Consider the following 72,089-nt stretch of genomic DNA (forward strand, 5'->3'; position numbering starts at 1 on the left):
CTGAACACATGCCCTTTCTCTCTCTCTCTCTCTTCATAGCGGTTGTGTCATGGACAGCCATTCCCATCCGTGTGTTGTTGTTGTTATTTGTTTGTTTGTTTACCCAACAACAAAACAAAATGAAGGCACCCCCACACACAAAGATTCCCCGTATAGCCTTAACAGACTATAGGGGCAAGTGCTGTTAGCGAGCACCTATGCAGGCCGAAACGGTACACGAGGGGATGGGTGGCCAGCACCACGCCCGACCGCCTTTGTCTCCCTAGTGGCGATGTTTACACACCGCACCAGGTACTCATTTGAGGCTGAGTCGACCTAGGGGAGGCCCAGGACCGGTTCAGATAATCGCCACTGTGGTTTTGGCCGTGAGCGGGAATCGAACTCGGGTCGCCGCTCCCCACACACACACACGAGCACGCTGAATTGGCCCACTCCAGCAAAATACAAACGAAATAAACACAACACTCATCCTTGTACAAAATGCACCTCCTGTGACGCAGACATCACTTAACATTACGGATGCACCCAGTGGGGCGGGGAGGGGGGTGAAACCAGAGGGTCAATACCAAAAAAATGTTCCCACACACAAACCCCCGTTAAAAAAGAGGTATTCATGGCTTATATAGCGTTTTTCATCAAGGATCTAAAAAGCGTTGTACAGGACACAGCAGCAGCAGACACTCAGCATTCGAAATAATTATTTTATAAATACATTTTAAGAATCAATTTAGGCATCCTCATGGTCACAACAGCAGCGCAAACACACACACAAACAAACACACAAAGACACACACACAAACACACACAAGCACACACACAAGCACACACACAAACACACACACGCAAACACAAACACGCACGCAAACACAACACAAACACACACAAACACACACACGCAAACACACTCACACACAAACAAACACGCACGCCAACACAACACAAACACACGCACAAACGCACACGCAAACGCACACGCAAACATCCACACGCGCAAAACGCGCGCTTTGCAAACATTCTAAAAAAATTGCACAAGGCTTTTTTTTTGGGGGGGGGGGGGTTATATTTCATTTTAAAACGTCTTTCATTTTTAAATGCGATTATTATTCCTTACGAATACCCACACCCTCCCATTCCTCGCCTCGCCCGATTCCCCGGGGGATGGGGCGCTGCTTCAAGTCGGCGCCCCCGCTGTCAAGCGCACTTGTTGGGGAACCAATCACACCGCCGAGGGGGCCCCGGGGACAGATGTTCTGCCCAGTTTCCAGGCAACACTGATGCATGGCGAGGCTGTTGGAGTGGTGCTCTCTAGCTCGCTTTCTCTCTCTCTCTCGCTCTCTTTTTTTTTACGATCAGTGGAAACAAGAAGATGCTCGGTGTATTCGGCACTTTGCTTCGTTCATCATTTCGTAAATTTTTTTTTTAAACTTAGCTTTATGTAAAACCCCCACCTCTCGCTCACTCTCTCGATGACTTTCTCGCTCACTCTCTCGCTCACTCTCTCGCTCTCTCTCGCTCGCTCTCTACTCGGAGCGTTTGCCGGAGCGAAATCTGCAACGACGCCCAGGTTACCGGCTACACCACAGCAACAACAACAGCAACAACAACAACAACAAAACCCCGGAGACACCCTTGGCGCGTGGGCCGGTCGTTGATTTTTTTGGGAGCATTTTCATCGAGATGAAAACTAATCGCGACCGGAACGCAGATTTGTTACCTGAATAGGCGTCAGACCGAGTAACGTTTCCAAAAAAAAAACCCAACACGAATCCTGTACGCTCACGTACGCATCGAGAGGAGGGAGAGGGCGACGTGAAAAAAACAAATATACACGCTGCTTATAGGTCGACGTGTGGATGTGTGCAGTGACTGAGAGGGGGGAAGGAGGCAAGGAGGAGGGGGTGGAATCAAAGGTTATGATTGGAGATCGTGGCCGAGGAAGCATTAAAAGAGGCGAGAGGGGCCTCTGATTGACACGAGCTTAGCGGCCGTGCGTGTGCGGCTCGAGGCACGGAGGAAGAGGAGGCGGCAAGGGTGGTGGTGGTGGTAGGGGTGGTGGGGAGAGTGAATCCACACCGCACACGCAATGAGTGCGCGCGCAGAGGTCAGGGCAGCAAACACAACGAGACTAACGCGGGCGTGTTATGCTGCTGCTGTAAGCTCACGGACCCGCACCTCCGATGGACTCGCGTCTCTTGTCCCGTCGAGATCTATCTCATACTCTTAGTTCTTTCGGTAAAGTCACGTAGGTAAAAAATGAAATTAAAATTAATAAAATAAAACAATAAAATCACGACGTTTCGGAGGCAACACAGATCTATCTCGCCCCATGGCATTCCACGAGCTTGGCAATCCACCTTACTTGATACAGCGAGCGTGCTGTGACGGTTCCACCTGAAGACGGAGGCTTGTGTTGCCTCCGAAACGTCGTGATTTTTATTTTATTTTTATTTTATTTTTTACCTACGTGACTTTACCGAAAAAAACCCAAGAATATGAATCCTTGCAGTCACGAAAGCTTCAAATCTAGAATTCACTTTCTGCCCCAAAAAAGCATTCCCGTTCCCCATCTACATTGAGAACTCATTTCTTCGCAACTGATTTTTGTTCTGTTTCATTTGCCGTCTTTCCCCACCGCACCTCCGACGAGCGCCGTTGGATGCGTACGGTGCGCAAGAAGTTCGACACACACGCCAGCGACAGCGGCAGTGGGGATCTCTGCGCGGTGGCATGGACGAGGTCGCGAGTTCAAATCTCGGCCAACCTCCTAGCACCGTCGTTCTCGTCAACGCCACGTCAAAGTATTGCCACGGACACAACAACGCTTCCTTGCCCTCTGAACAGACCCCCCCAAACATTGTCTCTCTCTCTCTCCAGATTGTCGCGTCTTTGTGCCTGGCCATGTCACATTCATTACCAATTCATCTGACTAGGCCGGTCTCTGAGGCCATTGTAAACTGAACCATTTTTAAATCCTTTATATTAATATTCTTAGGTTTTTTCGGTAAAGTCACGTAGGTAAAAAAATTAAATTAATAAAAGTAAAATAAAACAAAATAAAAAATAAAAATAAAAAATCACGACGTTTCGGAAAAGCAACACAAGCCTCCGTCTTCAGGTGGAACCGTCACAGCCACGACAGCTGTATCAAGTAAATGAGAGATTACAAGAGCTACCACTCCGTATATATAATGGTTGAGGGGGGAAGGGCCAGGAACGGCACACTTTTTATTAATATGGTAAGGTGAGGCTTAAGACTAAGAATAGACTGCATAACAAAGGACTGAGCCTTTGTTTTGGAGAGGTGCGGTTTGTAACTAACACCTAGCATACGTAACAAAAGTGTGAAAAAAGAAAACTAAAGCAAGTAAAAACTAAAACTGACTTTACCGAAAAAACCTAAGAATGTGAATCCTTGCAGTCACGAAAGCTTCAAACCTTTATATTAAGTTCACTTGCTTGCTTGCTTACGACCGTGCAAATCTTTTGGTCGTTTTTTAACCCACTTCCCGTGATCCAATCGAGCTGACATTTTGCACACAGACTCGTTGTGCGTGACAATGTATTTTCGTGAAAATTTTTTTTCCAAAATTGTACACTTTTAGGAAAAAATAAATTATATTTAATTACCAATTGCTTAATGGTGGCAGCCATTCATCTGACCCATAGGTGGCAGCCATCTCAAGCCAGAGGACGAGAGGACTCTAGCCGCCACGCATATAAAGGATTTATAGTGAAAAACTTTGTTTTTACGGGTTAATTATTTTTGGTCAATTTTAAACATTTACTATTTTAGTTTTACCAGGTCAGGCCCGACTGAGCTACGTAGCTCTCTTATGTTTGTCAGAAGCGACCTGGCCACGACAAACGAGGGCTCAACGAAGTGGGCTTATCGCGTGGAAATCTACAGCGGCAGCCAAAAACTCTAAAACGCGTGATGTTGATTCTAAATGTGGAGGGGAAAACACCCAGAGGACCCAAGCAGGAAGAGGCACGCAAGCTCCAAATACACAGCAGGCGTCAAGGGTGGAGATCGTACCCGCGACCACCTTGTACACCGGGCGAGGTAGTCAACATCCCGCCTCAATTAATTGGGGGCTCATCGCGTTAAGTGGGGGGGGGGTTGTGGGTCACGGGGGGGGGGGGTGCTTGACACAGCCAACGCACGCAGTTGTGTCATGACAGGCCCCTGGGCATTAATGCATTTTTTGTTATTTCCAAACCTTGCACGGAGCAGTGCAAATGCCTCCTTTGCCTTTATGAAGTATGCCTCGCAGCCAAAACAACAACAACAAAAGAGGATCAACAAAACGCAGCGGAAATCGCGAAAACGTTACATACGCAGCCTTTATAAATATAGAAATTTTAAAAACCCACGAGTCGCATCTCGGGACGCGGAATGAATGCTACAAGGAACAACGCCGCCTCCTCCCCCAGACGGCGTGAGGCCCCCCCACCCCCCACCCCCACCGCGAGGCCAACGGAGACACTCAAATAAGCCTCTTTAAAGTGCAAATTGCGTTGCGCGCCTCGAGATTCGCGTATTTCCCCACTTAATGTTGAAAACAATCCGCGTAGAATAGAGAAGCAGCTTTGGGCCACCCACCTACTCACCGACCCACCCACCCCCCGTGACGGGCAAGCGCGAGGAGTAGAAGGCAATAGCAGAGAAATGCGTTAGAGGCAGTTAACAAACTCGCATTTTGGCGGCCTGCTACCGCCGAGATTCTGGCCCCTAGGGAGGGATTCTCGTTTCTTAGCGCCTCTCCCGTCGCCCCCACTGATGTCCTCTTCTCCCCCCCCCCCAAATGTGTGTAGATTTTATGTAGGGTGTGTAGGTATATATGACTATATCGTACGGATTCCGTAGATACTATTGCTATTGTATGTAGGGCGTGTAGGTATATATGACTCTATAGCAGATACTACTGATTCTGTAGATACTATTGACTATTGTATGTAGGGTGTGTAGGTGTATATGCCTACAAAATATATTTTTGGTGGGGGGCAGTAAATTTTTTTTGGGGGGGGTCGACGATTGGTGTAAACCTGTTGAATCAGCTTTTTACCCCCACATCTGATGGGGGGGGGGGGGTCCACTTTCTGCAACTTTTAGATTTAGGCCTTTCGCAGGGCTTTTATTATTTAGTCTACGGACAAACGGAACGCCCGGCTTTTATTACAGACGCGTCAATGACAAACAAAAAAAACACAAAATGCGAAGCTTGCCAAACAGAACTCTCTCGCGTTTTTATTTGGAACTCATAAATATACCGAACAGGATAACGCCACTTTGGCTTTAGGGGAAGAAAAAAAAGGGGGGGGGGAGGGAGATGGAGAGGACGGGGGGGGGGAGGAAGTCACATCAACGCGAAACAACCCACGCAGGCTCGCAGAACTAAAGCTGCGGACAGGAGAACACGCGGGGTGGGCTCACGGCACGGTCTTTACTGCGGAGGTCACCGTGGCGAACACTCACAGAGTCTCTCCCAAGAAGAAGAGGTGGCGGCGTACGGCGACCGTTTCGCCGTACGGCGACCGTTTCGCCGTACGCTCGACTTTCGGCCGCTGCCGAGTATAAGCTGTGGAATCGAAACGGACCGACGAGGAATTACCTTACACTCGGGATGCTTGCGTGCTTGCGTGCTTGCGTGCGTGCGCGTGTTTGTGTACAATATTAAAAGGGCGGGCTGGGATCAGCAAGGAGTGTGTGCAGGGCAGACGCGGCATGGCTCCAGCCTCTTCCCACGTTTTTTGCGGCCCACTGCCATGCGCGCAGTGCAATGCCCGATAGTGGATTGGTGAATTTTGTCTCGACAAAGGGGGAGGGGGGGGGGGCGAGAGATAGGCGACACGGTGCGGTATTAAAGAGCACATTGTCAGAAGAGCTGCCAGGTATGACAGCAACAGCTTCGACTACTGGACCTGGCCGATGGTTTGCCCCCACCAAGTGGCATTAACAAAATAATTATTACCAATTCTTTATTTACCTAGGACAGCCTAACCGAGCTCCAGTGGCTTTGTCTGGAGTTGTCCTGCTTGGGATATTTGGGAAGGGGGGGGGAGGAGCTGGGAGACAAAAAAACCTCTGGATACGAGGTGAACACTCAGGGGAAGTGTCTTGCACAAGGCATCCGATCTTCATCAATTGGAAAACAGATGCAGGAAGCGAACATGGTGCCAAATACCCGCAAAACCTGTGAAAGATCACAAAACAGATGCGGAATTTCGTGCGTAAGAGTTTCTCCGGCTCAAGCGTTAACGACATTTGAAAAGTCTAATCGACGTCAAACAGTTACAAGTGGGATAATAAACAAATGCCTTGCCCCCCCCCCAGTTATCGTCCGAAAGAGGCCTTCTCGCGAGTCGTGCACGGCGGACTGTAAAGGTTTTTGCAAAACCCGCTCGCAAACTTGCGTTCCCGAAGGTCGGTTTCGTTTTGCGTGGGCACGACGGACGCCCGTTCTTGAACCGGTGGACCCTAAAGTGCTATCTGTTCCATCGTGGCAAAGGAGGGCTCACGCCATGACCTAACCAGCCTCAAATTGGACCAGTCTTACCCGGTTTCAGTCGAGCAATAACGCTGATAATTGACACATACATTTTCTATTCCTCAATGTTTCACATCAGGTCAAATTAGCTCTCGATAATTTACCTACCTACATTTTACAGAAAGTGCAAAGAAGGATGTTACAGCTGTCTCTTCTGCCATTTAAACACTCGCTTCCGAAGCACGAACGAAAAATCTACGCGGCTCATCTATCGGTCTGCTATTACGCTCATGCCAAATCGCTCATCTTCTAAGTGCTTCAAAAGCAGCACCGCACTGAAGATCACAGCAACAAGAGGGTCAGCTGACACCCGTGCAGTTCCTTTCAAATTCACACGAATCTCGATTCAACCTAAGCCAATCAGGAACCAGGGCTTGAAATGCGTCGATTAAGGAACGGGGGCCTGAAATGCCTTCATACACACCCGGGTAAAGAAAAGGCTCGACATTGGCATAGTGGTTCTCGCACCCACAGTTCTACGTGCAGCACTGGCATGGCCGTGACTTTCAAGGGCGACGAAAACCAAAAAGCACGACCTCACAGTCCCGGCGGCGGTGCCAGCCGGCGTTTCTGAAGGCCGCCACGGAGCCTTCAAGCGGCCCAGTGACTGCAGCCGGTCACACCATCGTGCCAGTGTGGGCGGCTGCAGCCACCACGCCGGAAAGATTCCGTGCACCTCTCCGTACAATTCGACGATTTGCCACCAACTCAAGATTCGAGGCCACGATTCAGAATTTTTCTAAAACTGTTTTACCTTGTGGTGACTGGAGTGGCCTCTTAGTGGCAGCAAGGGTCATGTCAACACATTACGGCCGAGGTATACAACATTAAAAGGATCGATTCTCTCAACAATTTGTTGCACATATCACGAGGGTAGCGATTCATTTTCATCAGCGTATCAATTCATAGCAGCTTCAAAGTGGCTTCGTTATGCTCGGGGCTCCATCGTTACAGCGGTCAGTGAGTTACACACCACAGTCTCATTTTGTACAGCTTAAGCTCCCCCAGCGATAGCTCCAACAGCTTCCAGCCGACGGGGCTGGGCCCGCGGTTAGGCGCGGGGGAAAAACACGGAGGGAGTAATATTCGCGCGATGCGAGCGCGCGAGCTGCGCTCAGCCGGATAAACATTCCCGATGACCTGGCGCCTTTGAATTAAATGCGCGGGTGGGTGGGTTGGGGAGGGAAGAGCGCTCCATGCTTCGCGATGGGAAGGGTGGGGGTGGCGGCAGTGAGTGCCGAAGGGCCACCCGCTGCTGCTAGCTGCTTGCCGGCTGCGGCAGTAGCGGGGGCGGCAGCTTGTCGTCGTCCTCGTTGTCAGCGTCCAGAGGTGCGAGACACGCGGCCTGCTGCTGTTGCTGCTGCTGAAGCTGCTGGGCGCTGGGCGGCCGCACCTCCAGTGGAAATTTGTCGACTACGTCCTGCACCTGCTGCATCACCTCCTCCTGCCAGGAGATGAGGTGGCGCTCCATCTCGCGTGCCCCTGCCGACGGACAAGGTTCACACGCGCGGTAAAGAGTGGACAACTTCCATCACGGTTACAAGAACCGCCTTTCAGTTCCGTCAAACAATGCCCAAGTCCTCGACTACCTATTACGCAGGCTGCTGTTATTCCGGCAACGTTCATGGCAACGGCCCGGGGAAGTTGCATTTGCCGTTCGCGCAGTCCCTCAAGCTTCGTATGAAGGTAACGCAACAGTCTATTACCAAGGCCAAGCATTACTATAGCACCTGGATAAGTTATTAGGCAAGTGAGAATGTTTCATGGTCAGCCCTGGCCCCTGCCTACACGAAATGCCCACCCACGCACCAACAACCGCTATTCGCCACTAAGTGGCGGTGACGTCACCACGGCGCTTGTGCGAGGCTATGAGCACTTCAAGGCCACGTGAAGTGTCGAACGCCCGCTGGCAGGAGGTCATGGTACAGACCCAGGTGCAATGTGTTGACAGACTGAGATGATTTACCCCTAAATTACATAGAAAAAAATCTACCCCATGCACCACGCACACACACACAGAGCAAGTGATGTGTGTGTGTGTGGCGTAAAGTAGCCTACACATATATGCTGCCACCTATTGGTGACTGGGTATGTGTGTTAGGGCAGCGTAGTTTTTTTTTATTCTGACACGGCACACCTGGGGGACTGGAGTAAACGTTTCTATTTCTCGTCTTGCACGGTTTTCTGCGTATGGGACTTACAAAGTGCACCTTCTGCAGGAGGGCAATGGGTGGTGCGCTGCACGTAGATGTTAGAACCGAAAGTGGGTTCGTGAACTCATCGCCGTGCACCTGTGAGTGTTGTCCACTCCTATATGTGTGTGGTTATTTTTCTCTGATCTCCTTTAAGAAAAATACGAGCCCTGAACAAGTAAGTGGTGAATCAGCCAAATGCAGGACACCCCTCCCCCCCCCTCCTAAATTGTGAACTTTTGTGAAACAAAAATGTATCATTGCTCAGGTGTGTCTGTAAGGAATGACACGAACCCAGGTCTTGCCGTGGAGAGTCACCAACCACAACGGGCTAATGCATCACAGAGAGTGCCAAATTGACGTTACCTCTGAGCAATGCGATCCCACCGATGCCGGCGTGGCTACGTTTGCAGGAATGTAACAATTCACCTCTCCTCCCCCACGCTGAGATGAACTCTCAAGTCGGGAGGTCATGATTTGTTTCAACAACAAAAATGTACACGTTCTAACGCACTGTCGCATTTGGCTTGTTACGTCTCATGAGTGCGGTCTTGCTTTTCAAATGCATAAATGCAACATTGCATAAAATGTTAAACATCTCAAACAATAATGTAGCAGTCCATCTTATGGGCGGGGTAACTTTCGCAAATCTGCGATTGCTATTTCACCTGCACAGCGCGAGTCACCTACAACCTCCAATTCTGCGTTTTGCTGGGCGATGCCACCGCTCATGCCGATTGGGCAATGTGAATATTACGGTTCACAGCTCACACAACTCGGTTGCTTATACACGTAAGGTTATTCGATTTGCTCACGATTCGATACACCTGTCGTTAGATTAACAGTCGATTCCAAGTGATGAATCCGTTACATGCCTCCTGATAAAAAGGGCTGTGAAACTGGGCAAGATGCGCGCATCCGCTTGTCGACGAGCACCCTTCGCCCGCACTGTGCCCGCAGTGTTACAGCAGCGGGCATTGTACCGCCCCCCTCTTGCCACCACCGCCACCACCGCCACCGCCGCTACCTGCGATGACGTTCCCCTGGCGCTCGTGTAGCTCGTGCAGCGCGCTCAGGTTGTGGTTCATGAGCCGCAGAGCCGGGCTCAGCTCGGGCTCCGTGCTGCTCATGTGCATGCCCCCAGGCCGGTGCGGCGACGCCTGCCCCGACATGTAGCGGTCAAACTCCTCCGGCGTCAGACTCAGGGAGTGCGCGTCCAGCTTCTCGATGAACGCCACCGCGCAGCACTGAGGGGGGTCGCGCCAGGGCAGCGCGGGCGAGGCGCGGGAATACGGAGGAGGCATGCGGGGTCGGACACGTTCAGAGACAAGCAGAAACTGTCGTGCAGGCGGTGAGATGCAGTCAACCGCCACGCAAGGCGATGCAGACAAAATCAGGCAGACCCAGGCAAGATCCAACATGGGTAAAAGACACTGTGTGTATGTTGAACTTCTTTCACACCGTACGTAGCCAACCGTGCTAATCGGAGGTGGGGGGCGGGGAAGGACGACAAACTAAACACAAAAAAAGCAGTTGGAAAAAAATTCGTTCTTAATCTAGATAGGAATGGGAATGCTGTTGGCAGAAGGTGGATTGTCAAGCTCACGGAATGGGATGGGGCGAGAAAAATCTCGACGTGACAAGAGACACGAGTCAAACGTCGTTTGCCGCGTCACTCTCTCGTCCCCGAACCGGTTTCGTGCACCAAGCACATTTGTTCAGTAGATGGCAGCAAAGCACGTGGGGACTTTATGAGTCCTTTGCAGCGGTCACAAGACCGACTGCTGACAACTGCACCCAGGACATTGGCTCGTCATCAAAGATCGCGAAGAGGATCCGACTTATCATCAACATCGTCATTGTAAATTCACATCCATCCCGATTGTATAATCGTCACGATTCGGGGGGAAATTTTTATCGAAAAAAAATGTTTGTTTACGGTTAATCAAAATAAAAAAAGAATCTCCTACGAGAATCAACAATAACGCATTCTCACAACGCGCAATTCCACATGCGTATCGCGAGCGTCCCATATCGGTGCACCAAAACACCCTAATCATCATCGTCGTCATCGTCACCACCACCACCATCAACTCCTCCGTGGTGGATAAAACGAGCAAACCGCTGCATGTGCCGCGCGTATACCAGGTTGGTGAAGTAGTATCCCGCCTCCCCGGTCATGAGGCGGTTGGGGTGGCAGAAGCGCGTGATGTAGTCGATGTTGGATTGCAGGCGCGGGGGGTTTGCGCGCAGCACGATGTAGATGAGCGTGGGCAGGAAGTCGTCGGCCGTGGCGGGCTCGTCACGCGACACGCGGATCGCGTTGAAGATGTGCTTGCTGCAGCGCGTCACGCATGCCAGCTTGTCCTGCGGCACGCGCTTCGAGTCCATCTCGATGATGTCTGCGGGGTCACACCGTGGGGCGGGGTGGGGAAGGTGGGTAGTGGGGGTGGGGCGGGGTGGCAGGGGTGGGTGGCACGGAGGTTCAGGACACACGCACCATCGCGTACCATTGTGTACTATCGTGCCCACATGCGCACATTCACATATCAATGTGTCGCTAAACCCGCCACCACCCGACACAACCAATTAGTAAGGTTTGTCACGTAAACAGAACATGCCAATTCGTTACTAGTACAGCACACCGGTGTGTTGAAGAGCAACTCCACATTTTACAATCAGAGTTTTGCTGTGCCGCTTAACGACACATTCATATTTACACGATCTAACCCATTTTATGGACGATATTGGTCGCGAAAGTCAACGTGTGAAAATAAGCATGCCGTTCAATTACACAGGAAAGACTCGGCGAGTCACATCGGACACGTTTTTCTGACACGTCTCTCCGATGTCGCGCAACTTATTCGCAAGCTCACACCAAAACGCCTGTATGTGGGTGTCTCTGCATCCACCCATAGGCGATTCAGTCGCGTGCAATCAGGTCGCGCAACCGGCCGCTCAGCCGCGGACTTCGTCTTCAAACCACCGCCGTTATAGACGTACCCTCGCTACGTTTTTTGCCGGTTGTGCTATAATGCCAGCACGGGTGCCCAACGCTGCGGCGTCGCAAGAACACACCCGAAGGTGCGGCTCGACCCACGACAAGCCACAGGTGCAGCGGCTCGCTGGGGGGGTGGGGGGGCACGACGCGCGTTCCCCGCATGTATGTACCGGTGATGGCCTTCTCCACCATGTCGATCACCTGGGGGCTGTCCCCATTGATGGGTACGCCCAGCAGCACGGGGGTCACCCAGTGCAGCGCCCTGCATGCCCACGCAGACGGCAAAAGCGATTAAAAAAAAAATGCAATTTTTTGTTTTTCATCTCGCGTGATGATTTCGACTTGTAACGTGCCGCGGAGCATTCACCCTCTCTCGAAGAGGATGACTCTGAGGTGCGGGGAGGAACCACAGGCTCGTGGGAAAGGCAGCCACACACGGTGATCCGATAACAATTTCCACCCCCCCCCCCACTTCCTGCTATAATTAGGCAGGAAATGTTGAACATTTCTCACGTGTATTAGAGAGCTAGGACAAACTACAGACGGCAACGTAAGTTAAAGAATCGTGCAAAAACCAGCACTACAAAGACCGCACGTATTTGACAGCAATTCAAAGTTGCACACATTCTGGCATATTTACAGTCTGCAGAGCAAAGCAATAGTCTCTACACGAAAACGGCAAAAGAGAAAAAAATCAACTGAGAAGTTGAACCGCAACGGCTGTGACATGATTCATGCCTAGACTCTTTACGAATCTCCTCTGCTTAAAGATGATTCATGGCATATGCTCCCGCGGACTACATTACCGGCACGGTGACGCACGCCTGCTTACGGTACCTTCACATCACCAACGACGATAATCGTTGAGGACAAGCATCAGAGCCACCCCCCCCAACCTCACCGACCCTCCACCCTCCCCCCCCACCACCAGACGCCTATCAACATGCACACGAGCGACGCATACCGGATGCGCTTCTGGATGGCCAGGTCTTTCCGCTCGTCGTCCGTGTGCTCGGGACAGAAGACGTTCTTGTACAATCGCGTCATGATGAACTTCTCAATGTTGTCCATCATCTTTTCCACCTGCTCTGGGGAAGCACCTGCGGAGGCACGCGCGCACGACACGTGCCGGCCAAAGTTAAACGGTTCAGAGGGACCCTTCGCCGATTCCTCAATTCACGAGAGGCAGAGAACACAGGACCACTCACTCAACGTCCTAGCCCTGTGTAAGCATGTCCCGATCCACTCTCACAAAAACTAGTTTAGCCGTCACAATCTAAAGTGGCGAATCAAAAGAAAAATTGGTAATTTTTCGTATCGATTTCGCTGTCTCGTTTGTCCCGTTTTGTCTGTGCTGTATTTTTCGCTTCAGTAAATAACCAATTCTCACTGCACGGCCACTTATTTACGTTTCAATGCATTACTGCAGAGATGTCACTCGGCCGCTACAGCAGAGTTGCCGAAAGCCACTTTAAAGTGTTTCCTTCTCGTTCGTGAAGCTTCTTCACACTTGTTTTGGAAACACATCCGTTGTGACCGCATAAAAGAGAAAACATGGAACTTGCTTTCTGGTTTGCCGCTTGCTTCAACCGCTCGCCTCTCTAACTGCACGTGTTCAGGTTTGCATACGATGCATATCGATTTCTACGCGAGTCTGCGTCTCGTTCCCTCTCTTTGCACGAGTAACCCGTCCAGGCTGCGCACGAGAGACTTTGAGCCCTGGCTCGGAGCGCCTCTGAGATCTCGATCGAACAACGCATCCAATTTGTTAAATATGTGCATTATAAATAAATTGTGTTCATTATTATCCATGAAGATGCAGTGCTCGCTGGGCACGTGAGTAGGGAACGGAGGGCGCCACGGTGGCGAGATTTTAACTCCGTCTAGTATGCAGGTCATGGGTTCGATCCTGACCTTGCCGCCTTTGTATTTGGAGTTTGCGTGTCTCTCTCTCCCCGCGGTCGTGCGGATTTTCCTCCGGATCCTCCGATTTTTCTCTCCACATTTAGAATCAACGTCACGCGTTTGGAGCAGGGGTCAGCAACTTGCGGCTCTTTAAAGGGCTGTTTCGTGACAGTTATTTATTAAGGGCCACCGTCCAGTATTCACCACAGCGTAATGCAGCTCTTCAAAGAGAGGGGGAGTTTTGTTAACCGAATTAAAAATAAATGTCTTTTCTTGTTGTTTTGGTTGCCGACCCCTGGTTTAGAGCATTTGGCTGCTATAAATTTGTGATAGCCAGATCGCTTCTGAAAGAAGAGCTACGTAGCTCAGTGAGGCCTTACCTAGTAAAATAAAATAAACATTTGGTTTATAGATGTAAGTCATTGGTTAAACTGTCTTGCCTAAATCTAACCATCCTGCGGTAGGGGGCAGCTGCATTATGACTTTTTAACTGCCAATATGCATCACTAGAATAACATGGGTCATTTTCACAGGAATGAATGTTCAGCAAGGGACACAAGCCTAAAAAAAACACAAAATGTACCCGAAGCATCATTTGGGTTGTTACGGAAACTAAATGTTCTTACGCAGCATGCTAGTAGTACATTAAATAATGGACTCTGGATTGCCACCGAGACACGTGGTGGTGCAGCCTAACGTGGCAGCAATGAACGGTTTCATTGCTGTTGTATTGTCTCGTGGGAGCAATCGCTCCCCATTGAAAAATGGCTCCTCCGACACCCAATTAGAGCACCGCAAGTTCACGTCACACCGACCAGACACTCGTCATCAGCAGGGCGCTCGGCTTGCGCACAAGCACACCCCCGATGTGCGAACAACTTTAGCCAATTCCTAGTTTACTATAGTAATAAAAAAACTACTTTTTATTTACGAGGAAAGGCCCACTGAGCTATGTAGCTCTTTTTCAGAAGCAACCTGGCTATCACAAATCATAGTCCCTATTAAGTGGCTTATCACGTGGAAATGTATAGCAGCCAAATACAGTACTCCAAACGCATGTTGATTCTAAATGTGGAGGGTAGAACAGGAAGACCCGGAGAAAAAATCCACACGGCCACGAGGAGAACATGCCAACTCGAAATATAGGCATCGTCAGGGTCGGCATCGAACCCACGACGACCTCCTGTATACCAGGCGAGGTAGTTAACATCTCGCCACCGTTGGCGCCCGTTGAACATATAAATAACGGAGAGCCGCTACTTCCAGGCAAGTGTGACGTTGGCCGATGGAGAGAGGCGTGCGGTGAGTTCGCCTTGGTTGCATGCGAGGCTACTTTCTGCAAGGTGACTTAACAGCTAGACATTGATCAGAGGAGTGCGCGCGAGCATGTGAAACTGTGTAACTGTTTTTTTACTTATTGTTCGTTAAACAATTGTCTAAATATCTCCTCTTGTGCCATTAGGACATGATAATCACAAAAAGACTGATATTTCGGAAATTAAACTTTTTTTAAATGCAATAGGCTATATAGGTTTATATAGATCATTATCCTGAAAGTTTAATAAAAAAATTACATATTTTTTTTGAAAAGCACACAGGTTAATTGAGGACACAGCATATATTGTCTAGCAATGATTATACAGCAAACCCAAAGACAATCATGCAAAGTGCAATCATCCTAGCCAGTGGATCAGTGGCAATCAAACTCTTGCAGGTGTTCAGATAATGGCCCCCCCCCCCCATCGCCGCCCACTTAACGAAGACAAACGTCAAAACTATTCATAAAAAATCCATAAACAAAACGTTCCATTAAAAATCCATAAACAAAACGTTTCATTAAAAATCCATGAACAAAACTTGGCAATTGTTCTATATCCTTTGCGGAGAGAATAGCAAACTGCACATGCGACAGCCCTCTTTAGAACCCACAGCAAATTCGGGCCTTTCACTCCGAATGCGGTGCAAGGCCGTGGCTTAAATGAGGCACTTCGGGGCACATCCCATCGCTGAACACCCGTGCTCCACCATTTACACTAAGGCAGGACCCAGCGCTGTGCGAACACACAAATCCCCGCGCACAGCGCCACGCCAATTCTCAGGGTATCACACCACGGTGGCCAGCTGCATAAAACCTTAAGTGAGGGTTTCCCTTCATTCCCCGTCAATATCAGTGCCAACTAAGACACTTTTTTTTTTACTTCAGATGTTTTACGCTACTAGCGACACGACTCTCAACAGGAAGGCTTGGTCTCAGGTCGATGGACGGTTTAAAGTGGAGAATGCGGTTGACTGACACAATCATACTTCCGTGTAATTACGGACTAAAACTAAGAGCGTGTTACTTTTGTTCGTCTAATTAGTATGGTTTTACTGATAAAGAGAACATTGCGATGATCGTGGAAGGTATCATCCGAAATTCTAGAGTTCCAGGTGTTTGCCAACATCTGGGGGTTATTACTATTATAATTTTGACTGCTTCTGTTGTGCTGTTGAAGATCACGAGCTTTGTGGCGTTCTGGCAAATGCATTGTTGTTCCCACAACCCCAAAAATGTAATTACGGATGATACCTTTACGGACACCCTGCATCATCTGCATCAGACAGCCAGGGTTTAGCTCGGACAACAGGGCTGCTAATCATGCAGTCATGAGTTTTTATCCCTAGCGGGTGGGTAAAATAATGCGCCAGCTGGTGCAGCTGCAATGCCGGTTGGGAGGTGGACACTGGAGTTGATGTGGAGAGAATGGTTCCTGGACCAAGAGTGTCTGGCTTTCGCGGCCAGGTGTAGAGAAAGCCTGAAGGCAGAATTGCCCCCGACGTGTGCCATTTAATGCAATGCGAAGCTACGGGGGAGGGGAAAAACACTTAAGATGTTTCATGCAACGATTCACCGGCCTACCAGATGACGAGCACCGTTCATCATTCGGGCAAGATTTGAAATACGATGCTTTTAAATATACACAATGCTTAAAACTGTACTTCACCTAAATGTGGGAAAATTAAACAAATCACCAGTACTCATCAGGCACAGCGGCTTTAAAGAATTCCTCTGGTGGCATTACCAGTGCTGCTGTTAATATTCATCAATGCGAGCGTGTTAAGCATGTCTCATCCTAGCAGCAAAACGGATGGAAAAACAAATCAAACTCTCCTAACCGATCGCCGACTCGCAAGTCAAGGCAATTGCGAGAGCAAACAGGACAATTTTGTGCTTGCCTGTGAGAATGGAAGCTATCAGAAACGTCACCATGGTGGTGTAGCAACTGTGGGTAATGCATCATCGTGGCTGTGATGGAACTGTCAGGTACGATTAACCCGACTGCTCAGAATAAAAACCACGCCAAATAATATTTTAGGTGACAGAACACTGCCCACACTGAATGAAATCGTTTAATAAAGTTATCAATATAAAATGTAGGTAAATTGACATCTACAAGTACTCATATTCTGTATATAAAATTACACTAATAAGTTAAACATTTCTACGTGCGTAGCTCCATGTGTGCACATCCTGTGTATCTATGTTTGCGTGTGTGAACCCAAATGGTCATTCAAGTACTACACATCACCCTCAATGCCCCACGGAGTGGATTAATGAAAGCGACATGCTTTAACAGACCTTTGCATAACAATGCAGCGCGGTCGTTCTTGGTATTTAGTTGTTATTCTGTGAAGGTTTTTGGTGAATACTTGATGGATTGAAGGAAATATGCCATAGCTATGTGTGCAGATCTGGAGCCATTAATAACTCCAACATTTTTTATCTAAAATGTTAGCAGTGTTGTTTGCCAGCCAGAGCAACCCTTTAAACGCACGTAACAGTCAATCGGGAATGGGGGAGGGGAGTGGCACACACAGAGAACCAGGAAAACCCCACAGAGGCAAGGGCCGTGCACTCAAGAAGTCGGACACAATGCCAGCACAGGAAAAAATAAAAATCCAACCCAGGCGTGCACACAAGACGCCGCTGCCCTTACTCTCCCTGGCCGCCGTGTTGGATTGCCGGCGCTGCGCGTGCCACGGCTGGGCTACGGGCTCCGCCGCGCTGCGGCCCAGGGAACTGCGGCGTCGCAGCGCGCTCAACCAGGAGACGCGAGCCTCCTCCGCGGGCTCCGTAGGCCCGACGCCGTCGCCGCCGTCGCCGCCGTCGCCGCCACCGCCGCACGCCGCCCCCTCGACGCGAGCCGCCTCTACCATGCCACCCCGACAAGTTAGCGGCGACTCCCCCCATGGGCAAGGGGGAATGTGGGAACACGCGCGGGACATTGCGGGGCCACGGCGTTAGCGTCTCCTCAGATTGGTCGATTGTTCTTGTAACTTACACCCCTGGGCGAACCTACTGCCGGATGAAGTAGCTCGTTTAAAGGGCAATTTTTTTTTTATTCCACGAAAGATTAATTACACAATACATCTGTTAACCCGCAAAAACAAATATACACTGAGCTACTGCGTAGCCCGCACCTCCGATGAGCAAGGTTGGTAACGTACGGCGCGCGAAAGTTCAACATACATACATTGAAACAAATGAATAATGAATTTTTTTCTCTTGCTGTGGATTTCACACCTGATGATGATTGCTTGTGTTGCAGTCGAAACGTCGTGAGAATTTTTGTTTTATATTTTTATTATTTTACTTCTACGTGACTTTACCGAAAGAACCAAGAATAAAAATGAATAATGAGTTTGGTAGATTTTTTTTTTCCAGCTCATAACATTAGCAATTTTTCCAGCATCACCTGCTCTGGGTCAGCCTGAGTGTGTTACGAGCACCATCAAGTGGACCACAATCCCTCAGCGGATGGAGCAGAGATCTGCATCATGACAGCTGTTTCGCTAATTTCGCAAGGAGCCGGCGACTTTACGAGTCATCTGGGATAAGCGGGAAAACAGAACTGGTAACACGTGCACGATTAAACTTCCGTTCTTTGAAAATACAAATTTAAATAAGGAGGCATTTGTTTTGAACACCATTGGGAGGCTGCAGACCCAAAGGCCTAAAATGTCAAAAAGCCAGCAACAAACAGCACTATCAAAGTTGCTAAAGATAAAAGTTAATTGACATTAATGAAACATGGGGGGTGCACATTGAATTTGTATTTATTTAAATATATATAAATATTTACCGGACACCCTACAATGCTTTGGTGAATTGATGAATTTTTACCACTCGTAATTGGTATTCAAATTAAGAATAAATTATTACTTTAATATTGTGGTAAAATGGTAGTGCTTTGATTTGCTGTAAACCCATTGCATACAATATATACCTGTCAACAAACATCACATTTTAACCATAATATCAGTTTCGTGGGTTCGATCACTTAACAACAAATGTGTCGTTAAACCCGCCACCCCCCGACTAGGACAGCAAACCGGTGTGTTGGAGAGCAAATCCACAATATTTAAAATCACATTCTAAACACACGATTTGATGCATATATGTCGTGCTTAATCATCTATAGTATTTGCTTATTAATGAGTAAAAATTACACTGAATTATATAAAAAACATTAACATTGGTAAATATGTAGTACTCAAAGGATGTCGTGACAGGTCACGTGACTGTCGATGGCATGTAAATATTATATTATTTTTTAATTTCTAGCGCTACGGCTCGTCACCAACGATCGCCAGTTCCGCTTTTTTACGACGACGAGAGCTCGATGCTCGGGACTGCAGCGGAGCACTGAGCGATGCCTCGAATGGAAAATGAAAACGCAATCTCCCAAAAAAAGATCCCTGACCGTGGGAAAATAGATGGGGTCATGAGAGGCAAGGCGCGGTGCTAGTTTGCCCCTAGAATTGAATCTGCCAACCTTATCTCCAGTGTAAAGATTGCCACGATATTTTTACTTCCACACAGCAATGATTATTGAAAAGGTCTTCTCACAGCTTTGCTGACTCTTCTTTTTCATTACACAATCCCACCCAGTGCAAAGCAAGAATAAAGGGCGTTTCCATAATTGAGTACCAACAGAACGTGCTGTATAAAACACGCAAATAACACGAGTCATTGTGAGACATATACGAGAAACACCAGCATCCGACAACCAAGGGAAGTGATGTCCACGTAACGCAACCGATGGGGTTACGGCTCATAACGTATCGCGAGCCTTGCGGTTGAAATTTGCGCAACGTAGCTTCTCACGTGGAACGCTCGCATTTACGCTCCGGAGCAGCTTGCGTGCTCAAGACATTCTGTGCTGGGAAATCAACACATTTGTGCAGTAGGCAGTTTTGCCCGGACTTGCTTTCCCTCCCTGCCAATGCAAGAATGAAATCACTTCATTTGAAGACAAGCGAGAACATATTTGTACGTATTGTCACGGGGACATGGGAGGATCGTTTCTACTCTTGCGGTCAACGACTCGAGAGACCGAGCGACTAAATTAATGTCGGGGACAAAGTCCTTTTCCGCCAATTTCCACCACTGTGTTTAATCAGGCGCTGTTCATCATTTGGATTATTTGGCTGCTATAAATTCCCACGCAATTAGCCACTTCATTGAGCTATAATTTGTTGTGGCCAGGTCGCTTCTGAAAAATAAGCTAATAGCTCAGTGGGCTTCACCTGGTAAATTAAAAATAGTTTAGATGTACTTGTATTTTTTTAGTGATTTGCTTACCTTTCCGAAACTTTGCACTCCTATCGTGTTTTTGTATTGTTTGTTGTTGTAACTTTCTGACCAACCCCAACTGGACACGTGCTGAAAAAGAACTTTATAGCTTATCGGATTCCTCGAGTATAAATAAATATCCTGATTCTGAAAACAATTGTATGGGGGCTATCCCCATGAGAGCTTTTATTGAGCTCTCATGGGTCAGCTTTACTCAGTGTACTGGGAAGTACAGTATGAGTATAAATGCAACACTTAAAGATAAAAGGTTAAAGTGGTGTGCTGCCCAACTGACCATGGAACTGCACTCATCCCTTGTTTACAGATCTGAGCTGGTGGTGGAAATTCCACATTTCTTTGGTGGGACGAGTCTGTCTACAGAATTGTTGTTGATTTCGTGTCACACACAAATTGTCACCGGTCTATATTTGCACCTCCGATTAGCACGGTTGGCTACTTACTGTGCCAAAGAAGATGAACAATACATAGAGTACATATTGACCCACGAGGATTAAGGGCTGATTTGACCCTTTACCAGGGGTTGGACTGGGAGAACCTTGAGGGTGCAAGTTGTGGGCCCTACCACCCGCTCCGTGTACACTACAACGATACCATCATTCCTAAAATGTGACATTTGACTTTAACAACGTACCATGCGGCGGGTACACACTGGTACAGCAATGACAATTCATAATAAAAACGTAACCTCTATCCTTTGAATGCATTTCAGGATACCACGCAAATCACTCAAGTCATACAAGCGCTGTAGCCTTATGCTATTGTCCTGAGCATATATGAATTATTTATAGAATTGGGGGGAGGGGGGGGGTTTCACGATCCTGAATTGTGCCGTCATTCATTTTTTATTATCCGCAATATCTCGTGTTTGGCGAGATGCACTTTGCCGACGCGGCGTTGCCCGCTCACGGGCGCAGCGGGGACCGCCGTATCACGCACAAGCAGAAAGGAGCCTCTGCGGCGGTGTTTACGCGTCGGTGCATAAAGCAGGAAGCACGAGACAGAATTCCTGAGCTGCAGCGGCCACCCTCTAGACACCCCCACGAATTAAATCGGCTAATGCGAACGAGCGAGCGAGCGCACGAGTATTGAAGCCCCTGCAGCTTTGCGCCGCGTTATTGAATGCGTGTACACGCGGGCGCGCGCGGAGTGGCCAGCCCAATGCTGTCGGCATTTTTCATTAAAGTCACGTCAAAGTAATTAGGCACATCCCGTAAGTGAATTTCATGTTGTCAAAGCCCAAGTTCTTTTTGCCTAGCATACAAGATTGAAAATGACATCTCCAAGAGGTTTCATTATTTATCAATGATTGAGCCTCGTATTAAGCACCCGGGAGTCCTGAATGGTGAGTGCTGGTCAAGCCAACCCGGCAGTAATGCGGCGTGAAAGTACCTTTGAAGACAGAGTGACATTGCAGCCGCTCGGCCATGGTCTGGTAAAAGTCTTGTACGAAGTCCGACTGTGCTTCAATGCTCTTGTCCTTTAAAAATAAAAACACACAAATGAACAGAGGTGTTAAAATACAACTTCAATCCATTAGTGACAACTGCGCTTTGTTTAGTCAAGATAGGCTGCACATCAGTTCAAATGCGCGATTCCGCTTTGCTAACAAACTGCGGTTGGTAAAAGGCAGTCAACGCAGGAGTTCACACACTGAGTGCTAACAAAAAACGATCCACAGACCACAATGCACAGACCACCCCCCATGTGGCATCGGACAATGGGCGGGTATCATGTCAATATTGCATTACCGCACATATTACATTACACGCACATACAGTACTGCGTGTAACACTGCCGCCGTCTCAAAGAGCAGGCTTGGTGCAATTCTGGAAGCGTCTCATGAATACAGGGCGATTCTTACACACAATGTATGTTGAACTTATTTTGCACCGTACGTATCCAACCATGCTAATCGGAGGTACGGGGGAAAGACAACAAACAAAAAAAGCAAAAAGCAGTTCTAAAGAAATGAGTTTTCAATCTAGATTTAAAAGTGCATAGCTCCAGCGGCTTCCTAATACTGAAAGGTAGAGCATTCCAGATGGCTGCAAAAGCACATCTGAAAACGTGCGATGCGGTGACCATCTTTGTTAGATGGCTGACCAAAAGCCACTGTGGGGATGACCAGGGTTCGCGTGATGGTTTATGCTCCTTGACGAGATTAGCGCGATATTGTGGTTCAGTTGTGGCAAGCACTGTGTGTAATGAGCGCAATTGGAAGCCAAGACGGACATCTGGCCTGTGCTTGTGAACCTCACAACTGTGGTGGTGGTGGAACAGCCCAAGAGCTTTTGTAGCAAGGCAGTTCTACCTGGTTTACGCATAATAAACCTTTACATCTCATCAATACGATCCCAAGCCGTCTAATCAGAAAGCAATGCCATCTGCCACGCATCAACCCGCCTTCATGCATCCCCTTCGTGTCGTGACGATGATACGCATCATTACGGCAGGAAAGCTGGCAGTGACACCAGAGGCTTTCAAATGTCTGTCTTAAAGAAAGCACCAGCCTGTGCCCTGTGGTTGTCCATTTGGAGTGGTTTCTTAAGGTTTTGCCCAACTACTGTATGTGTGCTGAACTTATTTCTCACCGTACATAGCCAACTGTGCTAATCGGAGATGCAGGGGAAGGAGAACAAACTAAGTGTGCGTGTGAAGCTTTGAGATGCGTGTATGACTAACTAGCAAGCAGGTATTTATGCACCCATTAATCTATGAAATATAATTCTTTACTTTCACCAAAAACTCAAATTGTTCAAGATGGCCTAATTATAATTGATGTAAATGATACAATTAAAAGAGATTCAAAAGTTAAATTTAGGATAAAATCAAAAACAAAACTGCATAAATTAGATAAAAAAAGCATACCAATGAGATGTTCAATTCATTCTTAAATCAGATGACCGGAATCATGGACATTCATCGAATCGCAATAGAGGCGAGTCATTACTGCCTACTAAATTGAGCAACAATTTAAATGTTACAACTAGGTTACAGATTAAAAGTGATTTAAAAAAATATGATTGTTACACATACAATTCAATGCATGTATGTATATTCTTGGTTCTTTCGGTAAAGTCACGTAGAAGGGAAAATAATAATTATATTTATATTATTTTATTATTTCCCTTCTACGTGACTTTACCGAAAGAACCAAGACTATGAATCCCTGCAGTCACGAAAACTATAAATAAATAAATAAAGCATGTATGTTTGTTGAACTTCTTTCGCACCGTACGTAGCCAACCGTTCTAATTGGAGGTGCCAGGGAAGGACAACAAAACTAAACACAAAAAACAGTTCTAAAGAAATGAGTTTTCAATCTAGATTGTGGCTTCCTAATATCTGAATAAAGAGCATTCCAGACGGCCGCAGAAGCACATCTGAAAGCATCCAATGCAGCGACCGCAGCCAAAAGTGGCTGCGAGGACGACCAGAGTTGGCGTGATGACTTAAGCTATTTGAGATCAGCAAGGAATTGTGGTTCATTTGTGGCCAGCACTTTGTGTGTAATGAGCGTGACCTTATAACGTATTCATTCGGCAACCGGAAGCCAATGCACCGCAGTATGCATTAGATGGACATTGACGATTCTTGCAGTACCCGTCACGACACATGCCAAAGAATAATGTAAGTATCCCGAAGAATAAGATTCTACGGCTTTGTGTTTAGTGTAGCACGGTTGGCGACATATGGTACTAAATAAGTTCAACAATACATACTAGATACACGACTACGATTAAAGCCCGGGATCGCTGCGGTATGGGCCTGCCACGAGAAGCAAGCGAGCGCGCCCCGCCGTAATCGTCACGCCGCCCGTACCCTCTTGAGCTGCATGCCCTCGATGCAGGCGCGGCAGCGCTTGTAGATGTCCTGCGCCGCCGGCTTGCGCAGCAGCTTCAGGAAGTCGGTGAACTCGCCGGCCACGCGCTGGCTCTCCAGGCTCTGCTGACGCATCACTGGGCGGCTATCCGGAGGCCTGGAATCCGGCACATCTGACCGATCGGGACACGCCCGTCCGTTACCCGCACGTTTCATCAGCATCGTGTGTGTGTTGTTCTTGTTGGTGGTGGTTGGGTTTTTTCAACATGCATCCACATGTGTTTCTCACACAGCTGCTATTATGGCTCCCAAACTGTTATATAAGCGGGTTTATAAAGACATTTTTTTCAAGACATCACCAAATTTGAATGCTGATGTAATATTTTGCATGGACGCATGATGACGTGACCGTCACAGCTCATGGTAACATTACCATATCACTTTCATAGTATATATATTTCATTTTGCATTAGTTTAATACGCTTCCAAAATGTGTCCACATTTATACAGTGGTATCCATCTCTCAATAGAGAATGCACCGCTGACTTAAATGAACATCGGAAGAATGACGATCTTGGTGACTGATGGATGGAGATGCTCCCCGATTGGATCTGGACTCTCGACTCTCTGACTAAGAGGGCCAGTGCTCTACCGAGCGAGCCACCCCAGCTGTTAAGGGCCAGGGTCACCAGGGCCATTAGCCCCTTTTGCAGTCAGGAAGGCCTCATCCAGCCAAAACTTCTACAATACCAATAGGCATGTAATGATTTTTCTAAGAATCCATTACCTGCAATTTATGAATTATAAGGGAATGTTAATCAGGATAATCACGCTTTTCATATCAGCCCTCTTGTAATGCCACTGGGTCTCAGAGCACTTTACATTACGTCTTATCTCAAACGTTTGAAAGGGAACCTCCAGTGGCAGCTGTCCGTGTAAACGGGCATTAATCTGTCCGTTGGAGACAAAGGGATTGCAATGATGAACCCAATCTGTGGGTCATTTTCGAATTTGGTAATATTTGGACCGTGGTGCCGGCACTAACCATTGCGATTGAAGCCGATGGAGCATATTATCACGGCTATGACACACGCAGTAATAATCAGGGCGACCGTTGGGTTCAAACCAGAAACCTCTGCATCTAGCGACGAACGAGGGACCGCTGGCGGTGGGTTAACGACACATTTATATTTACCTGATCTAACCCAACAAAAAAAACTTTATTGTGGATACTGGTTGCGAAAGTATGTGTGTTAAACAGGGCACGTCACTGTGCGTCTCCTCTCGTCACACCCACTGCCCACATATCTCGCTTCCATGCACGCAACGTGCAACGGCAGAACACGCACGCAATTATCTGCATTTGAATGGAGAAGTCTGGGTAACGTGGCGCTGTGAGAGCTTCCTGACACACGGACAAATTATAATGTAATGGGACAGGGAAGAAAGAAAAATGTGAACTCTGAAAATCTTCAAAGAGCTCATTCAGCTACACAAGTTGAGTTTCATAATCTGCACATGTTCTGATTGCTGCATGGCGATTGCTGCCGGGTAACAATGATACGGAGACAATGTTACGTATGGTTGTGTTTTGGCATGGTCCACGTCGGTCTTGTTTACGGTTTGCTTATTATAGTTGATATGTCTAGGTTAGATTTTTATTGTATGTTACTCCACAACTTTTAAACGTTGGAAATTGTTTTAAAATTATATTTAGATGGTATAATAAGAAAAACAGAAGATGTCAGAATTGAAATTCACTTGATTCTCGTGGACAAAACCCAACATTTCATAGATGGCTCTATCCTTAGTGAACACAGCATTCTGTAATAATGCAACATTGCCAGAGGCCAAAGCTAATTATAGGCAAAAACAAGACAGCTGGCAATACAAAAATATAGTTTGGGAAGTAGACTGACACATGGAGATCAGAAACACGGACATTGACCAAGAAATGTAACAATGCTGCAAATTGCACGAGTTACATAACGCGTGGAACGATGCATGTATGGCAGGCAGAAAGCGAAAAGTTACGTATCAGGGAGCGAACGCAAATTGGAGATATCATATTGACTGTTCAGACAAGTACCACCTTGCCTTGGGTCGGTCACACCGCTGCAAGGGATAATGGTGAATGGATGCAACTGATGATAGAACAGCGGCCTATGGAGAGAATGCACCTGAGACGATGACCACCCAGGTGGTGAAACGACGAGATCAGAGATCAGGTCATGCAGGAGTGACACAGATATTGGTGTCACGTGACCATCATATGGGATGGTGCTGTCATGGGGAAGGGATTTGAGAAGCCTTGATCCTGTAGTGGAATAATCTCTGGCTGATAATTAAAGGGTTCTTCAAAGAAAATGTTAACACTTATATGGGACTATCGTTTTTAATGGAAAAAGAACAGATGATAATACACTGTAACATGATAACAAAAGTATGTTAATAGCTTCAAAAAGTATGAGTCTACACTTGTTCGCCATCATTGTCAACATGTGCCTGGAATCTTCTCCAGGTGGTCTCCAAAGCCTGGAGGCACATTTCTTGTGGTATTGTTGCAAATTCTCAGAAGCGTTCACATTTTTTTCAAGAACCCCTGTATTAAATGACAAAAATGTAATTTCGAGTTCAATGCGACGAGAGTCAAAAACCTTTCTTTGGCGGGGTCTTGGAAGCCGAGAAGAACTTCTTGACAGTGTTGACCTTGCTCGTCTTTTCCTGGGTTTTCTTCTCCTCGAACTTGGCGAACGTGATGGGCTGGGAGCTGCCGCTGGGGTTGCCGGCGTACGCCTCATCCTCCTCTCGCTGGAGCCTGCGACACGGCACGGCGCACGGATCACGACACAGGTCCGGCCATCGCGACTGCGCGCGACCTCTCGATGAGGTTTAGCGGTGTCACTTTAATGCAATAATGTTGCACGAAGCAATGCTGGCTGCACGTCTTGATCAGTTTCGCATGGGCCGCAACATCGTTCGAACCTCGATTCAAATGCGTCACCACTGGACAAGCAACAAGCATGTCGTCATCATAGCGGTGCGAAATCCACTGAGCATCGCTTACGGCAGAGAATACTGCCCCGGCCAAAAACGAGCTTCAGAAGAGGTTTCCATGTTGAGCCTGCAGGTCCCTGGGGCAACCATGAGGCTCATTTATAGGTTTCCTGACAGTCAAGAGCCAAACTACAGGAACTGCAAACTGCACTGATAAGAGTGAACCCAGATTTGTTTTTGGAGTAGATTGTTTCAGGACACAATAAGGTTTATGAAGCAGTCTTTCCGAGACACCTTTAACTATACAGCAAGAAAAAGCGGGCAGTCTTACTATCCCAGCTTGGATCCGCCCATACAGCCCCTCAATGCTCAAGGGGACATCGAGCAGCCTCCACATCCTTTCCTTAATGGAAGGCTTTGGGTGCATTGAGGGAAGGCTGACACGCTCGTCGAGCACTCTATCCGAAAACACCCGAGGCTAAAAATGTCGCGAGGGTATGTGAAAGTAGCACGAGGCATGCATTGCGATCGGAGGCGTCTACTGTCTGACAGAACCCAGTGGGTGCGACTGCAGTGCCTGCTGTAGCTGTGGGTTCCCGCAGACCTCTCGGCGAGCTCGCGATCCTCCTGGATCTGCCTCTGGCGCGCTTTGTTGTACTCCTCGCGCCAGCACTTGGAGCAGAAGCCCTGCCACGCCGGGTTGCCATAGTAACCGCATCCCTTCTTGCACAGAAGCTCCGACTGGTCCACGTGAATGCCCTTGCGCACCGTGCGGACACTCATTTTCGACACCCCTGCATTCCCACACAACCACGCGCGCCTTCAGTCTCTCCCGCAGGCACACACCGTCACTCCTGTCCGTCGCGCCTAGGCACATGTAATGGAACGAGGGCAGGCAGAGAAGCAAAACAAAGCACCCACTCTCATCATCAGATTCCAGAACAGTTTCAAAGGCATGATCATGAAATATTTCTTTGTACTCTGGAAAAGGAGTCCATCTCGGATGGAGCACGGGGATTACGCAGTTCAGAGCGAGACCATCTTCAGTCAAGTCTGACTTCAAACCTTCATCAGGGGTGGACATGCCCAGCTAACCTCAAAACCCGCATTTAAAGCAGTGTTCTTCACAAATTTTCAGAGGGGGGCCACTTTCGCCGATAAGATATCATCAATGTCAGGGCCACCACCACCACATTTGAAACCATTGGGGTTTGACAGCACGATGGGGTGTTTTCACATTTGCGTATATTGTCAGGGGCCGTACGTCAAGAGGCCACACACTAAAGGCCACCAAGAGCTGCCAGTGGCCCACGGGCCTTGCAATGAACAACACCGAATTAAAGTCCTGGTGACATGCGTGGCTGTAACTTTCATGTATATTTTTGTTCATTCACAATTTAGAAATTTGCGTTAGACAGCCTGGGACAAGGTAAGAACTATTATCATTGTATTTATTTCATAGCTACTGCTATGAATACGGCAGTAGACATCAGTTAGGATAGTAACATCTCATATGCCTCTCAGAATATGAAATCTCCAGGGGTCAACTCAGTCCATCATCATCATCATCATTCCTTGAGGGTCGATAAAAGACCCACTTTTGTGGGAACTTAACAGTGGTGGCCATATAGAGAAGATGTTCCAATCAAGGTAATACTCTATAGTTTAGACTTAAAGCTTTCTTGACTGCAGGAATTCATATTCTTTGGGTCTTTTTTTCTTTCCTGCCTCAATAGCTCTCCCGCTATATGTTTTAACCTGATGATGATGATTGCTTGTGTTACGATCGAAACATCGTGATATTTTTTTATATTTTTCTATCTACGTGGCTTTACCGAAAGACCCAAAGAATACTCTATAGTTTAGTTTTAATATGGACTATCCAACACGAGTTCAGGAACAATAGAGATTCGCATCTCCCAATACTCGTTTGTAACGACCCTTGTGAATTATACAATACACTGACATGCATAGTGCTCCGTGCATCGTAAAAAAAAACCCTAACTCATACACCAGGCACTTTTTTTGCAGATATGCATTTTGTGGCCTCAACCGAATCATTTTCAGTTTTTTTTCATTTATTTGGTATAACCCTGTGAGCCATGCGGCTCTTGACTCGGGTGCAACCGCAACAAAACAAAAACATGAACAAGAAACATCTTAAAGTGACTACACGCAACAGAAAAATCCTGGAAAAACAACAACATAGGACTGTGCAGTTGCTGTGGCTATAATCGATAGATTATTGACAAGGTTCATTAACCCAGGGCAAAGCGTCTAGGTTATTATGCATTCAAATGTGACCATGTTTACACAGGTGGCTTACCCAGATATCGCTCCATTATCAGTGACTTACAGGTGAAAGGTTGTTTCAACTGAACTAACGGTAGAATATTTAATTAAGTTTTCCAAACGTGAAGACACATGCAGTCAGAAACCCCACGTGCAGTTTGTAATATTAAACACCACCAATAAGTGTGCGTTGAGTTGGCAGGCACAAAGAAAGCATCTGCTTTTGAAATGTAAGGTATTTAATACATGTTCATCACTGACAACTCTTGTGGGAGGAAAGCAGATCACGAAGAAAAGCCCCATGAATACCAGAGCATATCACTTCAAATCTAGATGCAGAACATGTAAACAACCGACTTTCCGCATTATGTTCTACTGGACATCACAACTGATTTCATGAAATCAACGTGAAGTCACGTATTGATGAACGAGCTCCTTTGGAGTTTGTAAGTGGCACTCTCAATACTTCTACGAGGCTATTATTAAAGAGACGTGTGTGGTCTCGGTGCACAATTTCCTGGTCAAAAAGAGCAACTACAGCATCTACAAACTTCCCTTGCGCTCAGTTGTGTGCTCACACATCAGCGATCAACGCTGACAATGCGTGAAAAGTACGCAGTCTGTCCAACAGCGAAATGACATCTGGAAAGCCCACGGCCTTAACGCTGGGTTGAGGGCTGAGAGTGCAGGCTCAATGAGTCTCCCATATAAAGTATTCACATTTATACAATTTCAGTTCGCGTCCAACGGGATGATGCCCATCGCTAAGCTATCTAAAACGTGTGCAGTTATCGATCTTGATTACGATGAAGACTGTGTTAATCATGAGAATGGTAAGGACAATGGTGGTGTGAGTGGTGATGACAGGAGATTTTTATTTTACTTTTATTAATTAAAAATGTTTACCTACGTGACTTGACCGAAAAAACCTAAAAATATGAATCCTTGCAGTCACTAAAGCTTCAAATCTAGAAAAAATGACAGGAGGGCTTAAATTCCCAATAAATATTCCCTCATACCTGGTCGACTACAATAGGCACTTGACAATTAGACGTAGTTACATCGTGGTGTATACTGCTGTATGTGGTGTGCCGGGTCCGGAAATGTTTTCTGGACAGACCCACAGCTGAAATAAATTATTGCATGACAGAGTGAATGATGGTAGGAAATGGTGAGGAAGATGACAGCGAGAATGAAGATGACAATAAGGGTGTTGTGTGATGTGTGGAAGATAATAGCGATGTTTATGACAGCATTGGTGAGGATAATAAGGATAATTTCGTGAATGATGGCAGGGAGGGAACTGATGGTAGATGACAATGGTGGGAATGAGGATTATTTTGGTGGCGAGGTGTTAACTACCTCACCTAGTATACAGGTGGTCCGTGGGTTCAATCCTGACCCTGACACCTGAATATTTGGAGTTTGCATGTTCTCCCCGTGGTCACGTGGATTTTTCTCCGGGTCCTCTGGTTTTCCCTCCACATTTAGATACATGCATTTCGAGTATTTGGCTGCTACAAATGTCCAAGTGAGAAGCCACTTCGTTGAGCTATCGTGTGTGGCCAGGTCGCTTCTGAAAAATAGTTATGGAGCTCAATGGGCCTTACCTGGTAAAATAAAATACTAAATTGCTTATAATATATTTAGATGCTTTATAAATCCTACTTGGATTGTATGATGTCATAGCGTGATGAATATGATGTTGGGAAACTTGGCCGAACTCTTGACTCGGTGAATCTTTTCCCGGGTAAACAATCGTAATATCATTTTTTAAAAGATCAATAATGACGGGTTGGATTTGAGTCGACCCTGGCAAGTGAAATCGGTGCCCTCAGAGGACTCCTCTAAGAGACGAATCTCAGCTAACCGACACTAAACACGAGTGTTCATCAACTACAGCAAATAATGATACCGTAGTGATGCTATCAACGTGTTCAGTCAAAAGTCAATGTACAGTACAGTGCATGTGCTCGGACACTAATATAAGCTCTGGGTGGCACTCATAGGTAGATTGGCGCTGGAAATTCCCCATTCATTGGGGGCGTCAGTAACACCCATAGGACAAACACTGTTGACTTCTCACAAAGTGGTACCCCCCCCCCATTCGATTGATTGTGGATGATGAAGACGATGGCTATGGTTGATCCCTGGCTGGGATTTAACCCTCCCCCCCCTCCTCCCCCATGACCTTTAGATGGAGTCGAGTTGCTTGAATTTAACGTCATCAACATCACTGCGAATATATCACTATCAACCACATCACCATTTACCCACTCAGTCATCGTCCATACCACCACCATGCACGGTAGCTTAATCTCATCATCATCATCACCATTCTTCTACGTCTCGTTCAAAACGAGTATCGCATTGTGAAAAGTCAATAGCATGTCTTCAACAAACGAATGTCAACATGGGAGAATTGAGTCACTGCCAATGGAAGCCAACTTCAACACTGAAAAGGCTTTTGGTTACGGTGAGGATTAAAGAGGAGCGAGGGGTAAGCGTTAGCTCGTGATTGGGTTAGTGTTAGGGGTTAGTGTTAGGGGTTAGTGTTAGGGGTTAGTGTTAGGGGTTAGTTAGTGGCAGTGTTAGTCAGAATCTGAATATGTATTTACACTGGGGGAATCCGATGATAGCTATGACGCTCCAGTGGTATGGCTCGTGGTTGTGTTAGTGGTATGGTTAGTGGTAGTGTTAGTTAGTGGTAGTGTTAGTTAGTGGTAGTGTTAGTTAGTGGTATGGTTAGTGGTAGTGTTAGTGGTATTGTTAGATAGTGGTAGTGTTAGTGGTATGGTTAGTGCTAGTGTTAGTAAATGGTATGGCTAGTGGTAGTGTTACTTAGTGCTACTTAGTGGTAGTGTTGTGTTAAAGGGATTGCGGCCCAGTGAGTTTATCCGCGCGGCGCGCGATGCTCACCGGAGACGCGAGCCCACCCCCCCTCCTCTCAGACGCGATCGCGAGAGGCGCTGGCCCACACTGGGGCTGTCTCCCTCCCTCCCCTCGAGTCGTCTCGGTCTCTCTGAGGAACTCACGAGACTCGGAGCCGCCGCTGCCGCCGAGAGGAGGCCGCGACCTCAGGCGACGCGAGCAGCAGTCGACAACTTCCGCCTCGCGCCGCTCTCATTGGCCAGGGGGGGGGGACTCGCGTCACGTGCTCCGCGATTGGCTCGGAGGTCGTCACGTGAGACGGCTCGTGATTTTGTCAACACCCCTCTCACCCCCCCCCACCATCACCCCCCCGCACCACCCCCACCCCCCACCATCACCCCCCCCCACCACCCCCCCCACCACCCCCCCCACCACCCCCACCCCCCACCATCACCCCCCCACCACCCCCCACCATCACCGGCTCGTGATTTTGCCAACACCCCTCTCACCCCCCCCCACCATCACCCCCCCACCACCCCCACCCCCCACCATCACCCCCCCCATCACCCCCACCCCCCACCATCACCCCCCCACCAACAACCGCCAATCGTCACTTATTGGCGGTGACGTCATCACGACGCCTGTGCCAGGCTAGGTGCACCTTGAGGCCACGTGAAGGGTCGAACGCCTGCGGGCAGCAGGAAATCACGGGGCAGACCCTGCAGGTGCCACGGGTCGACTGACCGAGATGACCGAGATGAGTGGCTGATGCACCACCTGTGCCCCCTACTGTGCCAATCTTGCTGCGCTTTAGCCACCCAGCCATGTTCAATCCACCGCTGGATGAAGGCTGCTGTGCCCAAAGCATCCGCCAACATAACACCTGGCATAAATTTCGATTTAAAGCTTTCGTGACTGCAGGGATTCATCTTCTTGGTTCTTTCGGTAAAGTCACGTAGAAGGGAAGTAATACAATAATAAAAATAAAACATAATAATATAATATAATATTGTTTTATTTTTTTATTACTTCCCTTCTACGTGACTTTACCGAAAGAACCAAGAAGATAACACCTGGCAACCTGCACACGAGCTGATTATATCGATTCCACCTAAGTTGACGTCCATCCGAAAATTTTCGGGTAGGAATTGGGATTCCACCGTGTAAGCCTGGACACAAGCCCAGAGATATTTCCACCACACTGAAAACAAACTTTGATGGGTATAAGAGGCAGGTTAACACAATTCACTTTTTTTATTTGAATGTTAAATCATTCCATTAGATCTCTGCTGTCCAACAGCTATTTAACGTAACTCAAACGCACACAAACACTTAAGTGCATACGAAACACTTCATATAAACAGTGATTGGAAGTTGCACAACCTTACAATGATCTCGGACAAGATTTCCCAAACCCGAGTAACATCTTTCTGAGTTCAACAATTTGCCTCCCCTCAAATGCAAATTAAGTTGTTACATGCCGTACGCGCCTGATGATTGATAAACGTCTCACGTGATTCGGAGTGAGGTCATTGACCGAGTCTCACTTGTTTCACCCTTACGCGTTAAGCTCAAATTATACTTCTAGATTTGAAGCTTTCGTGACTGCAAGGCATCATATTCTTAGGTTTTTTCGGTAAAGTCACGTAGGTAAAACATCAAAATTAATGAAAATAAAAAAATAAAAAAAACCTAAGAATACTCAAATTATACGAGTATATGCCATTGCATTTTGCCACAACACCGAAGATATTGTGTTTACTGTACTGCTTATACAACCCGAGCGTTGCATTAAAGTATCCATCACAGTGTGCTATGCTATTTGGAGGTGTTTCCACACACTTTTATCCAAATGCTCTTAACGAAAAACATCGGATAAGCGAGCCACATGTTATGCTTGCACAAACTCACACATACATGTTTGCTCTTGAATTCTTAAAACAAAGTGAAACATTGCAATGAAAATAACACTGGAATTACAGAATGTATATTCAAAAGGTGTAATGATGCACCTCCGGCGATCGGCGGACCGTCACTTTTCAGTCGCGATTCGATTGAGGAATCTTTTTATTCCAATGTGGTTCGTTTAGCGGCCACTAGTGGCTGTAGAGCTTACGTAAAATGATTACATACAACATATACAAATCGAAATAAAACATTCTTACACAGAATCGATAGCAATGAATCGATGTATTTTTACGCCTCCAATGAATTGTCTTGCTGTGAATGTGTTCAATGCAGCCGTGGGCCCAATGGTTTGGCCATAGCAGTCAACAAGAGCTACACGTGAATACAAAAAGTATAATGCCCTACGTCGGCCACTCATGAACGAACGCCTTTGGAAAAACATGACCAAACACACACAACTGTCCATAATTATTTGTAATAATTACCCAAGTTAACTATGAACAGGCATTCATCGTGAAAACATTTTTTCTCTTATTTGAACAAATACACAAAATTGCAAATGCAATAGTTAAATAATACAACTATTAACATTCTTTTGAGCTCATTTTTTTCACCTGGTCTATTGAGTACATACACCAAAAATAGCAGCACTATAATATATGGTACAGAAACGGGCATAATAAACAAAAATTACGTGAGATGGCCATGTAAGAAACCCTTTGAGTGGAGAAGTGATGTGATCTGATTTATGCTCAACTCGCACTCAAGAGATCTAACACATTCCAACGAAAGGCCGGCATCTCCTACAAGATTAAAACTCGGCGAGTTGGCGACGGTAGAGAGATAAATGCCGCAAAAAAGATGCTGGAATATTTTGCGAACTAAAGCAGTGCGCGCGTCTGTTGAACCTCAGCCATGCATATATTTTCAGCCTCAAAATAAATGTGTGCTCGGACTTGCAAAGGTCGAGCACAAATCGTTCCAAAACTGTTTCGTAAAACTGTCCAAGGTGCTGAAATGATCAGCACAAACTTTACACATACTGTATTAAAGGTTGCGTGAAAAGCGTGACTGAAAATAACGGTGGCAGGGTTTGGACTGCCTAAGCCAAATGCTACATCTCATCCGTCAATATCTGAATAGTTCACGCGCCCCTCCACTGTCCACTGCCCCTGAGCAAGCCGCAGTTGTCGATATCATTAAAAGGCAACCACATTGCTCACCATAGCAAGTCGGACAAACTCACTGTGCTTTACTGGAAGCCTCGAACACAGCCAACACGACACATCCCGGTGGCAGTCACACTGCACACAGGACATTCACGATGCAGTGCACACAAGGAATGGTGAACTATTGTGCTTATTAGCCATTTTCAAACCACTTGCTGAATGGCAGGCTTACAATGCTGGGGTCAATGGCCATGTTCTTGTTAAGCTACAATTCTGTTTCTCCATCGCCTATTTTTTATGGTTCTGTTATGCGTCTCCCAAATGGTTTCCCATAACCTTTCTGTCCAGTTCTTTTCAAAAGGCTACTTGGTTTGTGATTGTAATGATTTCAGAACCAATTTTCTCAATGTGTTTCTCTTTGGGTCTCCTGAATTACCCCACAGTTGCATTTAATCAAACTCCTTTGCACAGTATTCAGGTGGTTATTTATGTGTTTTGCTCTGAGCAACTGAACTGCTGGTCCATTTATCATGTTCGGCAGAGACAACTCTTATAGATTTCCCCCATCACCCCCACCTTAGCGCTTCCATTAACCATTACAATTCTATTCGAGAATACATTTTGTCTCGTTTATACAGTCTTATCCATATTCTCCCTCTTTGAAAAGAGTTTTGTTTGCTCCATTCGACTAAATGAATAGCACAAGATTTGCACACAATTTGCATACATCGTAAAACTTGCACAATTTGATGCATATATCACGAGTGTAAGAAGTGATTTCAATCGACGATCTATTTATCGTTACATCTTGGTGGCAGCATGTGATTATCATAGTCATCAAACACAACGTTTCGTGAGAAAAATGCTTGGTTGAACAAAGTGAAAATGTTTAATATATATAGAACATGCACCATCAAATCATTGATTAATACAACTGCATCTGAAGCTCTGAACATTTTAGGGAAAAAAAACGCAAACACTGATTCCCTTGTCCCCAAAGCCCACACGAGCTTACATCTGATGCACGCGCTGCTTGCATGCGCACGTACACTTACCAAAGGTGTGGAAGTATAAAAAAATATATTTACTTATTGCTTGAGACCCCAGCTCACCCTTGCTCTCACCAGCTTCAAATAACCAGAATATCTCTTCTGCCGCTGCTGCTTAAATCATTCGCCAGAGACGCCAGTGCAAGGGAGGTGTGTGTGTGTGTGGGGCATTGCGGCAGTGTGCTTTAAACTTGCGCTTTCAGGATGGGTCGCACGTCTGGGCCGGTTTCCACACGAGTTAGAAAACCCCAGCACATGGCGAAGGGAGACAGAGTGCCCATTCATCCTCACACTCCACATGGCAGAATTACAACTCGTCAGATTTATGAATCGCAGCAATGTAAACAGTGGTGCACTGGAACGAAAAAGTATGCAACGCTGTTTAACACAAAGCCACCGCTTTAGGACGAGTGGTGGGATGAAGTTTTGTTTCAGGGTGTTGAGGAAGTCAATTTCGAGGCTGCTTTTATATGCAGATCAAACAGGTGTGATATTTTTTTTTTATTTGGCACCAGAGGACTGGCATGGCTGAATCAATCAACTGCCACGTCTTAGAGGAAAATGCAACCCAAAGCAAAACATCTATTTTCTAGCTGCTCACCCTTGCAATTCCATAAGTTGTCACGATTTTGCATTGAAAGGCAAGACTCAAATATAATTATTATGTAATTATAATTTTTTATTACTTACTGTTTTATTATTTTATTATTTCCCTTATACGTGACTTTACCGAAAGAACCAAGAAGACTCAAATCTTATTGGCACACTGTCGCACCTCAAGTGACTACAAGGGGTCAAATCGACGTATTACATACAACATAGGAAAAATAATTATCCTCACAGCATGAATTGATGTATCCTGAGCATGCGAACTGATTTTAGTGGATTAATGGATGAACTGCTAAACCCCCGAATTGCCCAGGCTGTGTATCGCACAAACGACGTGCGTTTGAACCTCTGTTGATGAGAAAGAAATCATTTAAAGTCACTTTTAGGAGCACTGCCACAGTGCATCATCTCGGGTTGTGTTTGGTTTGCCTATTTTGTGTATATTAGAGGCCATGACCTCGGCTGGTACAAGTACCGATCGTGAAAAGAATGTCACACAGAATGTGCTGGAGGGTTATCTCTTATCATGAGAATGAATAACTGTGATGCATACTGACCCTCTGGACAACAGCTAAAAGTGAATGCTTTGATGATGTGAATTCGTGTTTTCAATGGTACGGAATAAGATGGGGATAACACAGGACAATGTGGGACACCCTGTGCGCGAGGATGAGTGGTGCATGCTGGGAGCCGACCATGGAGCTGGGCACATGACGGGAGAATTCTTGAATCGAATCGTGACCCCAGATCATGACAAATTATTTAAAATACGGGGCGGGTAATCAGCACGCACCTCACTTCCAAGTGCTCTTCATGAGGGCAGAGACGGAAAGACAAATGGGTTTTCACGTGCACCCATAACAATGTCATGTTAAACAATGCTTCAAAATGTAAGATCTCGTTTTCGGTACGTATGAACATACACAAAATGCCAAAAATTATAATTAAGAATAATAGTCTGGGCAACATGTCGACCTCACAATTGTCTGCAACGTGCTGACCGTGCATATTATTGCCCCAATATTTGTAGAACATTGGCGAGAGCAGCTACAGCGATATATATCTGCAGCTATATATATGGGTTCGATGCCGACCCTGATGCTTGTATATTTCTAGTTTGCATGTTCTCCCCGTGGCTGCGTGGATTTTTCCCTGGGTCCTCCAGTTATTATCCCTCCACATTTAGAATCAACACGGCATTTAAGAGTATTTGGCTGCTATAAATTTCCACGTGATAAGCCACTTCGTTGAGCTATCATTTGTGGCCAGGTCACTTCTGAAAAAGAGTTAACATAGCTCAGTGGACCTTACCCGATAAAATAAACAAAAAATTGCTTCAAATAGTTTAGCATATATATAGTACCTCAGTGTGCCTTTACTTTGGAATATACATATCGAGAGGAGATTGTAAAGTAGCTGCTCGTTGCTATGCCTGGGTGAGTGGAAAACAGCCCCTATCCGTGTGTATTAAGGTGCACACTGCTGCAGGCTGGGAGTCACAGCCGTGCAGCGTTAAGCAGAACTGCCACAGGCCTGGCGAGCACAGCACCTGCTGAATGGCACCTCACGGACGCAGGTGCCGCCTTATTGCCTGCCATCAGCACGTGCTCTTGTACATGCCCGCTGCATGACGGACAGCGGCGCATGCTAACGCCACGACGCTCCACCACTGCATTCGTGCCCACATCATGGGTCTTCTACGTTGGTGGCCACGCACGCAGGGAGTCATTAAGACATTCTGTGACACTGCACAATCCCGCTTAGACTGTGCGCTGTTGGTAAGAACCTTTCAAGGCCAACATACACACGAGACGCTGTGGGGCCAGTACAATGCACCATCCGCCTTTGTTTTGGATTTCTCCAGGGTAAATAAAGAGACTGATAAAGATGTTGTTTTCCCCAGTCCTAGTGTCGGCACACCATGCCAAGTACTCTTATTAGGCTGAGTGCATCTTGGGGATTTCCACATCAGACACTGGTACCGATTGCTAGTAATGGCCATGGCCCACGAATTCAACTCAGGATACTGGGATCATAGGGCAGTGTGGCAACGTACCATCCCACTGCTCCAAACACACATTACACATTTACAAGATACACATGATACATTAACGTAATGCAAATTAGAAAACTGCTTTTAACATTTAAACAATTTTGCACAATGTGCAGTGCAGGATTTGCAACGAGCTTATAAAACGGCTTAAAACAGCACAGCTTAACAAAGTTGAGCGTTGTACTTTACATTATGCACTTTCCCCCCCCCCCATCGTAAACGTTTCACACAGCACCCAACAAGCAGGAAAGCTGGCCGCATGGGCCTCGACGGTTCCAGTCAAACTGTTACATTTTTTGTTTAAAAGAGGTACATTGCTTGCTCACAATAAAAAAAAAATGAAAAGCGGTGCAATAAAAAATAAAACTCGATGCTTACAAATGAGTCGGTGAAATGCTTCTTTTTGGGCAAGCACGTCGGTGAGCCAGGCATAAATCCGCAGGACTCAATTAAGTGTGCACACAGGCAGGGAATTAGTTTGAATGCTAATTAGTTGAAGTGCCATGGAGGGATTGCAAAGTATCTTCACGCTTTGCGTGCCAGAGTAATTATCGAGGGTTTTATGCAGCCGTGAGTGGCCAAAGATTTTGAAATGTGCCCTGCCAGTGTGTGCCATGAGGTGACACTGCCTTGAGCGATACGGACCCACAACCAAAATCTCAACAAGGTCGACTAAAATTTTGATTTAAAGCTTTCGTGACTGCAGGGATTCATATTCTTGGTTCTTTCGGTAAAGTCACGTAGAAGGGAAACAATAAAAGAATAAAAATATTAAAAATAAAATTATCACGACGTTTCGACTGCAACACAAGCAATCGTCATCAGGTGTGAAAACCACAGCAATAAATTTTTCAAAAGTCTCGTTTTTCTTTTTTTTCTTTTCTTGCTGTGTTTTTCACACCTGATGATGAGTGCTCGTGTTGCAGTCGAAACGTCGTGAGAATTTCATTGTTTTATATTCTTATTATTTTATTGTTTCCCTTCTACATGACTTTACCGAAAGAACCAAGAATATAAGGTTTACTCATTCCATAAACGTTACATAAATACTGAACTCAATAAAATTATTGGTAACAAACGCGAGAAGAAAATTTAAACAAAAATAATTCAGCCTGTGATTGTGTGAATCGCCGTACAATAAATGCATGCAAAGCTCCCGAGAGCCTTGCTCGAAAAACCTTTGTTGACTGTCTCGTAAAAAAATATCCGCTACTACTTCCAGAGGAAACATCGTTCTGGTGCCAGAGGTACCAGGATCGACCTCTCTGAAGAGTGGAGGAAGCTTTTGAAGGAAGCTACTGGGCAGCTGCCAAAAAGCCACCCTCCAGCTAGAACAGGAGGCACAGAGGCAATGCTCAGAACAAAGAGGAAAAAGCGGCTAAATCACAGTGACTTGTTAGAGTGGAGAGTACAGGTGGTGCATCTGCCAGTCACCGTGGTCCGTTAACTAACAACAGCTGAATTTGTCTCAAGACCGCTTGCCAGTTATCACATTTCCACATGGCCTCAAAGTGGACCTAGCCTGGCACATTCACAGCGATTGCGTCACCACCACGTGGCAGTCCCTGCATTTGGTGTGGGTATTTGGTTGTTTTTGAGAAGGGGTCTTCATCCCTACTGAAGCTGCTCTGTTGAATGCGTAATTGTATTCCAACACACACAGTAGCACCGCGAGTGGCCAATGAAGCAAACAACGTGCAACCAGGGAGCACATTTGCCAATGACTAAATCACCCTGAATGTGCCATATCTTGTCGGATCTCGGATGCTAAACAGCGCTGATTCTGGTTAGTAGTGTGGGTCCTCAAAATGCCACGTTGATTTAGGGTTGGAGTGCCCCGGTATATCTGTGTTTATTAACAAAATCTGTTAGTAGGTTTAGGCCACTTACAGCTTATGTTATTTACATAAAAAAGGAAAAAAATCACCACTATAAATCAATCCGATGCTGGAACGCAGAACCCAACACTCCAGTAGTTACCGTACAGCACTAAACTGGAACTGCCTGACGCGTGATGATTTTGCGCAGCGTGGAGACGGCTAACAACAAGGCTTTGTACTCTTACAAATTTGGGGAAGTTGTGATAAAAGATGTTACATAATGGGTCGTAAAAAAAAATTCAGAGAAATAAACACTCAAAAAAGTCTAATCAGTGTAACGTTTGGCCTACTGTGAAGTCACATCTTTAAATAAGAATCACACAATGTTACAGCAGTGAGCTGTTGCTAATGGTAATTTGAAAAAAAATGGAGCAGTCAGTCTGCGCTAACTTTAACTTTCTTCTTTCAACACCTTGTGACCACGCATCTTATGTAACGTGTTTGAGTCCTGAGCAATATCAGGCCGTGGCACTGACATCGCTGCCGTGACTTCACTCCGAGCTACGTCAACCCAACACGGCTTACGAAGCTCGAAAACAAATATTTAGACTGGCAGCTGCTCCAAGGGAATACGAGGCGACCGAGCCCAGAGCACAGGGGTCGGCAACCAAAATAACAAGAGCCTTTTTTTTATCAAATCGGCCCTTGAAAATTTCAAGAGCCGCAATGCATGTGAACACGAGACGGTGGTCCTGAATAAATAACGTCACGGAGCGATCCTTGAAGAGCCGTACGCGGCTCCTGAGCCGCAGGTTGCCGACCTCCGGTACAGCTCGTTACACAACGCGACACTCAATCAGGATTCGTCAGCTTTGTCTCGTCATTTCATACGGCACCCTGCCAGCAGCCGTGCCATGATCCCAGCTTCCACCCTCCCCTCCCTCCCTCCCTCCCAAGTTTTCTCAGCTTGGATGCTTAGGTGCTGCATGCATCTAGCCGCATCGGTGTATCGCACAGAGATGAAGGCTGTGTGAGACACCCACCTACAGGGGAATAGGGTTATACCCATATGAGGCAGTACAGCGAGTAGATTTCGTACAGGTTTATCCGTGTGCACGTCATCCCATTTTTACGTGCGTGGGTTCTCTCCCTCGTGCAAAATTACTCTATGTACACTTAGTAAAAGGCATCGGTCTAACATTCCAAAAGCAGGACCCTCATTGAGACTGAGTGAGGCTTTTCTGGGTAAACAGAGACATCATTAAATATATAATCACAGTACGCGAAAAAAAATAAAGGGCACAATATTTCTCCCTGCTTGAAAGATCAGATCGTTTGGCATCGACTCTTCTACAACGCAGGGTAAAGCGCATCCACCCGCGACACCCACCGAGGACCGGCGTCACACACGCCGGCACGGGGCTCACGCCACAGCCGGAGAGAGGACGCGAGCCAGCGCCCCCCCCCCCCACCTGCCGCCCCCTACCGAGGGTCACCACCACAGGATCTTGAACTCGTAGACGGGCCTCTTGCAGTAGTAGTGGCTCACCAGGTGCTTGTCGCACACACCAATGCACTGGTGCTCGGCCGAGATGCCGCGAGCCGCCAGGTCGCTCACCACGCAGTGCAGGAGGTCGTACACGTCCGCCACGGCCTGCCACGGGCCAAACGTCACGTCCACGTCGCACGAGTGCCGGAAGGCGGCGCGGCCGGCCGAGCCGACGTCCGCCCCGGCCCCGGGACCCTGTGCCATCGCCGCACCCTCGAGGTTGAGAGCCATCGGGGGCCTCTCGAGCGCAAGCCGCCCCCCAAAGAGGGGCCGTTCGTACGGCGTGGCGGGCAGCTCCTCCTTGTAGACGCAGACGCGCAGCTTGGCGAAGCGCGCCCTGCGCTGGGCGGCGCGCTCGCGCGACACCGTGATCATGCGCTCCAGGTTCTCTGCAAGGGAGGGTGGCGTCCGAGTCTCCGCTTAACTGTGCTGTACGAGGCGTGCGTTGTCTCTGCGTGCAATGCAATTAAAATACAACTCGGGTTCGAATAGGATCGATTAAACTATTTTTTTTATTTGACCAGGTAAGGCCCACTGAGCGATATAGCTCTTTTTCAGAAGCGGCCTGGCCACAAATGATAGCTCAACGAAGTGGCTTGTCATGTGGAAATGTATAGCAGCCAAATACTCTTAAACGCATGTTGATTCTAAATGTGGAGGGATAAAACTGGAGGAACCAGAGAAAAATCCACGCGAGCAGAGAGAACATGCAAACTCCAAATACACAGCAGGCATTAGGGTTGGGATCGAACCCACGACCTCCTGCATACCAGGCGAAAGAGATAACATCTTGCCACCACGACCAGCTGCACCTCAACACGCTGCGTAAAAATCAGAACACACGCATTTCGGAAAACCTCTGAATCCAGCGAGATAATTCGTAGACAGAAGAGAGTGGCAGGCAGGCGAGAAGTGGAAGGTAGGTGATGAGCCTGAACTTCAGCATGGGCAGGAAATTGGCTCTCCAGTTTGAAGAGGAGAGCCAAACTAAATCAGCTTAACTGAACCATTTTCACGTCACTGAATTTTTTTTTACTAATTTAAAATACCCCCTTGAGGTGATTTACATGCAATGTTTCGCATGTTTTAAATTGGTTACACAGAACCGGATTGATTTCCTTCATGTGAGAGAATAACACCGAGTTTCTGTATTGCTTCCTACAGAGACTTCGTTAGCCTAAAGGCGGATTGCTGTACGCACATGAGCCAGCAAAACGGCATCCGGTGATGGGTGTCTGGTACGAGTCTCCTGTCACAAATCAAAAGTAAAATTTGAAAAGGCAGCCATCCTAAGTGGCTTTGGATTTTCGCCCGCTACCCTTGGGATTATCGATACGTTCCTTCAGTTTGGTTTAAAATCGCCGCTTATGTTCAAATGGTGTTCTCATGTAAAGCGTGTTTCCATGGCAACAGTTTTCACGTTCCCTTGGCAACGTCCACCATGGTAACTGCTGCGAGCATCGCGTGACCCCGTAATGTCGCGACGTCGCTGCCTCGGTAACATCCCGATACGGTGGTGTTGTACGGGTTAAATGTTATCGCTCGATTTAAAACACAATTACATTCATACGGCGCCTCACCGCAACCGCATCGCTTGAGCGTGCTATCGGGAGGGCGGCAGTCAGGGTTATGCATTTGCCGCGGTTCTGCCCCTGGCTCTGAATGTGAGCTCCCACACCGCACTTGGCCCTTGGTCTATGAGGATAATTCAAGGATCTTTGAGGTCCCGCAAAGGGTAATCTCGGGATCTTCGCTGGGATATTCTGGCATTACTGTAGTTCTGTAGAGTCATTGCCGATATGTTGCATAAGCTGCTGCTCTACTTCTTCATTCTTTCCACAAGTAACTGATGCCTTTTTGTTGCAAAATGTCCTGGGTTGTTTACAAAGCAGACGTTTGGATAATTTATTGCAATATATTCATAATAAACGTTTTTGGTTTAGATCGCGTTATTTATAAATGTGTCGTAACCCTCCACCACCCGACACGGCCAATCAGCAAAAAAGTGTCACGTTGACAAAAGACAAAATATTTCACTGCTTAAGCCCACCCAGTGTGTTGAAGCGTGAAACCACAACATTTACAATTTTTGAGTACGACGTTTCGCTGGTAATTGCATCCAGCATCATCGAGCAATTCGCCAGAATGGTGAGGCTCTGCTCTTGCTCCCGGTCTTAAAAAGAGCAGCAGCAGGGTGACGTCATCATTTGTAAATGTTGTCGTTTCACGCTTCAACACACCGGTGGGCTAAAGCAGTGAACTATTTGTTTTTTGTTAACGTGACACTTTTTTGCTGATTGGCCGTGTCGGGTGGTGGAGGGTTACGACACATTTATAAATAACGCGATCTCACCCAAAAAGTTGATTATGAATAATATTGGTCGCGAAAGCCTACGTGTTAAACTTATTGCAATATAATTTGCTTGTTTAAGGCAACCAGTGTACCTGGAGAAAACCTCACGCCCGCAAGGGTCAACGCTTAAAATAATCCATACATTAGTCAACAACTTGCTGCTGTACTGTTACTTCGTCGACCATACTTCGCCACACTGGTCGGTGAATGTTGGTGAAGAGGGGAAGGGACCAGGACCAGTTCTGACATCACTCATCGCTGATGTTAGTCGTGGCCAGGAATCTAACTCGGATCGTCAGGTTCATAGTTGAGTGATCATAACTTGCACAAGTTGTAAATAGTGAAATTGATATTTGCTGCACGATTCTCTGCATGTAACTTGAGTCAGTGTAATTGATTTAAACAGGAGAGTCACTTCGTGCCCAGTAGGAGAGGAGTTTCTCGGGTTCGGAGGTGAGGCTCACCGCTGCGGTAAGGCTCACCGCTGCATCAAGGCTCACCGCTGCGGCAAGGCTTACCGCTGCGGCAAGGCTCACCGCTGCACTAAGGCTCACCGCTGCGGTAAGACTCACCGCTGCGGAAAGGCTCACCGTTGTAGTATGGTAGAAGATCAAGGAAGGCCTGGCGCACACGCTCGCCTGCCAGGGGCTGCAGCGTCTCGAGGCAGGCGAGTAGAGGCTGCAGGCCGAAGTAGTGGGCCTCGCGGTGCACGCCGCGCGCGCGCTCGTGGCATGGGACCTCGCCGCTGCGCAGGAAGTTGAGGATGTCACTGTGGGGGGGGGCGGGGGGGGGCGACCGGGGAGCACAGGCACAGCTGGGCGGGATAGTCAGTGGCGACTGTCTATGTGGCCGCTCTACACGTGCAGTCACACCCGCACGCCTTACTATGAGCACACCTTATTTTTACGAGGTTTTGCCGTACTTTTCGATTTAAAGCTTTCGTGACTGCAGGGATTCATCTTCTTGGTTCTTTCGGTAAAGTCACGTAGAAGGGAAATAATAAAAGAATAGAAATAAAACATAATAAAATAATTCTCACGACGTTTCGGCCACAACACAAGCAGCCGTCCTCAGGTGAAGAACAGGTCTGTCGGAAAGACAGCATCTGAATGAGAACAGGTCTGTCGGAAAGACAGCGTCTGAAAGAGACGCTGTCTTTCCGACAGACCTGTTCTTCACCTGAGGACGGCTGCTTGCGTTGTGGCCGAAACGTCGTGAGAATTATTTTATTATGTTTTATTTTTATCACTTTATTATTTTCCTTCTACGTGACTTTACCGAAAGAACCAAGAAGATGTGCTGCTCAGCCCGCCCGTCCGTTCGTCCCTCCCGTTGCGCTCACCCAAAGTATGCGGGGTCGCGGTCAATGAAGAAGCGTCCCACGTGGTCTCGGGGCAGGCGGTGGCGCCCGCTGAACATGGCGGCCAGCATGGAGCCCTCGCAGCTGCGCAGCGTCGACAGCAGCGTGGCGAAGTGCGTGCCACCCACGTTCAGCTGCACCACCTCGGGGAAGACGGTCGCGGCGCCTGCCCACGCCGCCGCCGCCGCCTCGGCCGCCTGGGCGGCACACATCTGCAGCGGCGGTAGTGCGGCTGACGTTAGCTCACGGCGCTCGCCTGTCGGGGTGTGTCGAGTGGCGCCGCCGCCGCCGCCAGAAGTGCGCTCATCGCAAGAACTGTGAAGGGCTCGCAGTCAAAGGACCTGAACGTGGGAACGAAAGTTCACTTAAATCTGATTGTGGCAAAACCATGCCGATGTTTCCATCACCAGCAACGGGGCGCATTGCCGAAGCGATGTGCCCCCGCGCCCCTTTTGTCAGCAAGTTAACGTGACGGGGTCATCAGAGTTCCACATTTTTATACTACTAATGTTCTCTAATTATCCAGCATAGCCTCACTGAACATGAAGACTCTTGATTTGAAGCTTTCGTGACTGCAGGAATCCATACTCTTTGGTTCTTTCGGTAAAGTCACGTAGGTAGAAAATAAAATAGATCACGACGTTTCGGGCGCAACACAAGCACCCGAAACGTCGTGATCTATTTTATTTCATACCTACGTGACTTTACCGAAAGAACCAAAGAGCTTGAAGACTCTTGTTAAGGGAGGGTCCTGTATTTGGAAATGTCGCCAATGGCATCAATGAGCTTTGTAGGAGGAAACCCGAATAATTAAACTGGGGTACCGAGTGCTTGCCCCAAACGAGCCTATCTTTACCCTACCTTTTACCTTACCACAATACAATCACTCTACCCTACCTTTTACCCTTTAGCAGGTAAGGTAAAAGATAAAAAGCAACGAGCCTACCTTTATCCCTACCCTTACCCCTTGGCATGTCGACACCTTTACCCTTTACCTTTACCCTTTTACCCGGTAAAAATGGTACAATTACCTTACCTTGCCGAGGCCTAGTACCGAGGAAAGCCCACGCACACTAAGGGAAATAATACCAGGAAGCTCCGCGCAGATAGTTGAATCACGGCCACGAGCAGTGACAAATCGCTGGGGGTGAATCGTTACATTCCTACGGGACAGCCTTTGAGTGGTTCACGCCACCAAAATGCGTTGCCATTTTAGCAGCTGCACAGAGCGAGAGGGCGGACGACAAGAGCACAGCGATGTCACCATTCTCCCCAAAAGCCACAGGGCCTCCCAGCCACAGCAGATCAGAGGTCGCAACCGGGTACCCGATACCCGTACCCGGCCGGGTACGGGTACGGGTACGGATACCCGTTTGCGAACCTGGTGCGGCCGGGTACGGGTATGGGTAGACTGTGAGTCACTGGTGAGTAACCGTTGTCACTCATTTCGGGTAGGGTACGGGTACGGGTAGGGAACGGGTACCCGTACCCGGCCGGGTACGGGTACCCATTTGTGACCCATTTGTGACCCTGGTGCGGCCGGGTACGGGTACGGGTAAGGAATCAAAACCCGTTTGCGACCTCTGCAGCAGATCCTGCTGATGAGGAGCGAAGCAGCCTCTCAGCCACCGTCGCTGGCAAATTGCAATGTGCAGGCTTAGCCCGGGTGCTTTTTTTAATTACAGTAAACGGCAATAAGAAAGAGACAAGCGGATTGGGCAAGGGCATCCCTTCTTCTCTGCTAAATCCCAAACGTACTTCAGCAAACACCGCTTGTTCCGTCACTCGGCCTGTGTCAGGAGATTGGGCAGCTTAGGCTATTTGAAGGAAGGCGGAATCCCCGTGCTCCCCCTTCCCACGCAGCGGATTTCCAGCCCAGGGCAACCACCAGGTCAACGGTTTGGTTCCAACAAGCGTCGTGAGGTAATGAGGACCTACACTGCAGTGAAACAATGTCCTGAGTTTGGCACAATAAAGCCGCCACATCTTATTGTTCACCTCAATACCGGATGATGAACCGGTTGAGAACAGTTATCTTTCGCAAAAACCTGTAATCCATCATGAAGACACGAGTCGCTCACTGTCCGTGTTCGGTTGTTATTTACAAAGGCATATCTCCGATGCAAGCGCTGTTGCCGTCACCCCAAGTGAGGACACTTAGCCAATCCCTCCATGCAGTGGTACAGGGACCCACACTTTAACCCACCACTCGCAATGTAACAATTGATACAATATTGCGGCGTACCATTTTTATTGCCAGGAACACATACGCTACGTCTGATTAAGAAACCTGGACAACACTTTAGCCACCCCAATCCAGAGTGGAACCCAGAATCTCTCTCTCTCTGCAATGCGTGTCTTGCGGACATAAACTCGTAGATGTGGCCGGGTGCGCTGCACGCTCGCAAAGGAAGCCACGGAATCTTCTTGGTTCTTTCGGTAAAGTCACGTAGAAGGGAAATAATACAATAGTAAAAATAAAACATAATAAAATAAAATTCTCACGACGTTTAGGCCACAACGCAAGCAGCCGTCCTCAGGTGAAGAGCAGGTCTGTCGGAAAGACGCTGTCTTTCCGACGCTGTCTTTCCGACAAACCTGTCGTGAGAATTGTATTTTATTATTTCCCTTCTACATGACTTTACCGAAAGAACCAAGAAGATGAATCCCTGCAGTCACGAAAGCTTTAAATCGAAGCCACGGCAGTTACGTGTGCCGTGTGTGCCAACAAGGGAAGCGGTCCATAAACACGCAGAGCGTGCACTATATCCGCAATCATGTCGATAACAATAACGACAATTTCTATAGTGCCGGAACATGGCAAGTCATCACAAGAGCACCATGTGCCAGGGTTTCTCCTCTCGCCTTACCCCGGCGGTCTGCTGCATGTCAGAGGAATGAACCAGCCGCCATTCCTGCATCCGGCGATTGCCGAGTAAAAAAATGAAAGTCATTTCCTCCTAAATTCTTCCACGCAGCCAGGCTAATGGTCTCAGTCGTTAGAGAAAACACACACAGACTTATAATTCAGAATTTCACTTTAGCCAGCATGTGTCATGCCCATTTTATAGAGAAAACACCGATGCGAGGATGAATACTGGAGATTAACAATGAATCCCCCAAGCAATGTGGTCACATGTTACAAGTTGGGGGGGTCACAATTGAATTCAATAATGGATATTTTTTTTTTTATAATGCGGTGCATGGTAGCACCCAAAGTGCTTGCCCCAAATGAACCACAACACCTTGCAGATCTCGCCAAGGAGCATAAACGATCACACAATCTCCGGTCATTCTCGCAGCAGCAGTAGCAGCTTTTGGCTAACCATCGAACAGATATGGTCACTGCATCACGTGCTTTCAGATGCGCTTTTGCGGCCATCTTCAATGCTCTTCCTACCGATATTAGGAAGCCACTGGAGCTGTGCACTTTTAAAACTAGATTGAAAATTCATTTCTTGACAACCGATGTTTGTATTTAGTTTGTTGTCCTTCCCCCGCACCTCCGATTAGCACAGTTGGCTACGTGCAGTGCGAAAGATGTTCAACATATAGAAACACTTATAGAAACTTTGAAATTACATGACTTGTACAGCAATAGAATTTGCAACACACAAACACTGACATCCACACAAAGCTGGTGCCATTCTGCTCTGGAAGTCCATTACAAATTAGGCGAATGCTGCCCACAGTTGAGTGGGAAACACACGGAAACACACGAAATCATATGAAATCACATGGACTCACATGGAAACACACGAAATCACATGGAAACACACGAAATCACATGGAAACACACGAAATCACATGGAAACAGTTGCTGTGCTCAGCTGGAATACGATTTTGGTGGCCGACATGCCAAGGTCCCCGAAGCAAATTGGCAATGACACGTGGTATATTCAGATAAATTAATTTCAAAGGCAATGTTTCCTCTGAAAGTTAATTCCACGAGAAACCTGGGATTGATGGAAACATTTTCTAATAATTAAATAATATCACATGTTTTGCGATGACTGTTTTTCAACATCGTCTTTGGGGGTTTTTTCCCCCTTTATTTTATGATCAATTGGAAACCAAACTTGGCAGCAAATCCTGCACTCTATGGAAGCCGTGACCAAATTTAATTTCCTTTACAGAGTTTAGAGCCTGCCGAGTTATAGATTTCTTGGGCAAAGGAGATCTGGTTATCTCTACAATAAACAATGGACCGTTATCAAGTGTAATATAGTTGAAATCAAGTAGAAGTAGTAAATCATTTGGAATGTGGCCTTTAACTCTGGCAGACATTGGAAAGACGCTACGAATTAAAGATACTGTACATTGCACAAAGCTCTTAGACTGCAGACACATGTCTAGCTTTGGGCTGTCTGAGACATGGGCGTGAGAAAATACAGGCGTTCTGCTCCAGTGACACTGCTAAACACATGTAAAAACACATGGAAAGTGGTGCAAGTTAAATTACTATATTGCCATAATGAAGCACTTGCTCTCTGTTAGGGGGCTAGGGCGAGGCATGCCGTATACAAGTCGTGACCCACTGCGATCACATTTCTGTTTAGGGATAATATTCCAAGAATTCCTGTTGTAATGGTAACATCGGTAAGATAATATTGTGTGATGCACGCTGCTAAATGAATGGATGGCCGAGCATGAGGTCCAGACCAGTTAATGGTGCACATTGCCGAGCCCGACTTCGGACCGAATCGAACGTGGACCTCAGTGGACCACATTGTGGCCCTGGATTAATATCACGTGTGGATAGGCGTCGGACCTCTGTTTAATGTGAAGAAATGCAGATTGGACATTGACACTAAGTTGGTCGGTGACATGGCCAAGCCCGATTTCTGGCCTAGCGATGCACGATGTTTATACTGTTGTAAACACAGTATTGTTTTTTTTTCTTAGTCACGTGAATGTTTGGCTGCTACAGTAATAATGCAAATGATAGTTAATATAGGTGATGGTAAGGTGATGGTAAGGCGATGGTAAAGATGTATTATTTGATGGTTGAGTCTTGTGAATAAAGCGCGATTAGTTATTAATGGTGACTCGTAGGTGACACTTAACCCCATAATTTATCATCAACAATTCAGAATGACAGAATATATGGGTAATTATGGATATAAATATATATGGTAATTGTTTAATGTTGTGTTCGCATCGTTACACATAAAGGGAGCCACGTGGAGCACTGAGAGGTTGCGAGTGAATAGGAGTGCAGTATCTACCGGGCCGTGATGACACCCAGTGTCATCACGTTACATCTCCTTTTGGTGGGGGCAAATAAAACAAGCACCATCGAGCCTCACCATCATCGTCATCTCCTGGAGAACTCCCTGTCTGGGGTGGCGGATGTGTGAGTGCGGCGTGCTGCAACATCGGAGACATCAGAGCCGAAGCGAGAAAACGACGCGCGGTGTTATTGGAACACGTTCACATTTTGATTTGACAGGAAGAACCACCACCCCTGTCTTTCTCAGCAAAGATCACGGCCAGAAGGACGGGACACAATGCATGTGGAGAGCGGTAGTGGTAGCAGTGTACGAATCCGGCGACCCGAGCTCGATTACTGCTCACGGCCAACGCCAGTGACGATTATTTTTAACCGTTACCGGGCCTCCTCTAGGTCGACTCAGCGTCAAATGTCTTTTCTTGGATTTTCTGTTTGCACATAGTCACATTCATATGTTTTCTTGTTAATGTTTTTGTTTGTTGCGGTTGCACCCGATTCAAGAGCCGAATGGCTCACAGGGCCGTACCAAATAAATGTAAACTGAAAACTGAACTGAAAATGAGTGCCTCGTGCGGTGTGTCAACATCACCACCGGGAAGACAAAGGCGGCCGGGCATGGTGCTCGCCACCCATCCCCTTCGTGTGCTGTGCTGGCCTTCACAGGTACTCGCGAACAGCACTTGCTCCGACAGTCTGGCAAGGCTATATGGGGGAGGGGGGGGGGTCTTTGTCTTGTGTGTTGAACTTCTTTCGCACCGTACGTAGCCAAATATATGCTAATCGAAGGTGCGTGGGTTACACGTGCATACGTTGGTATTTCAAGCAGAAAATGCTGTGAACGGCACGCGAAATTGTTTCGTCGTGAGCACACTGACCGCCAGTCATGTGCATTGAGCACTGAGGTATGAAGGCCACTTCGTTCGTCGTAATGCAGCAAGGGCATGTGAAATGTGTTCAAACTCAACGCAGTTATATTGTTCCGATTCTGCATACACTTCACTTGTTCATAATAAACGTGTTTTGGGTTAGATCGCGTTATTTATAAATGTGTCGTAACCCTCCACCACCCGACACGGCCAATCAGCAAAAAAAAGTGTCACGTTGACAAAAGACAAATAGTTCGTGAAACCACAACATTTACAATTTTTGAGTAGTACGACGTTTCGCTGGTAATTGCATCCAGCATCATCGGGCAATTCGCCAGAATGGTGAGGCTCATTCGTACAACAGTTTTACAATTGGCTGCGCAATTACACGTTCAAGTAAATATTCGACAGAATAATTGATTATATGCGGTACGAATATGTAAACATCGCTTTGTCAATACACTGCTTCTTTGATGGCCTCCCCATGGCCTTGTCTGTCGTGGGGTCGTTTTGACCGTAGATCTACCACAATAGTCTGTATGGCTTCGTGAAGGGGACGTGCTGGAGAGATGTTAGGGGCCGTCCATAAATGACGTCACGCGATTTTGGACGATTTTGACACCCCCCCCCTCGTCACAAAAAGTCAGACCCCCCCCCTTCAAATATGACGTCACAAAGCTCTGCCCCCCTCCCCCCCCAAAAAAAATAAAACATGCTTAAAATCGCTTTAAACTATTGTCATTGTAGTGCGTATTTAATGTGCCGCTGCACTCTGATGTTGTAGGAGAAAACATTTATAAAAAGTCTATTTAATCAAGTAGAACGTGTTGTCTAAATTTATTTAAAGTTGCGCATTTTGATGTGACGTCACATTTCTCAAACCCCCCCCCCCCCTCGTTACACATCGTCACAAATGTCTGACCCCACCCCACCCCTAGGTACGTGACGTCATTTATGGACGGCCCCCTAACAACCTCGCCTGGTATACAGGAGGTCGGAGTTTGCAAGTGCCTCTGTGGCGTGGATTTTTTTTCCTCTGGATCCTCCGGTTTTTCTCTCCACATTTAGACACAAGCGACTGGTCTTGGTTCTTTCGGTAAAGTCACGTAGAAGGGAAATAATAAAATCATAAAAATAAAACATCATAAAATTATCACGACGTTTCGGCCACAACGCAAGCAGCCGTCCTCAGGTGTAGAACAGGGCTGTCGGAAAGACAGCGTCCGAATGAACACCACCAAGCTTGGCAGCGTATATTGGTTTTCGTGAAAAACCTTACTAATTGGCTGTGTCGGGTGGTGGCGGGTTTAACGACACAATTATATTCACTCGATCTAACCCAAAAAAAATCCTCTATATTATGGATATTGGTTGCAAAATCCCACGTGGTGTTCAACTGATAATTGATAAGACATCGATTCGGAGGCATGCAGGCGGCAAAGACGAGGGCTTGATGATTGGCAGTCCACAAATGGTCACCTTTGAGAAGTGTGAGAGAGATGGAACCACGGGACCCCTGATGACATCAATAATCGCTAAATTATTGGAAGAACTTCATGTCCGTAGAGAAAAGCCATCAAATCATCTTTCAGATGAGGAAGGGAAATCCTGCCCCTCGGTATAGAAAAAGAGAGAGAACGTGGACGGAATTGTTTACTAAATGCTTACACGGAAATGAAATACTGTGACCTCAATCATGTAATGACCCAAACACACAATAGCAAGTGTAAACATTGTCAGATACGTTGCATACAGACACCTAAATTATGCATGAATTGAAGACATACACAAGACATGTATGAACCCACACATCATTTCATGTTTGCTGTAATGCGCACAATGCATATGACATGCTAGAGAGTAGCAATACATGTATGTAAACATATATACAATAGAATAAGATATTGTACACACATAAAACTCAGACATCACAAAAATTTAAACACAAGCATCATGTACACGCTTATCACACACAAACAATACACAAACACTTCACACAGTGATGAACACACTTATTACAATCACTGCACACACATTCATGTACACACATCAAACACACGAAACACGCACACTAATAAACACTCTTGTTACAAAAACTACACACAGATGAGCACACTTTACAAAAACAACACACAAATTAACACACTTATGTCAAACACTGCACCACACTCATGCACACACATTAAACACACACTAATGTACACGTACTGCAAACACTACACACAAACGAACACACGCTTATCACAAATAATGCACACACACTCATGCACACACATTAAACACACGCTAACACACACTTCATACAAACACTACACACAAATTAACACACTTACGCATGCACACACTGCACACAGATTAAACACACTAATACACACTTCATACAAACACTACACACACATAAACACACTCACGCATGCACACACTGTACACACATTAAACACACACTAATAGACACTTAATACAAACACTACACACACTGCACACACACGTGTTCATGAACCTACTGTATAGTCACACGTGCACACACACACACGTGTACATGAACCTACTGTATCGTTACACATGCACACACACGTGCACATGAACCTACTGTATCGTTACACATGCACACACACGTGTACTTGAACCTACTGTATCGTTACACATGCACACACACACGTGTACATGAACCTACTGTATCGTTACACATGCGCACACACACACACGTGTACATGAACCTACTGTATCGTTACACATGCACACACACGTGTACATGAACCTACTGTATCGTTACACATGCACACACACACGTGTACATGACCCTACTGTATCGTTACACGTGCACACACACACACACGTGTACATGAACCTACTGTATCGTCACACGTGCACACACACGTGTGCATTAACCTACTGTATCGTCACACGTGCACACACACGTGTGCATGAACCTACTGTATCGTTACACGTGCACACACACGTGTGCATGAACCTACTGTATCGTCACACGTGCACACACACGTGTGCATGAACCTACTGTATCGTCACACGTGCACAGTGCGACGTGAGCTAGAGCCCTGAGAACGATTGTTTAAGAAGGGAAGCTTCATACATTGCAATGATTGTAATCGTCGCAATGATTGTAATAATCGCAATGATTGTCACTGCAACGTGAACGCCTGCGTGGATACACAGCAACGCACTGTACCATGTTGCAAACCAGTACAGTGCGCCGCGTTCAATACACGCGTGCAAATTAGACAACACAACATACAGACAGTGTACACACACAGGCAGTGTGTGTGTACGTACACACAGTGTATACACACACACAGGCAGTGTGTACACACACACAGTATACACACAGAGGTAGTGTGTACCAACAGACAGTGTGTGTGTACACACACAGTGTATACACACACACAGGCAGTGTGTACACACACATACAGTGTATACACACACACACAGTGTATACACACACAGGCAGTGTGTACACACACATACAGTGTATACACACACACAGTGTATACACACACAGGCAGTGTGTACACACACATACAGTGTATACACACACACAGGCAGTGTGTACACACACATACAGTGTATACACACACACACAGTGTATACACACACAGGCAGTGTGTACACACACACAGTGTATACACACACAGGCAGTGTGTACACACACATACAGTGTATACACACACACAGTGTATACACACACAGGCAGTGTGTACACACACATACAGTGTATACACACACACACAGTGTATACACACACAGGCAGTGTGTACACACACATACAGTGTATACACACACACACAGTGTATACACACACAGGCAGTGTGTACACACACACAGTGTATACACACACACAGGCAGTGTGTACACACACATACAGTGTATACACACACACAGGCAGTGTGTACACACACAGTATACACACAGAGGTAGTGTGTACACACACAGGCAGTGCACACAGAGGCAGTGTGTGTACACTGTATACACACACACCGCACACACAACACTCAACACAATAACCGCTCTGTACACAGCGCATATGAAACGTGCATCACGTTCCACCAACGTGTCCCGTACTTACATGCGGATTCGGCGCAGCGTATGTGCACGTCTATGTTGTACACACACACACATTGTGTACTGTACTTACACACACGTACACACATTGTACATAAATACAAACACACGCGCGTACAGTTGACACGTGCATACACATAGGCAGCACTGTACACGAGCAACGACGACATTTGCCCCACGAAAGTGGTGCCCTGAAGCCAACGTCGCCCGCGTGCCAGGCTAGGTGCACTCCGGAGGGCCACGTGTTTAGTCACCTGGCTGTGTCCGCCACGCGGCGTCTCGCGCTCTTCTCTCCCGAGCTCCATGGCTCCAGCCTCGCAGCCTCCTCCTCCTCCACTCCACTCACTACCCCCCTCTCCCAGCCCCTCCCAGCCCCCCTCCCAGCCCCGCTCTCTTCCTCCCAGCCCCCCTCCCAGCCCCTTCTCTCCACCACAGCCACCAGACACAGCACATCACATCACGGCCACGCACAGCACGGCCGCCAATCCTCACGAAGTTTGTGCAACGCGGAATCATCGCCAGTGTCACGGAGGGCTCCCTGCTCCTCCCCACACACACTGCCCCCCCCCCCACACACACACTGCCCCCCCCCACACACTGCCCCCCCCACACACTGCCCCCCACACACACTGCCCCCCCACACACTGCCCCCCCCCACACACTGCCCCCCCCCACACACTGCCCCCCCCCCACACACTGCCCCCCCCCACACACTGCCCCCCCACACACACTGCCCCCCCCCACACACTGCCCCCACCCCCACACTGCCCCCACCCCCACACACACTGCCCCCCCCACACTGCCCCCCCCCACACACTGCCCCCCCCCACACACTGCCCCCCCCCCCCACACACTGCCCCCCCCCCACACACTGCCCCCCCACACACACTGCCCCCCCCCACACACTGCCCCCCCCCCACACACTGCCCCCCCCCACACACACACTGCCCCCCCCCCCCACACTGCCCCCCCCCCACACACACTGCCCCCCCCCACACACACTGCCCCCCCCCCCACACACTGCCCCCCCCCCACACACTGCCCCCCACACACACTGCCCCCCCACATACTGCCCCCCCCCAGGCCCCCCCATACCCCGTGAACCCCCTTGTGAGTGCCTGCCTCTACCTTATATGACACAACAATCATATATCTCAAAGTGCGTCCTACAAAGTCCCACCACAAGGAGAGAAACACAAACAAATAGACAAAAACACGGGGTGTTTTAGTTGTTGTTGCCCGATATTGACGCCGTATGGACCTGAAAAACTCAATTGACCCTGTACAAGAATACGGGGTAAACCCTATGGGTTGACACAGTACGGGATTATCCTAGTAGCAAAAGTAGCTACATATGTAGAAGCTACATGTGTAGTAGCTGCATGTGTAGAAGCTACATGTGTAGTAGCTACATGTGTAGTAGCTACACGTGTAGTAGCTACATCTGTAGAAGTTACTACATATGTAGTAGCTACATCTGTAGTAGCTACATATGTAGTAGGCAGAGGTGTGGACTCGAGTCATGTGACTTGGACTCGAGTCAGACTCGAGTCATGAATTTGATGACTTGCGACTCGACTTGGACTTGCATAACAATGACTTTGTCCCACCTATGAGATGTGGACTCGAGTCATGTGACTTGGACTCGAGTCAGACTCGAGTCGTGAATTTGATGACTTGCGACTCGACTTGGACTTGCATAACAATGACTTTGTCCCACCTCTGGTAGTAGCTACATCTGTAGTAGCTACATGTGTAGTAGCTACATGTGTAGTAGCTACCGGCCCCGCACTTTCAAGGGCCCCACGCTAAACGCTTTCAAGCTATTAATTCCGGTTCAGTGATTCTGCACTTGCTCTATTACTATAGTACTATACCGCCTTCAACTTGTATGAACGACTGGGTGTTCAAGGTTAGCGATGTGTCGTATTATGTGGCTGTATAGCAAATACAAATATATATACTTTACTATGCAAGTGAAAAATTTGTGTTTTCATATTTGTGTTTTTGTTATAATTAGGGCCCCTTTCTAACATATGCTATAGGCTCTGCACTAGCTTAATCCGGCACTGGGTTGACAGCTATGCTAACTCCCCTTCCAGCCTTACATCCATCAAACACAAACATCGGCCCCCTCTCTCTCTCTCTGCCGTATTTAAGAGGATGTATCCGCAACTCTGTCGGTCGCCTGATGATGCTGGATGTTGCAATTCCTGGTTTACTCTCCCCGTATAGCCTTAACAATATTCACAATCAGATTTAAACAAAAATGACTTTTTTTGTTTGTTCCCACAGATGTTCAGTATGGGGCGAGGGTCAGCACGTTCCAACAACAGCAAACAATCCAACAACAACAACAAAGACAATGGGAGTGCAAAGTAGCGACAAATGTAAGCAAGCCACTAAATATAAATACGCAATAAGTAAATATATGAGTCCGAAAAAAGGGGAAAAACCTATTATCATATGTTGGTACTGGCAAAGGAGGTCCCATGGTATATGAGTCCGATTTTATCAAGATTGGGCAAGGCAGCAAAACCAACTTAACTGTCCCAGACCACGCCAAGATAACACACAATCCTTGCAATAAATAACTATCCATACACACGTGTTGTCAGCGAGCACCTATTAAGACCGACACAAGACACACGACGGGGTGGGTGGCCAGCACCTTCGTCTCCCGAGTGGCGATGTTTACACACCGTACTCATTTGAGGCTGAGTCGACCTAGGGGAGGCTCAGATAAACGTCACTGGTACTGCCCGTCAGCAGAAATCGAACGCGGGTCACAGCCAGCCAGCCCTGACAGTATTACCACACTCACACACCAAGCCAGTCCTGACAGTATTACCACACTCACACACACAGCCAGCCCTGACAGTATTACCACACTCACACACACAGCCCTGACAGCATTGCCTCACTCACTCACACACAGCCAGCCCTGACAGTATTACCACACTCACACAGCCAGCCCTGACAGTATTACCACACTCACACAGCCAGCCCTGACAGTATTAACACACTCACACACACAGCCCTGACAGCATTGCCTCACTCACTCACACACAGCCAGCCCTGACAGTATTACCACACTCACACAGCCAGCCCTGACAGTATTACCACACTCACACAGCCAGCCCTGACAGTATTAACACACTCACACACACAGCCCTGACAGCATTGCCTCACTCACTCACACACAGCCAGCCCTGACAGTATTACCACACTCACACAGCCAGCCCTGACAGTATTACCACACTCACACCAAGCCAGCCCTCACAGTATTACCACACTCACACACAGCCAGCCCTGACAGTATTAACACAATCTTAATTTTAGAACTTTCGTGACTGCAGGAATTATTATTTGTTTCTTTCGGTTAAGTCACGTCTAAAGATAAAATAATAAATTTAATTAAATAATAGAATACGACGTTTCGATTGCAACACAAGCAATCATCATCAGGTATAATGAAATAGCGACATAAAATCTAACCAGAAAACTATAGACAGACATATTAGCAGACAGATATCACCAAGATACATAGCGAGAGCAACACAGGCAACAGAGAGGGGTGATCGTCTCTGTGTGGTGGCCTTAAATAGACAGAGGGGGGGCGGAGGCAGAGAGAGGGAGGAGTGTTAGAGAAAAAATTAGCATATCAATGAGTGCTCAACAGACGTGGTGCTATAGTATTCTGGTTAGATTTATGTCGCTATTTCATTTATACCTGATGATGATTGCTTGTGTTGCAATCGAAACGTCGTATTCTATTATTTAATTTAATTTATTATTTTATCTTTAGACGTGACTTAACCGAAAGAAACAAATAGTATTAACACACTCACACACCAAGCCAGCCCTGACAGTATTACCACACTCACACCAAGCCAGCCCTGACAGTATTACCACACTCACACATCCAGCCCTGACAGTATTACCACACTCACACACCAAGCCAGCCCTGACAGTATTACCACAAACACAACCAGCCCTGACAGTATTACCACACTCACACACAACCAGCCCTGACATTATTACCGCACTCACACACCAAGCCAGCCCTGACAGTATTACCACAAACACAGCCATCCCTGAAAGTATTACCACACTCACACATCCAGCCCTGACAGTATTACCACACTAACACAGCCATCCCTGACAGTATTACCACACTCACACACAGCCAGCCCTGACAGTATTACCTCACTCACACACAGCCATCCCTGAAAGTATTACCACACTCACACATCCAGCCCTGACAGTATTACCACACTAACACAGCCATCCCTGACAGTATTACCACTCTCACACAGCCATCCCTGACAGTATTACCACACTCACACATCCAGCCCTGACAGTATTACCACACTAACACAGCCATCCCTGACAGTATTACCACTCTCACACACAGCCAGCCCTGACAGTATTACCACAAACACAGCCATCCCTGACAGTATTACCACTCTCACACACAGCCAGCCCTGACAGTATTACCACACTCACACACCAAGCCAGCCCTGACAGTATTACCACAAACACAACCAGCCCTCACAGTATTACCACACTCACACACAGCCAGCCCTGACAGTATTACCACACTCACACACCAAGCCAGCCCTGACAGTATTACCACAAACACAACCAGCCCTCACAGTATTACCACACTCACACACAACCAGCCCTGACATTATTACGGCACTCACACACCAAGCCAGCCCTGACAGTATTACCACAAACACAGCCAGCCCTGACAGTATTGCCTCACTCTCACACACAGCCATCCCTGACAGTATTACCACACTCACACACAGCCAGCCCTCACAGTATTACCACACTCACACACAACCAGCCCTGACATTATTACGGCACTCACACACCAAGCCAGCCCTGACAGTATTACCACAAACACAGCCAGCCCTGACAGTATTGCCTCACTCTCACACACAGCCATCCCTCACAGTATTACCACACTCACACACAGCCAGCCCTCACAGTATTACCACACTCACACACAGCCAGCCCTCACAGTATTACCACACTCACACACAGCCATCCCTCACAGTATTACCACACTCACACACAGCCAGCCCTCACAGTATTACCACACTCACACACAGCCATCCCTGACAGTATTACCACACTCACACACAGCCATCCCTCACAGTATTACCACACTCACACACAGCCAGCCCTCACAGTATTACCACACTCACACACAACCAGCCCTCACAGTATTACCACACTCACACACAGCCAGCCCTCACAGTATTACCACACTCACACACAACCAGCCCTCACAGTATTACCACACTCACACACAACCAGCCCTCACAGTATTACCACACTCACACACAGCCAGCCCTCACAGTATTACCACACTCACACACAGCCATCCCTGAAAGTATTACCACACTCACACATCCAGCCCTGACAGTATTACCACACTAACACAGCCATCCCTGACAGTATTACCACACTCACACACAACCAGCCCTGACAGTATTACCACACTCACACACCAAGCCAGCCCTGACAGTATTACCACAAACACAGCCATCCCTGACAGTATTACCACACTAACACAGCCATCCCTGACAGTATTACCTCACTCACACACCAAGCCAGCCCTCACAGTATTACCACACTCACACACAGCCAGCCCTCACAGCAGCCACAGCCTCCCAAAGTCACCCACGACACGGGCAGCTTTGACAGCGCAGCCTCAATCACGCATGTAATGTCTTGAGCGCAGTGTGGGCGAAAACAAAGGGAAGCTTCTCGGCCAAATGATGACATGGATGTGGCAGCCAGTTGGCAGACAGCCACCCCCAGCAAGCACAGCCTCCTGAAACAGCCTTCTACAGGCATTCCCAATGACAGCCAGTTATGAAACAAAATCCTACGCATACTTAAAAGCACATTCACCACCACGATGACAAAGATCCTCCCCACGTGTAGCCTTGGGGCAAGTGCTGTGAGCGAACACCTATGAAGGCCGGCACAGCACACGAGGGGGTGGGTGGCCAGCACCACGCCCGGCCACCTTTGTCTCCCTAGTAGCGATGTTTACACACTGCACCGGGTACTCATTGGAGGCCGAGCCGACCTAGGGGAGGCCCAGGACCGGTTCAAATAATCGTCCCTGGTGTTGGCCGGGAATTTGGAACTCGGCTCGCCGGGTTCGTAGCGTTAACCGCTACACGACCGCTCCCCCACCACACACATACACATCTATCCATACCCATAGCCTTGTGAAGCATCGCATCACCGCTTCACACGGACACATCTGCAAACACAGTCTGCGAACGCACACAGCCACACACCCACATAGGCGACCCAAGCTTCAAAATCACACTGCCACCCGAGCCAAATTTTGGCACAGCTTAGCCATTGCACGTTCAAATCAAGTTCAAGTTCATTTATTAGATATAGCCCTGTGAGCCATTCGGCTCTTGAATCGGGTGCAACCGCAACAAACAAAAAACAAAAACATGAACAAAAAAACATCTTAAAGTGAATATGTGACTAAGTGCAAACAGAAAATCCAAGAAAAGACAGCAAAAATATTGCAGAAAAAACACCGTACACCAACGCTGTGTGCAAAAATCCCAGTGGGATGCAAGTCAAACAACAACAACAACAACCACAAGACAACTTAGATTAAGGCCATCAGTCTAACTCTGCTTACCGCATAGCCTCGCAGCAATGTACAGCCAGCACACAAAGCCACAGCCAGCCAGCTCAGGTGCCCACTATCTCCAACTCAGGCAAGCTCGGACTCTTGCCCGCGAGCAAAGTTTGGGTTGTTTGTACAAAGTGCGCAGTCGGGCACGTGCAAAAAGTCGCGTGGTGCGACCTCAATCTGAGCTCATCCACATACACCGCCAATGAACTTCTCTCCCCTCCAGCAAATCCCCGTCCTCATCCCTCCCTCCGACAGCTCCGGGCCCCTTCCACGCCACCTCTGATTATTTAGATTAGTTTACGTGCTATAAAATGCCCAAATGATGGGCCACTTTGTTAAGCTATCGTCTGTGGCCAGGTCGCTTCTGAAAAAGAAGTTGACGTCTCAGTGGGCTTTGCCTGGTATGACGGGGATGATTTCGATGTAAAGCTTTCGTGACTGCAGGGATTCATCTTCTTGGTTCTTTCGGTAAAGTCACGTAGAAGGGAAATAATAAAATAATAAAAATGAAACATAATAAAATAATTTTCACGACGTTTCGGCCACAACGCAAGCAGCCGTCCTCAGGCAGCCGTCCTCACCTGAAGACGGCTGCTTGCGTTGTGGCCGAAACGTCGTGAGAATTATTTTATTATGTAAAATTTTTATTATTTATTTATTTCCCTTCTACGTGACTTTACCGAAAGAACCAAGAAGATGACGGGGATGGTTTAGTTTAATTTGTATGTGTTTGGCTGATTTTTTTTACCTTTTTAGTATTTTATGCTCCAATCATGTTTTCGTCCTGTTTGTTGTAATTTTTACAACACAGAAATATAATATGCCCTTTATTTACCCGGCAGAGCCTCGCCACAAGTCTCAAGACGTTTTGCATAGGGCCCTCAATTGGGATGTGAGGCCAGGTTCGTGAATGAGTGGCATGTCAAAGGCAAAGTCCGTGGAGAAACCCAGTGCGCAGAGGGGATAACACTGCACATTCAGCACATTGAATAATCTAAACATTGGGTTAGATCGCACGAGTATTATTGTGACATCAACCTACCACCACCACCTGACACAGCCAACCAGTAAGGTTTGTCCCGTAAACAAAATGTGCCAATTAGTTACTGCTTCAGCCCGTCGGTGTGTTGGAGAGTAAATCCACTACATTTACAATTTGAGTACCCTGACGTTTCGCTGGTAATTACATCCAGCATCATCGGGCGATTTTGCCAGAATGTATACCCTACGCCATCTAACACAAACCACCTTTGTTATTAACTATATTGGTCGCGAAAGCGTACGTGCCACCTCACAAGCCCAAGGCTACGACATCCCCCTGGTGAAAGGTCAACCGGCAGTTGTTCCGTGGCGAGACTTTCGCCCACAATGGGAATGTGGAATTTCCATCACTGAATAAGGACAAAGCACTGTTCAAAGCTCATTTGAGCTCGGAGGCGCATTGGCTTTTTGACTTGGCATGATTTTTGGAATTGTTGCCATTGATGGCGATGGTGGAGGCTTGCGCACCCAGAACAACTGGGTTTACAATACTGTGCGGCCAAATGATACTGGATGAGCCGATGTGACAGGCGAGAGGCATCCACATGCAACGCAGGGGATTTCAGTGAAACGCCTCATCAGTTCGTCGCCCCAATATCGGTGGCACCCCATGTGATCCACCCAACTTCCTCTCACCGACGTTCTTCGTTCTTCACGACATTGTGCCGAACATTCCTAACACATTCCTGCGGAGGGAGCTGGTAGGAACGTTGGGTTGCTCGGTCAATGGCCAGGGTCAACGGCGGCGTGGTGTATTCCGCAAATATGGCCGACTGTGAGGGCGGGCACAAGCCGGCGTGAGTAGGTTAAACGTTGAATTGTATAAGGGCACCACGGGGTGACCAGCCCCTCCCCACCCAGCCCCACCCCTCCCCACCCAGCCCCACCCAGCCCCACCCTCCCCACCCAGCCCCTCCCTGCACGACGGACACAATAATCCCCTGTGGGCTAGTGTAACCAGGAGGTTCCTGCAAGTATTATCTGAGCTGTCTGCAACGTCCGTGTCACTCAGAAGCGATCTCACCAGGCGCGGTTCGTCCACTAGGGGCGTTGGGGATCCACCCCACCAAGCAGCTGGAGATGAGAAGTTATTTTTCTAATAAAAAAAAGACTTTTCTATCAATTGTTTTGTTGCGTTTAAAAAAATTTAATATTATGATAATTTCAACGTAAATTGCCTAATGAAGATAACGTTTGAAGTTGTTCACATTATAAATCGTTGCAACACCAAAGTCTCTGATTTGTGCCTCGGGGAGGTCTCGAGGTGGCTGTGAAAGTGTCCGAGTGAGAGATTTCCCCCCTTCGTTCATGGCGATTAGATTCGCATTTTGGCCACGTCGTTTGAGACCAATTTAGGGCGGTGAAAAAGGCGCCCGTGGCTGTAATGAGACTGTGTCACAGTGCTAGGGTGCACTGTGCAAATGTATTCTAGATTTGAAGCTTTCGTGACTGCAAGGATTCATACTCTTAGTTTTTTCGGTAAAGTCACGTAGATAAAAAATGAAATAAAAATTAATAAAAATAAAACAATAAAAAACAAAAAATCACGACGTTTCAGCCAGATTTGCTGCAGCAAATGTGGCTGTGACGGTCCCACCTGATGACGGAGACTTGTGTTGCCTCCGAAACGTCGTGATTTTTTGTTTTTTATTGTTTTATTTTTATTCATTTTAATTTAATTTTTTACCTACGTGACTTTACCGAAAGAACTAAGAGTGTGCAAATGTAGCAGCTCCCGGCTTTTGGCAGTGTCAAAGCGGTTGTGTAGCGTGGATTTGAGGGTCATGGGGGTAGCATTTGAGTGCGTTGTTGTTTTGTTTCGTATTGTTTATAAATGCCTACCGTTTGGTAGATAATACAGTTGTATCACTTTCACGGGAAGGACAAGAACACGACGAGGTTTTTATTTTTAATGAGAACACCAGACTTTCAGAGGTCACTCACAGAAGCACCGCCGAGTGGCAATGTCACGGGCCGCCACTGGATCTAACAGAAGGGCTTCTTGTTAGGCGAGAAACCGCGCAGGTATAAGTTGTGAAATGTGTGACTAAACACGGGTAATATAATCTTCTCAGAGTACCCCCCCCCCCCCCCATATCAAATCGGATAGGAATTTCAGTGTATTAATTTCACGTAACTGTTTTATTTATCCAGTAAAATCTCTCAATGGGTTTCCAAGGCAAATTTTTTTTTGCAGGAGGCTTCTAATATGTTTTGGTGAAATCCATTCAGGAATGTTTTAGATTTGGGGCCGTCCATAAATGACGTCACGCATCTAGGGGGGGGGGTCAGACATTTGTGACGATGTGTGACGGGGGGGGGGGAGAAATGTGACGTCACATCAAAATGTGCAACTTTAAATAAATATAGACAACACGTTCTACTTAATTAAATCGATTTTTAAACAAAATGTTTTCTCCTACAACATCAGAGTGCAGCGGCACATTAAATACGCACTACAATGCCAATAGTTTAAAGCGATTTGAAGCATGTTTTATTTTCAAAATAGAAATATGGTTTGGGAGGGGTTGAGCTTTGTGACGTCATATTTGAGGGGGGGGGTTTGACTTTTTGTGACGCCGCGTGACGACGAAGGGGGGGGGTCAGAAATCGTCCAAAATCGCGTGACGTCATTTATGGACGGCCCCTTTGGCAGGAACCCAGTTCTCAGAGAAAACATATTTGAAGACTTAACACACCGCAAGGTCCACACAAAAGAGTTAACAAAGCCCATTTGTGGGATGTCATCTAGCCGCTTCATAGCCCAATGGGTTTGGAAATATCACTCATAAGTACTATGATTTCGATTTAAAGCTTTCGTGACTGCAGGGATTAATCTTCTTGGTTCTTTCGGTAAAGTCACGTAGAAGGGAAATAATAAAATAATAAAAAAATTTACATAATAAAATACAGTTCTCACGATGTTTTGGCCACAACGCAACGGACGGCTGCTTGCGTTGTGGCCGAAACGTCGTGAGAATTGTATTTTATTATGTTTTATTTGTATTATTTTATTATTTCCCTTCTACGTGACTTTACCGAAAGAACCAAGAATAAGTACTATGATGCAAAACCACTGGACCCAGTCTTGGATCCCGGACACCAACTCAAGGATATTTTCTCAGGTCTTGTCCTTAACCTTGGTCTGTGCTGGCCTCGGTCTCAGGACTTGAGTGTTTCAAACTACCATCGTCACGTGATATTAATTTTATTGTACTGTCAGAAAATGTTAGTTAGTTAGTTGACCAAGTCAAATATCATGGTCCACAGTATCAAAGGCTTTTGACAAGTCGAGGAATAGTGCACTGGCATTTATCCAGGTTACTGAAGAGTAATGTTAATACATCTTCAAATTTGAATTATTCAAATTTAGCTTTAAGGCCTCTAATGTTGGCATGGAAAATGCCAAGACCCTGGCTGTTTTTGAAAACATCTATTGAGTTAATGGTGAGTGATGGAGAATATGTGGCAGTAATGGGACAATCATTGGTTTCAGCATCTGTCCTTAATCAACAATATTAATGTTAATAGTTTTAAAAAGTATTTTGTAATAGAGTGCTGCCCTAAACGCCGTTTTCTGACATGTGGTCCATTAGGGATTCGGAGTCTATTTCATTTTTAAAATCGCGTCTTTTTTTTTAAATGCTTACCCCGAGCTCTCATACTCTGATGGGGCTTTGTTTTTGAGTTGTGCGCCTTTTGGCGTCATCTGGTCCAACACCATGTGAGACTAGGCTCTAAGGAAAGCTGTCTCGGGTGTGGACCAATCAACTTCAAGGACAGTGCATATATTATCAGAGTTATGTTTTTTGTTTACATTACGACTGCAGGTATTGTGGTCTATGCAAACATGACTCTTTGTAAAAAGGTGTCAGTTTTGTTGCCAGACAAAAGGGTAAAAAAACAATTATCAGTTATTATTCACTTTCATCATAGCTCTTCAATTTATTGGAGTTTCAAGAGGAGTCACTGGTAGCGTTATGAGCAGGTTTATCTTTCGCTTAGATTATCAACACTTGTGAACTTAGTTTGAATTTAACATACAGCGCTTTGAGATACCTCAAAATGAAAGGCGCTTTAAAAATAGGTTATAGTTGATTTGAAGCTTTTGTGATTGTAGGAATCCATACTCTTTGGTTCTTTCGGTAAAGTCACGTAGGTAGAAAATAAAATAAATCACGACGTTTCGGGCGCAACACAAGCGTCCGCCATCAGGTGGGAAAGCATGATCTGCTGCTGAGACAGACTGTTTTAAAAGGTTTTAAAGGTTTTATTCTATGTTACATAAATCACACGCATTAATCAATTATAATCAGAATAGTTATTTGTACTGGAGGAAGCCGATGATCTATAAAGCTCTTTTTCAAAAATATGAATCTATAACAAAATATGTTTTTGCAACATCTATCCTGACAGAAGATGCAGATTAGACTGATGATGCAGAATTATTTGTCGCACGGTATACATTCTGCTTGTCAAACGACCTGCATTTAAAACATGAAATAAAACTGATTCCATCAGAATGAAAGCAGTTGTCTGTCTGTACCTCATGAATTTCCTGCAACCACTCTGATGGTATCTGATGAAGTCATTTCATTATTCACAATGCATGCGACAAGGACATATTAAAACCAAAATATAGCCTAAACACCATGCTGAATATTGCTGTATGAGACTGTCTGTGCTTCCCGGCTTAGAATCGTTGCATTAATTGTGTACACTTTAATTGCCATAATAATTCTCCCTTTTTTCGGTTGATCTTTGTCACGTGGAAAATATGCCCCGTGGAAGAAGAAGTCAAAAGAATTTGCAGAGAAAATATCGCTGTTGATCCACCCTCGGTTCAGAGCAACACAGAACCACTTGCGGTAATTATGGTTGCTTGCGTGATTCCAGATGACGGCGCTTTAGTACCAACAGTGTTAATTCTAGATTTGAAGCTTTCGTGACTGCAAGGATTCATATTCTTGGGTTTTTTCGGTAAAGTCACGTAGGTAAAAAAATAAAATTAAAATTAATAAAAGTAAAATAAAAATAAAATCAAAATCACGACGTTTCGGAGGCAACACAAGCTTCCGTCTTCAGGTGGAACCGTCACAGTACGCTTGCTGTATCAAGTAAATGATAAATTCCAATTCTCTTGGAATTTCTAATTTACGGAAGCTTGTGTTGCCTCCGAAACGTCGTGATTTTTATTTTATTTTTATTTTACTTTTATGAATTTAAATTTTTTTACCTACGTGACTTTACCGAAAAAACCCAAGAATACCAACAGTGTGTCCAACAGAACGAGACTTTTGGGAAATCCTTGCAGATTCTCAGAATCTACGCAGTGCCCCCACAAAATGTGCAGCACAGTACAATGTCGAGCTGGGCTTGTCTTTCGTCGAGGCCAGGGCTAAAATGGAGAAGACATTTCTTTACAAATCTTGTTTTTAACAAGAGCGAATCTAGGAGTAAATTAGAGAGAGAGAGAGAGAGCTGAGGTCGCCATAAGATCGACTCATCATTATGTGGGACGGCACTACATTTTGTGTCAGCGGTGGGATACTATCACTTTCCACTCAAATCATGAATTGATTTCGATTTAAAGCTTCCGTGACTGCAGGGATTCATCTTCTTGGTTCTTTCGGTAAAGTCGCTGTCTCCCCGACAGACCTGGTCTTCACCTGAGGACGGCTGCTTGCGTTGTGGCCGAAACGTCGTGAGAATTATTTTTTTATGTTTTATTTTTATTATTTTATTACTTCCCTTCTACGTGACTTTACCGAAAGAACCAAGATCATGAATTGATGTCTTGTCTTGTGGACAGTTCCACCGGTGGAAACTTTTTGCGCAACTTGTTCCGCTCCCCTTCTCGCCATGTTTTGGCACTAACTTTCAACAGGTGGAGCCCATTATCCACTTTTCAAACTGCAGTGAATTCCAAGTTATGTATGTATATGGAACTTCTTTCGTACCGTACGTAGCCAACCGTGATAATCACAGAGTCATGAGGTACCAGAGTCATTTGTGGCACGCTAACTCTCCAGACTCGAACTCTTTAAGCCTTCTGAAGAACTCTTAAGCCAGGTTCCGCACCTCCAAGTCACGCTCCAACGTTATGTGTCCGTTCGCGACATTTGGACGTTTGAAAGGTGGACCATTATTCTTTGCAACAATTACTTCCCCGTCGTATCGACTGCAAGCTTGGTATAGGTATGTCATACTGATGACAGTACTATATTCTATCATTTAAAATAAAACATGTATATTTTTTTACGATCATTTTTACCGGTCTAATTGTCCACGCTCAACTGACGTTGCCTGTAACTCACCACGGTCCCCTACGTTATGGCAAGCTTCGAGGCCACTTCCTGGAGTTCTGCCATTACTAGTGCATTTCATTAAAGCGTGTTTTTAAAAAGTATTTTTAAATATTACTTTTAAGTAACGTATCAAACTGCAACAATCTATAGCTGGCCTACATTTTGCGTATCGCAGATTTAAGTTGAACAGTGAACAAACAGTATGTATTCCCACCTAAGGTGAGGATTGTAGATTGTTGGTGTGGAGATTCAAGAATATTGTTGATCCCCCTCAGTCTGCCAAGTTGGGAAGGTGGCGGTGAAGATGATGACATCATCATCGATGTCTTCAAACATTGTCACCATCACACCTTTGGAACCTCATGGTCCAACCCATGTGAGACTAGGCTCTAAGGAAAGCTGTCTCGGGTGTGGACCAATCAACTTCAAGGACAGTGCATATATTATCAGAGTTATGTTTTTTGTTTGCATTATGACTGCAGGTATTGTGGTCTATGCAAACATGACTCCTTGTAAAAAAGGTGTCAGTTTTGTTGCCAGATAGAAGGGTAAAAAACCAATTATCATTGTCACCATCATCATCATCGTCAATAAAATGTCATCACCATCACCACCCCTCATGTAGAAGCCCCACAAGCAGATAATGGTGTATACCTTTAGCACCTCTGCTCTTTCTCTAATCCACTAAATTGTAGATTGTAGGAAGGGCAAATCTGTGGGTTATAATAGGCGCAAGAGATGTGCTGGCCACGACTAAGAGGGATTCCGCTCGCCGTTTGTTGGTTCCAAGGTGCAGCGACACCATCAACGTCGCTGAAACTTGGCAATGTGGCTTAATCATGGGGCCGCCTGAAGGCAAGCTTCAAATCCAGACCTGCATTGGTGCTGACTCGATTGCTTTGGCACAAACATCGCGTGCTCAGCCCTCCGTTAATATTTTCAAATTACAATGCGCATCTTTGGGATGGCATCTCTCTGGACAAAGTTGTTGTCAGAATTTAAAATCAAACCCCCCTGGTCCAATAGTTTATGAATATACTTTTGTATCATCTTATCCACAGCCTTTATTGCAATTGACGTTAACAGTGTACATGCGTTTGAAAAACGGCTAACTTCCACTAGAATATTTAAGTGCACTTGATCAATCTTCACTGCCCACGTGGAAATTTGTGTTCACGTCAAAAGGAATTAGAGACTTCGAATTCGGCCGATGCTGGTGTGAAACATGACAGATACAGTTGAAAGAGTGGAAATCCTAATTTATTCACCAGAATTAGACGCAATGAGACACCCGGTTCCCCAGCCATAACACACGCGGGATTTCAGCAGCGCCTTTCGTTTTCACTAATTTAAACCGAGGCGCTGGGTTTCCCGCTCCACTTCAGCACTCTTTCGCAGAAGTCATTTGATTAACAACTTAATAATGCCACCACTTTCATTTTAATTTAAAGTTCCAAAACTTTTTTTCGTGCTCAAACATATTCAAGCAACGGTTGATGTTCACGTATCAACGAGATTACGCCTAATAGCTCCGTCTTCTGTTTGATGCTCTTGAATTTGTAGTTTTCTCACCAGAGGAGGCACTCTTGAAGCTTTTTCATCTTTTCCAATTAGTTTCTTTCTTCCTCAGGGATATTTTGGTCGGTTCTTGACACTTGTAATATTGCGATCGTACATATGATGGCTTTTCCTAAAATGTTATGGCTGACAGCATTGTGGAAGGTGAAAGTGAGTATAT

General features: G+C 46.7%; 2 protein-coding genes across 5 annotated transcripts; both read right to left on the minus strand.

Annotated features, from left to right (window-relative positions):
- Positions 1-5,228: 5,228 nt before the first annotated feature.
- On the minus strand, positions 5,229-35,418 carry RABGEF1 (RAB guanine nucleotide exchange factor 1). Of its 4 annotated transcripts, none has more exons than XM_078873761.1 (10): positions 35,397-35,418; positions 27,680-27,896; positions 26,763-26,923; positions 24,106-24,278; positions 21,673-21,760; positions 12,706-12,841; positions 11,912-12,003; positions 10,886-11,142; positions 9,768-9,987; positions 5,229-8,030 (listed from the first exon to the last, which is right to left on the minus strand). In XM_078873761.1, exons 2-10 carry the CDS (start codon positions 27,883-27,885, stop codon positions 7,807-7,809), a joined length of 1,557 nt encoding a protein of 518 aa, XP_078729887.1. In that variant the 5' UTR covers positions 27,886-27,896; positions 35,397-35,418; the 3' UTR covers positions 5,229-7,806. The 4 variants fall into 4 exon arrangements, with proteins under 4 accessions (XP_078729887.1, XP_078729885.1, XP_078729888.1 ...); XM_078873759.1 differs by lacking the exon at positions 35,397-35,418 and adding an exon at positions 32,314-32,484; XM_078873762.1 differs by lacking the exon at positions 35,397-35,418 and adding an exon at positions 32,314-32,483 and having other exon boundaries at positions 27,707-27,896.
- Positions 35,419-41,853: 6,435 nt separating this feature from the next.
- On the minus strand, positions 41,854-56,634 carry KCTD7 (potassium channel tetramerization domain containing 7). The gene is made up of 4 exons (XM_078873942.1): positions 56,566-56,634; positions 46,118-46,347; positions 45,366-45,544; positions 41,854-42,811 (listed from the first exon to the last, which is right to left on the minus strand). The coding sequence occupies exons 1-4, from the start codon at positions 56,614-56,616 to the stop codon at positions 42,366-42,368; spliced, it is 906 nt and encodes a 301-aa protein (XP_078730068.1). The 5' UTR covers positions 56,617-56,634; the 3' UTR covers positions 41,854-42,365.
- Between the last annotated feature and the right edge of the window lie 15,455 nt (positions 56,635-72,089).

The sequence above is a fragment of the Lampetra fluviatilis genome, chromosome 37 (assembly GCF_964198595.1).
Source record: "Lampetra fluviatilis chromosome 37, kcLamFluv1.1, whole genome shotgun sequence".
Classification (NCBI taxonomy): domain Eukaryota; kingdom Metazoa; phylum Chordata; class Hyperoartia; order Petromyzontiformes; family Petromyzontidae; genus Lampetra; species Lampetra fluviatilis.

What these genes read in the sequence shown, in the direction of transcription:
- RABGEF1 (XM_078873761.1), bottom strand. Translation starts at nt 27,885, where the DNA reads ATGAGTGTCCGCACGGTGCGCAAGGGCATTCACGTGGACCAGTCGGAG. An exon ending in GGAACCCACAGCTACAGCAG is followed by an intron (nt 26,924 to 27,679) that starts GCACTGCAGTCG and finishes GCCGTGTCGCAG; the next exon opens with GCTCCAGCGAGAGGAGGATG. An exon ending in GCCATCCAGAAGCGCATCCG is followed by an intron (nt 12,004 to 12,705) that starts GTATGCGTCGCT and finishes GTGGGCATGCAG; the next exon opens with GGCGCTGCACTGGGTGACCC.
- KCTD7 (XM_078873942.1), bottom strand. Translation starts at nt 56,616, where the DNA reads ATGGAGCTCGGGAGAGAAGAGCGCGAGACGCCGCGTGGCGGACACAGC. An exon ending in CGCGTGGCGGACACAGCCAG is followed by an intron (nt 46,348 to 56,565) that starts GTGACTAAACAC and finishes CCGCCGCTGCAG; the next exon opens with ATGTGTGCCGCCCAGGCGGC. An exon ending in TCTTCTACCATACTACAACG is followed by an intron (nt 42,812 to 45,365) that starts GTGAGCCTTTCC and finishes CCTCCCTTGCAG; the next exon opens with AGAACCTGGAGCGCATGATC.